The 72,089-nt window shown below is 33.4% G+C and overlaps 2 protein-coding genes across 2 annotated transcripts; one reads left to right on the forward strand and one right to left on the reverse strand.

Moving 5' to 3' along the window:
- Positions 1 to 458: 458 nt before the first annotated feature.
- Positions 459 to 28,650, reverse strand: LOC140441271 (uncharacterized). Its single transcript, XM_072531884.1, has 3 exons — positions 28,514 to 28,650; positions 18,735 to 18,828; positions 459 to 5,673 (listed from the first exon to the last, which is right to left on the reverse strand). The coding sequence occupies exons 2-3, from the start codon at positions 18,789 to 18,791 to the stop codon at positions 460 to 462; spliced, it is 5,271 nt and encodes a 1,756-aa protein (XP_072387985.1). The 5' UTR covers positions 18,792 to 18,828; positions 28,514 to 28,650; the 3' UTR covers position 459.
- Positions 28,651 to 64,109: 35,459 nt separating this feature from the next.
- LOC140442154 (general transcription factor II-I repeat domain-containing protein 2A-like) lies at positions 64,110 to 68,694 on the forward strand. The gene is made up of 3 exons (XM_072533234.1): positions 64,110 to 64,269; positions 67,363 to 67,487; positions 67,708 to 68,694. Exons 1-3 carry the CDS (start codon positions 64,110 to 64,112, stop codon positions 68,692 to 68,694), a joined length of 1,272 nt encoding a protein of 423 aa, XP_072389335.1.
- Positions 68,695 to 72,089: the final 3,395 nt, after the last annotated feature.

Here is a 72,089-nt window from a genome sequence, read left to right on the forward strand (position 1 = left end):
GACTATTTTTTGTTCTTCCAATCTCCTGTAATTTCAGTGCTTTCGCCTATTCTTCACATTTTTCATAGTTGATTTAACAATATCTTCTTCCTTATTTTTATTAAGCCTAATACCTCTTAATTAGATGGAGTATGCATGCGTGCGTTGTAGATTGTATGATATATGTTGGTAACCATGTTTTACATGATAACAATAGAAACGACGCCGTTGACTCTCCCATCTAACTATGTTGTCAGAATGTCTTTCAATTGAAATCTGTCGAATATCCTTTTCAAATCTAGGAAGCAGAAGAAAAACTGCTTATTACGTTCGATGGATTTAATAATATAGACTATTAAATCCAATATAGTAATAAAGCTTTAACTAAATTTATTTGGAAATTTGATGGAGTTGGTCGAGCCAATTGGCCAGACAATATAGCTTTATTTGTGGCCTATTATTTCCTTTGGTAGATCAATATCATTGCATGAAACTTGTAAATATAACTTCAATTATTTTTAAGGCTTTACCACGTACAGCTTTATGTAAAACAGTATCACTTTTATCATTGCAATCGTTAATATTTAATTTTTCAGTCTTTAACAGAAAGGTGAAAGCTTCCAGTGAGTTGTTGAAGGCTGCAACATGAAGTGGTGAATCTCCATGCATATCAACTAGAGTTGGACTCATATTATACTCATCAATTAGATACTTAAGCACTTCTATAGAATTTTCACAAGCAGCAGCTCTGTGTAAAACAGTTTCACCTTTTTGATTACATGTCTTAATATCCAATTTTGTGCATTGTAATAAATATTTAAAACTTTCTAATGAATCGCTGAAAGCTGCTTCATGAAGAGCAGTATTGCCATTTTCATCTGCAATATTAATGAGGTACTGATAATTGTTGACTAAGAAGGTTAAAGCTTGTATAGCGTTTCCTTTACAAGCTTCATGCAAGGCCGTTTGTTTCATTTTATTTTTAATATTAAATAAATATGCATAGGCAGGTTCTAAGTGTAAGTATTCAATTATTTTTGTTGAATTTCTGTATGCAGCTTCGTGAAGTACAGTATCACCTGTATTGTTGCAATCATTAACATCAATTTTCTTGGACTGAAGTAGATATTTGAATGCTTCTAGTGAGTCAGTATATGTCGCAAAATGAAGAGGTGTATTACCAAATTCATCGACTAACTTTGGGCTTAGTTTATAGTCATCTACAAGAAACTTAAGAACTTTCATACAATTATCATGCGCTGCCATATGAAAAACGGACTCACCATATTCGTTACATTGATTAACATCAAGTTTGGTATGAATTAACAAATGCTCAAAAGATTCTAATGCATCGTTTGCAGCTGCTAAATGTAAAGGTGTATTTCCATAATTATCAACCAGATTTAGCTTTGTTTCTGAACTAGTATTTCTATTAAGTCTAGTAGTTAAATGTTTAATTACATCTATTGCATTGCTCGAAGCTGAGCTGTGTAATAAACTAACACCTGTCTTATTTTTAGCAGTTAAGTTTACTTTGTTGTTTTCCAAAATTATAAGAGCATTAAGAGAATTGTTATGAGCTGCATCATGGGCAGGAGTATTGCCATATTTGTCAGGAGCATCACAAGGTAATTTACAAGTCAATATTAAAAATTGTAAAGCATCTGCAGCATCTCCCCTTGCTGCACTGTGGAGGATTGTGTCACCATCGTTATTCTTTTGTTCAAACAGATACTTGTACTTATCTTGTGAATATAGATACTGAATTATTTTTATACCATTTCCATATGCTGCGCTATGTAGAACAGTGTTACCTTTAAAGTTACGGGGGTTAATTTCTAATTGCGTAGTCCCTAATAAATATTTGAAAGCTTCTAGGGAATTATTGAAAGCTGCTTCATGAAGAGGTGTATATCCGTATTTGTCAACTATATTTGGATTTAATTTATATTTATTAATCAAACACGTTAATACATTCAAAGCATTTCCTGTAGCAGCTTTGTGTAAAAGACTTTCTTTTTCTCTGTTGACAGTACTTAAATTCAAATATTTATTTTTAACTAATAAGCTTTCATTCTGTTGATCCAAATCGTTAATTATTTTTATTGTTTTTGGTGGTTCATTCAAAAACAAAAGTGAAGAACTAGTCACACAAAGTAATTCGCGTTGTTCGAAGTATTCTAGTATATCAAGGCAGTCCATCTGACAAGCATAATGAAGCGGTATATTTCCTTTATCATTAACACTTGTATATTCCAGTTCATATTTTTCTATTAGTGTTTTAAGTAAAGTAGGAAGACCTGCTTGTGCAGCCCAATGAACGGGTGTATCTTCATATTTATCTTTGGCGCTTAAATACATTCCATGATCTTTTAAATAATCAATCAAATCTAGAATAACATCATATTCTACCTTATATCGAATACCGTTTAGCAGATCCCTTCGTAATAGTTTCGTGTACTCCTCAAAAAACGTTACTGTTTTAAAATTCCCCCGATATTTCATTTTTTCAAAGAGCATGTTAAAATATATTTTGTATGAATCGTAGCACATCATTATCATGTAATGAAAAACGCTAAATCCATCCTCATCAACGCAGTTTATTTCAGCACCTTTTTTTACTAAGTACGTGACAAAATCTGGATGGTGAGCAGATAGATGAAATGCAGTTTCACCAGCAGAACCCCTTTGGTTAATAACTTTGGAAAAACCATCGTAATTGTGAAATACAAATTTGACAATATTAAGATGGCCTTGAAAAACTAAAAGTGATATACTTTCCACCCATCTTTGTTCACTAAGTATCCGACCAAACTCGTTACTAATCTTGCTGAAACATTTATCCTCGACTAATATTTTGGTGTTGAGGATTTCTTCAAAGAATCCAGATACACCAGCGTACTGTATATTAAGAAAAAGTTTGTTAAGAAGAGTTAAGAGGATAGAGTCGCTGATACGTTTATGACTGAGACAATTCCAAATATATTCGGCAGCGAAGTATTCTTCGAAACTTGTGTGAATAAATTTAAATTCTCCGTTCTTTTCTTCGAATATCCCAATTGAAAGCATCGATGTATCTAGAGTGGGGGATATGTCAGTATTAAAAAGCTCTTGTAATTCTCGTGGAAGGCTCATACTAGCAGCAAACTTCCTTGTTTTTGCTAAATAAGTACCAAAAGCATCTGTTACAATAATACTGTTCATGACACAACGGTTACCTGTATGTTGTTGAACAAAAGTTTTTTTCTTCTCTTCCAAAAAAAGCTTATAAAATTCATACACGCTTAACGATTTAGAAAATATTTTGGATATATGTTCTAGATGATCCTCGTTGTTTAGTAATATATCGATTAATAACCGTAACGTAAATGGAGTTGAACAAAATTTTTTAATTCCGGGTGCTTCTGCCTTTAAATGGCGAAAGACATCTTTTGTGTTCTGTACGCTAGTTGCATTTTTAAATGTAACGTACTTTTCAAAAAAAATCTCTTGATCTTGTTCATTAAACGGCTCTACCATAATTATTTCTGGGTTAAGCTTATTTCGAATTTTTTTTAAGATAAAATTGTAGTTCCTACAGGTCATTATCACTAATAAAATGTTGAGGTTCTCCAAAATTGAGTAATCTTTAATCAAATCTTGCACTTGATGAATGTACTCTGAATTATTTTCGTCTATTCCATCGATTACGATAATCTTCTTTATAGATTTTAAAACCTGAATGTCGAAATTACCTCTAGTATCTTCATTATAGCATAACAAACCAAAAAGGCAGTGATTTAAACTTTTATTTTGTAAATACTCTACTGCTCTTGATAATTCGATATTTATTATCCACGTCAGTCGAAAAGAATTCTTATCTTTCAACTTTCTCGATAATATTATATTTTCTAAAAGAGTTGTTTTGCCAACCCCTGGAGGGCCAGTAAGTACAGCTACTTTTTTATTAATCGTTCTTAGTTGATTGAGAAAGAGTTCTTCAGAAAATAAATTCTGGAAGTCCTTGCTTAAAAATCGAGGCACATAATATTTTTCTAATGTTATTGACGGCATAGAAGATTTTCCCAAAGAAAAATTTTCCTCTTTAATTAATTTCAAAATAAATAATTCGTCAATTAGATATTCTAACTTACAAATTGTTACTATATCATCTAGTATAATCTGTCGACCTTGGAATTCTAAAATTGTTGGACTTTCCAAGTCTGAGTCATCACACGATAACTTATTTTTTATAGATTCTACTAGTTCTTTGTACGAATCTCCCCTTGAATCAAATGGTTCTCCTGTAGATTTAACCAAGGAACAAAGGTAAGATTTATCCATCATATCTAACGACTTACAACCTTCCGTTAAATTTACTACTTTACAATTGTTTAATAGATGTTTTAATGTTATAGCTTCACCTTGAAACTCAATAGTCTTATTACATACTATTTTTTTTGTATTTTCATCGAATAGATTTAAGTGGATTTGGTCGGTTTCAACATTTCTATCTTGAAATCCAAAATTTTCTGAAACAATAATGACCTTCTTTTCCTTATTAGTATCTAATATTCTTGATACTTTTGTATACATTTCTTTACTTTGATACTCGTTCATTTCCAGAAAGGAAACAACTAAATATTTAATGTTTGTTGTTTCAAAACATTCAACAGTATTTTCAATCGTTTTGTAATCTCTCTGTAAAGCTAAAAATAGTACTTCTTTAAAGAACATTTCATCGGGTTTGTCTTGTTTTGTATAAATCAATTTTATACTGTGAACTATTTTAGCTAAATATAAATCCAAATCGTGTTTAGCTTTGATTAAATTAATAGAATGTGAAAATTGATAGGGATTTGAAAAAGAGATTTCGTAATTTAAAAACTTTTGAATACATCTATCATTTTCCTCTCTATACCAAATAAGTCTCATATAATTTTTCGTCATATAAACGGAATGTTTAGAGACCAAGTTGCGCCAGTGATGAACATGATTTATTATATACAAATTTTTCAACGCAGGGTTTTTTTTCTCCATGCTCGTAATGAGATCAGAAATCCGTTTATCCATTTGTTCTTTACTTACTTTGATGACTAGAAATTTAGACATAAAATCTTTAATATCATTATTATTTAGAGACAAACTTTTCCATCTACATCTCTCTTCATTATCTTTGTCGGTAATATTTTCTTGATAAGTTACAACTTTATTAATATCCGCAAATAATTCATTTTTAATGCTACCCACTACTACATCATCTCCAAATATTTTATTTACTATATTATTTTCAGAATTTTTATTACGGTAAAATATGCTATCTGGTATATTGGCATTGGTACATAGTATTATAGCAATCGTGCTGAGCTTTTTAAACTTCCATTTTATGTCATTATATGACAGAATATATTTGTAAATACTAAAAGTATCACATTTTGGATTACTTGACCAGAACTCATGATCATGAATTTGTCTGTTTTGCTTAAATTTTGCTTGTAGTAAAATGCACTCATTATCAACTTTAAATACCAAATCGTCGAATTTTCCCGCATCGATATATTCATTTGCCAAGCTCCAATTGTCAAAATATTTGAATGCAGCTACTGCAAATAAGCAATGGAGTTTCCATTCATAGTCAGTACCTAGATTTGCGACTTGGCCTTTAGGATATTCTCCCACTGCTTTTTGTGCTGGTAAATTTCGAGTCTGCTTGTTCTGAAACATATAAAAATAAAAGTATAAATGAAACACAAAGTTGTAAAACTTGTACAAAAAGTATAATAAAAGAAAAACTTAAAATTATACAAAAAAAAATAATAAAATAAAACAAAGCTGGTGAATATTTTCAATTGGGTTAAGTTAGAGTGAGTTTGAGTTCGAATTATAATTCAAAAATAAAAATTTATGATTTAAATTTTTTCTAATATATATGTATATATATACATATATATTAGAACAACACAGTTTATTAGGGTTGCAGTTAGAAAATTGGCCGGGATGTTAATGAAACACTCTTATGACTTTTTGTCTAGCTTTCGGAATGGTTTTATTCCTTTTTCAAGACACTGTAATAAGAAAAAGTGTAAATATTTATAAAATATCACAAATCTTCAGTGCAACTTACTAGTCGTTGAGATTATTTATAAAAGCACAGACACTCAACATTAATAACACACACATAAAATATAAAATAGTGGACAAAATACATTTTAAAATTCTTTAAAATTTAGGTAAAAATAGTAAAAATTTTGTTGTCATCTTTTACTGGTGTGTTTTAACTCTGGCACATAGAGAACAAAAAGAAAAAATCCTGTTCTCTCCGCATACCAAGATCAGCTTAGATGATTTCATAAGAGTTTTAACATTTATATTTGACTCTTTAAACAAATCTTTGGCACTCCAATGGGCAGCAAAATATCCCCCAAAAGAAATATGATATTAAGTACACCTAATTACTTTTTAATCATAGGATTTTTTCTTCTTGTTCTCTATGTGCCAGAGTTAAAACACACCAGTAAAAGATGACAACAAAATTTTTACTATTTTTACCTAAATTTTAAAGAATTTTAAAATGTATTTTGTCCACTATTTTATATTTTATGTGTGTGTTATTAATGTTGAGTGTCTATGCTTTTATAAATAATCTCAACGACTAGTAAGTTGCACTGAAGATTTGTGATATTTTATAAATATTTACACTTTTTCTTATTACAGTGTCTTGAAAAAGGAATAAAACCATTCCGAAAGCTAGACAAAAAGTCATAAGAGTGTTTCATTAACATCCCGGCCAATTTTCTGACTGCAACCCTAAGTTTATATTGACAGTCACTAATATCCAGTAATTCTTGTATATATATATATATATATATATATATATATATATATATATATATATATATATATATATATATATCTGTCAGAGCAAGTTGAAATTTTAAACGCGAAAGACTGTTTTTATTTCAGCACCTAGATAACTGCATCTGAAAAATTAAACCCGGAAAACCACAGAGAGCACATATAGCTACCGCAGAAATTTCAGGCTTAGCATATATATATATATATATATATATATATATATATATATATATATATATATATATATATATATATATATATATATATATATATATATATATATATATATATATATATATATATACTTTATATATAACAATCTAGTGTCACGTGAAATGGGTTAACTGTGGTTTGGGGTAACTGTGGCATTCATTAATGTGTTTTTTTTAATTAACAAGATCTTGGTTAATCTCTCTAACTAGTGAGAAATTCTTGAGACATCAGCTACCAAAACAAAAATTCAGTTAGCAACTAAAACTCTGACCGTCATGTTTTGATCTTAGTAAATTGTGTAGTAGTTGAGTTAAATGTGAAAAACTTGGTTCAGTACAGAAGCAGTGCTAATTTTCAATAAATGATTCCGAAAGTAAACTTCAGGCGCCATCTAGCGCTGAGTAACCGAAGTATGAGAAGAATAGTTTGGTAAGAAGGAGACCACAGTTACCCAGACATGACACAGGATCGGTGCAACTGTGGACGGCGATACCGGTTCTGAAATGTTCTAGGTTTGTTAGTTTATAACTTATTCTTTGGGTGCAAAAATGCCAAGAAAATATATTAAAAAGACTATCAATCGTGGTGTCGGAAGTAGGTATTCACTAGAAGCATTAGAACTGGGTATAAGAGATGAGAAATCGGGAAAATCATCACTAAAGAATGCTGTAATGGAGCACGGCGTACCAAATGGACACTCGGATTAAAAGCGAATGGGTGGAAAGGTTAACCAGCGGTAGGACATGCACAAGGTAATAACAAAATTAGGTACCTACTAGATTTTACTTTTTAAAACAATGAAAATCTATTACAGGTATGACTGGAGGTGGTAGAACTGTCCTTTCTAAAGAAGATGAAGACATTTTGGTTTCTCGGATAAAAACTATGAGTAAGTAGGGGTTTGGACTATCTCGCAAACAAATACTCAACACTGTACAGGTATATGTTCAGCAAACGCCCTTTAGAGAGGGGAAGCCTGGTGAAGATTGGTTTCTGAATTTTTCAAAAGTCAACCGACTTTTTATTAATTGAATAATATCAGATAATAATATCTGATAATAAGATCAGAACAGATAATTGAAGCATCACGTGTAAGACAACAAAGTGACCCATTTGTTGTTTACGATTTCTTTGATCAACTGGAAACTATTATGAATAATTGACAACTTCAACAATACCCTGCTAGGATATGGAATGCAGATAAAACTTTTAATTATGACCCCAGCCGTACTAAGGTTGTAACTGGAATCGGAGAAATAGCACAAAGGCAAACTGCAGGCTCAGGACGGAAAACAACAACAGTTTTGGCATGTGCTAATGCCAATGGATCCATATTGCCACCTATGACCCTCCTATGAAGGGCAAAAGGTTAAGGGACAATATGTTTAGTACAGATGAGTATCCAGAGACATCTTACTACTCTTACTATCCGAAAATGATTGGATGACTGAACAAGTATTTTTTCTATGGTTCAAAAGTGTTTTTTTAAACAATTCTTAAGACTTTAAACTCTTAATTTAAGACTATTCTTAAATTACCGCCACATACTTCTGCAATATTGCAGCTTTTGGATGTGTCTGTCTTCAAGGGGCTTAAGTCTTCATGGGGTGCTTTGTTAACAGACTGGCAGTGCAAACATTTAGGAAAACAGCTAACAAAATGCGAATTTTCCAACCAAGCGCAGTATTCGAGAACCTGTTGTGGTGAATGCCTTTAGAAAAACAGGTATTTTTCCTCTAAATCGAGATTCCATTAACAAAGAAAAGTTTGATCCCGAAAAGTTAAAACGATATTATGAAGGGAAAAACATTCCTGACACTATCGCTAACAAGCAAAGTTCTACGGGTAAGCAAACTACGATCCCATGTACAACCTCTTGCGGTTCTACTACAGAAAGACAGACTTGCATTGCATTAACTTCCATTGCATTTTTAATGTTGCTCTTATTTTAAACCACAGTTACACCTTTCATTATAATAACCACAAAGTAAAGTTTACCAAGCAGACCACAGTCTCCCCGTCAGGGTCCAGAGTTACCCTAAATTAACGGGTAACTGTGGAACCTTACATGTAAAAGAGGAGTGTCAATACTCTTCTCTCTCAATTCATTTTTCATATTCTATTGAAGAAAACATATTAATAGATTACTAATACATATCTACAAACAAAAAGAAAGTGGTTTGATACCCAACTAACTTAACCATAAAAAACTCAAAATAAAACTTTTTATATTCCGTCCACAGACACCCCACTTCACTTAAATTAAATTATTACCGTAAAACGGGGTGAATAGAAACAAAACTTTATTTATATTATGTAATTTATTTCGTACATAACTATGGATAAATAGTGGCAACCATTATTTTTTTTATGTTGCTACACTTTAGGCTAAAAGGAAAATAATATTTTGTTTGGTTAGCAGCATTGGTTCCCGTTTGTTTGTCTTGTTGACATTTACCACGCGATTCTTGTGTTTTTTTATCCACTTAGAACTTTCTAGGTAAGTCAGAATACGTAGTGTTTTTAAAAGTAAATAGCTGCACAAAACATAATTTAATTATCCATACAAAAGATTACGGCTTACTTTAAGCTTTAACTTTAACGATACTATTTCAAAAACTATTCATATTTTTTAGGTTATGTTTTCAGAATTTATGGGGTGAATAGAAACACATAATTTTTACTGTTTCTATTTACCCCACAAGAAAATTGTAATACTAAATCACATTTATACTAAATAAAATACATATTGTGTGTTATATATTTATGTTAGACACTTAAATGGCATAGCTGTTTTGTTTCAGGGCCCTATAAAATGCCAAGAAAGTACAAACCGGTGGTTGGAGGGGGCTACAAAAAGCACTTTCTGACATACAAAATGGGACTAAGCCTTCGGAAGTCTGCTGAGAAACATGGTTTGCATTATAGTATTATATATCGGCACCTGAAAAGAGGCCTCAATGTGAAGAAACATGGTGGTCAGACAGCTTTATCTCTCGAAGAAGAACAACTGTTTGTTGAAAGGCTGAAGATATGTGGCGAATGGGACTATCCTATTGACACTTCAACTCTACGACTCCTTATAAAAGATTTCTTAGACCAAAGAGGGAAAGAAGTTAAGAGGTTTAAAGATAACCTTCCTGGCCGTGACTTTGTTGAATCATTTTTAAAACGTCATAAGGATCAACTGGCCGTGAGAATGTGTCAGAATATTAAACAATCGAGAGCTGGTGTGACACCAGAAACAATTAACAAATATTTTGATGAACTGACAAATGAATTAAAGGATGTACCCTTATCTAATATTGTTAACTATAATGAGGCAAACCTAAGTGATGACCCTGGTAAACGAAAGGTCATTACACGTAGAGGGACAAAATATTCAGAAAGGATCATAAACTCATCAAAGGCATCTACGTCTGTGATGTTTGCAGCCGCTGCTGATGGCACTATTTTACCCCCTTACGTAGTCTATAAGGCATTGCACTTGTGTCAAAGCTGGACAAAAGCTGGGCCAAAAAACGCCAGGTACAACCGAACAAAGTCTGGCTGGTTTGATTCCTTCTGCTTCGAAGATTGGGTACTGACAGTTGCTCTTCCATACCTAAAAAAACAAACGGGTCGAAAATTTCTGATTGGGGACAATTTGTCTTCCCATTTATCAGTTGAATCTGTGAAGTTGTGTAAAGACAATGCTATCAATTTTATTTTTCTCCCAGCTAACTCCACCCATCTGACACAACCTCTGGACGTGGCATTTTTTCGGCCATTGAAAGCAACATGGCGACAGATTCTCGAAGAGTGAAAAAAGGGCCCAGGAAGAGCGGAAGCAACTGTTCCTAAGGATAAATTTCCAATGTTATTAAATAAGTTGTGTGATTAATTGAAGAAAGAAAATGTGATCGCCGGTTTTAAGAAGTGCGGTATAGCGCCTCTAAATAGGAACAAAGTGCTGTCTATGCTTCCACAAATTATTGATGAAGAGGAAAACCACAATCCCGAAAACATTCAGAAGAACCACGAAGCTGTTGACAATAGTTTCAAAGAGCTCCTTCATAGTCTTAGAGAAGATCAGACTCCTAAGATAAGGAAAAAGAGAACCAAAGTTAATGTGAAACCCGGCAAAAGTATCAGTGTTGAGGACTTTGTCGACGACGATGAGAACTTAAATCTCCAAACTTCACTTGCTAGTGACCAAAACCCATGTTCCTTCAAACAGGTTCAGCCAAATAAAAGCCGAGAGCGTGTGGAGTTATCATCATAAGATGAAGATGACTTTTCAGTGCAGGATACTGACTATTCAGATGCCCCTCATCTAGATGAAAGTACTGACAAGGCCTCAGGCGAAAACCTCGTCATCAATGAAGATAACTACATGTTAGTCAAAGTTTATGGTAAAAAAAAAAATCTTTTAGATGTTATATATGCAAGGTTGCTTTCCTTGAAGATGACGGTTTCGTTGGAATATTTTTGAAAAGAGTGCAACAAACTAATAAGTTTACCATAACTGAAGAAGAATCACTTGTCTCCAGAAACGACGTCATCCTAAAACTATACTCCCCAGTATTTTCCTCAAGTACGCGATTTAAAGACATGATATTTTTCGAAGATGACCTGTCTAATTTCACAATTTATTAATCATTATTTGATCTTATTAAATACGATTTGTTTACTTAGAGTTATGTAATTTCTTTTGTTTATATAGCTACCTACTTAAATAAATCATTATGTTGAGAAATAAATTTGTATTTATCCATTTATAAATTAAAAATACCATATTTAACTGCTTATATTCACCCCGATTCCTTTCAATGGAAACAAACATAAAATTAAAGTACTGTTTCTATTCACCCCCCTTTGAGGGGTGACTAGAAACACCATGTTTTCATTTTTTTCTTTACAATAAAATAAAATTAAAAAAATTTAAATACTATAAACAAATAGGTCTAACAGAGACCTGTATTTGGGCAAAAAATTGTGTATCTAGAACAACTACAAATATAAAAAATTTTAAACCAAATTTGAAAATTGTTTCTATTCACCCCGTTTTACGGTATTAATTGTAAATTTATACTATTTTATACGGATTCACCTCTACAGTTTTAGTTCATTTGATCCATTTGATAAACGTCATTTTACGATACTGTAATACTCCGAACTTACGCGATAGGTGGGACCGAGAGATAACCGCGTAAGTCGAATTCGCGTAAGTCGGGGTATAATTTCGTATATTATGTATGTATATAAATTATTTTGCCCATCGAAGTTACTTTTTTCTGAATGGCTTCATAAAATCCAACAAAGTAGTTTGAACTAATTTTTTTTCTCCCAGAAAATTTCCTCATAGCAGGCTAATTATTTTTTTATTCTTTGTTTTGTAGAATGAATGTGTTCTTCGTTGTAGTCTATATTTTCTAAACTTTGTAATCTCTTTTCAATTAAACTGAGGCCTTCACTCAAGTTTCCAATCGTCATTTGTCCTCAGTTTGAACAGTATCCACAAAACCAAGCTCTGCATTTTTCCGAGTCCATTAAGTATCAGCTCCTGATTGTTGGAATCCAGCAGTTCTTGAACGTCATCACTATTCACTTGTAAATTTATTTACATGGCGATATTAACATCTTTAGTTGCATAATTAATTTCATCAGGCTTTGGCGTCAATTCCAGCTTAGTGTCAGTGATGAACTAGGATACCTACAGTTTTTTCCTGACGCCAGTTAACGTTTTTTGTGAAATTTAATTCCAAGATTTTCCAATTTTCCGTCTTTAACAGAGAGTTCGTTGTTTTTCTTACAACTGCATACAGGTGTGCAAATGATTGTCTAGTGTAATAAGCTTTGAATATTTTAATGATGCCCTGATCCATCGGTTTAAGTAAGCGTGTTGTATTAGCTGATAAAAATTCTACTGTCACACGTGGACCAAAACTAGTTAAAGTTGCAGGAGGATGACCTGATGCGTTGTTGATGTTTAAATGGAATTTGTTTAGATTGACAATAATGTTCGACTTCAGGTATAAAATGATGACCAAACCAATCCTCAAAAAGATAATCTGTCAACTAAGCTTTACGATTAGACTTCTAAATCACATGCAAGCTAGATTTAGCTCATCTACATTGAATATGGTTTAGTTGGTGTGGCCAAATTTATTTATTATTTCTTTTAATTTTTCTGCACAATTACGGCGACTTTTGAAACGGCAGAATCAACCGTTACTAGCTTTAAACTCTTCATCTTTAGCGACATTTCCAGGTACCTTTCTTGTGTCTCGAAAATCCGCTTAGCTTGAAAGCACACTATTTTCTAACCAATAGGATAATTTTTCATATTTACCTAATTATCACACCATAATTTTAACATTATTTCCATCTCGTCAATAACAGATTGACGAGTAGGAAGAATGGTTCAATTTAAAGATTGTGCACTTTTCACAGCTTGAAGAATTTTTTCTTTGCCCTTTATAATTGTTCTGGCCGTCGATTTGACAGACCAAACTTGGATGCTTATTCCCAAAATTTCTTTTTTGTACCAAAATTTTTAATTATATTAAGTTTAAATCGATGAAATTTGAAGATCGCTCAACTCAGGGTTCTCGTAAGTCGGGGTAGCGTAAGTCGAGGTATTATTGTATTTTATAACTACATATACTACTGAATCGATTTGGCGTATTTTGGTTTTGAAATATTTATTTAAAGTCTTAGGAAGGTCTAAGAGGTGCGAGAATATAATGAAATTATAAGAAGAAAAGTAAAAGCAACGGTTTTATTTTCCCATACAAACAGTTACATTATACCCTTATATAAAATGTTTTATTGGACACTGCCTCTACTTTACACTTTAAGTCTATTTATTTATTTAGTTTCGCTTAAACTCGAGAAAATATGATGAAATTAGAAGGAAAATGGTAAAAGCAGTTTTATTTTCCATACAAACAGTTATAACATACATAACATACTCTATACCATATACCATCTAATATCAACTTTTATTACTTGTATATGAACTGTTTAAAAAATGTGATTGTTACTCGAGAGTAAAATATTTTTATTTTTGACGGAATTATTTAGGTTTACAATCAAAAATAATTTTAAAATATTCAACATTGTTGATGTACAACAAAAAACGATTTTTCTCTGCAATAAAGTTAAAAATTTAAGTTTATGCAATTCAACAAGTTTATTATTTTGTGTATTTTTATCGTATAATTTAAGTTAGTAGTTAAGTTGTGCCAAATGTAGGCAACTTACAGTTATTCTAAACAATGCTAAAGCATTTCACTTACTATTTCCTTAAAGTAACGAATGAAATTTAATATTATTCAATATTAACATCTTAAATTCAAAGTGGTGATTCTGAATGAATTTCATTATTTATTAAAACTCGAGCAACACTGTTTTGGTGATGTTATAAATACAAATCTATAGACGATTATACAGTTTCAAAAATATAAACATTAAACCTGTAATTTATTGTTTCACGCAGTTTTATTTTGCATGTATTAGTAGTGAATAATTGTTAGTATATAGGCACTTCCAGTCTGTCAAAATGTAACTAACTTAGTAGGGGAAGGGTGGGCAAAGTGGATATGTTAAGGAATATTTTTTTTATCTTGAAGAAAATAAATAACAAATACACTATTATTAACATACGATATCCTTTGTACTTAGCAACATAAGGCAATTTTAATTGTTACTTTATCTCGGTAAATTTTTTAGATACATATTTTTTACCCCAACCCTACCAAATGGCCACTGTGCCCTGCGGGGTGGGGCAAACTGGCCATGAGGTGGCCACTTTGCCCGATGTAAAATACAAAATTTAAACTGAATGTATACTAAATGAGAGTGTATTTTCAAAATAAAAACATTATTGCCATCTTAGAAAAAGAAAGTTTCACACCGAGTTTATCTACAAACGTCACAAATAAAGTCATTGTCTTCTTCTTCACACCCAGCACAAGCTTCATGTGCCTGTCGTAAACAGCCCGAAATACTTTATCCATCCTTGATTTTGCCTTGAATTGGGATATAAGTCCCCGCAGAAAAGGCAATCGGTATCACTCACGTCGCTGTTCGAGTAAATAAAGCACGCTTCGATGATTTTGATTTCGTTTTCTGATTTCCTTTAAATTTTTATTTGCTTCCTTTATTCCTCCTGTTACTCTGCTTACCTTTTTTCAGTTCTAGCTTTATTTTCTTAAGTCTTTTCTTTTCTTCTTGTTATGCTTTTGCGGCTACTAGTTCATAAAAGCTACTTGTTCTTAAAAGGGCTTGAGGTTAAAACTGAAACTGTTGACACATCATTTTGTAGTCTAAATACACCTCTTTTAAGACGTTACTATCATTTGCCTGTATTATGAATGAAAGTGTGGTTGTAATAATTAATTTAGTGCACTTACCTTATATCAGGATGTTGAAAAACATGAAAATTTTCAATAACTTTTAAACAACTGACCAGAACAGCCTACGCCTTTAATTCATCTAAGAAATTGAGTTCAAATGAATGAGTTAACGGGCCCGTCCTGTGTGTCAACAACGTACTGTGCAGTAAAAACCAGTGGCCACTATGCCCACCCTTCCCCTACCTATACGTACTGTTTTAATTTTATTATTATTCTGCCGTCTGGTATTTTATATATTCTTAATGGCAATACGCCAATTAAAATTAAATTTTGTGTATTTTTACACTATTACTTCAGTATATTTTCGGTGGTAATTTTTAGATTATGTTTATTGTCATAAAATTCTATAAAATATTATAATAAAATAAAAAACAGGTAGATTTTACTTAGTTCATTTTTAAATTTATTTTTATTTTCTCTACCCTATGGTGTTACAGCCCAAATCGAACCTTGGTCTTCTTAAAACTATGCCTCTATCCTTGCCGGTCCCGCGCCGATCTTCTCCAGGTTCTCACGTCCAAAAAATTTTGCGCATCTGCTGCCACTTCCTCCTCTAACCTTCTCCGCGGTCTTTCTTTTGGTCTTGCGTCTGCATTTTACTATCTAGGGCTCTTTTTGGCAATCTTTCGGTCTCCATTCTCACTACAAGATCAGTCCATAGAAGTCTCTAAAGTTTTACCAATTCTGAGATCAGTGCCCCTTCGAACAGTTAGTAGATAAAGTACAACCATAAACAGAGTTTATGGTTGTACCTGAATCTCCATACTTCGTTTTCGTTAAGTCCAAATATCTTCCTTAGGACGTTTCTTTCGAAGATTTTCAGCTTTCGTTTTGTGTCTTCTGTCATCACCCATGTCTCGCATCCATAACATACTATTGGTCTGATAATAGTTTTGTAGACCCTGATTTTCGATCTATACTGTGTGTTTTTGGAGCGAAACATACGGATGAGTAAAAAGTAAGCTTCGTTTCCCTTAACTATTCTTCTTTGAATTTCTGGTTTTTATCTTGATTTTATTAAATATTTTTTTAAATTATTTTAAAGCATATCAATTATTATTTTTTGTAAAATGCCACGAAGAAAATCAAACCTTAACAATGCATGTAGCCAAGCCGCAAGACGTAAACAAATAAATTAAGATTAGAGAATGAGGTCAGAAGAGAACCGTGCACAAGAATCTCATGCGCATTGTGACCAATGTGTACGGCAGAATATATTAACACGAGAGCTGCACGTGAGCAGTATATAGCTACATCCAGAACACATGAACGAGAAAGACAGCGAATAAACCGCGCATTTTCACGTATATCATTTGTTCGTCTTGCATTTCAATATGTCCCAGATATCAAATTGTTCTGCGAATTTTAAAATTACTATTGGTGCAATGAACCTTGGACCATTAAAGCTTATAGACACGCCGTATGCTATACCCCCCCTTTCTAAGAGTGAAGCAAACATAAATTGCTTTGCGCAGCTATGCATGACGTCAGTTTATGGCAGAAAATGCTTATGGTAGAAATGCTTATAGGTATTTGCAAACTTTTTATAAGTGTTAAGTTCCAATTTAAAACTTTTTTTTAAATACATTATTTTTTTTTTAATTATCATATTATCTTTCAGTGCATTTAATTGTACGCAGCGACACAAAAAGGGGACAGGTATATCATTTAATGGGTAAAAAAATTCATAAATTAAACTTGGAAAACCTACCAGAAATTTAACACAAATTTAGCACCCAAAGTGTTTAAAACAGGTACGTAGTGTTTAAAATATACGTATTTAAATAAGCTATGAATTTTGAATAGGCTATGAATACGCTATTTGAATACGCTATGAATAACCGTCTCTGAAGAGCCCTTTTAGGGCGAAATACGTATAAGCGGATAAACAGACTGTACGTGAAATCAAATCTTAACTCTGTTTTTCTTTTATTCCGATTTACGCTGTACGAGTACTAGAAACCAATTCATTAAGGATTTGTGCTTAGTTGAGGAGATATGTTGCAATTTTTAGATTCCCCATGTTTTTAATAACATCTTTATCAACGTCTGTTTTACCTTGCAATTCTTAGAAGGCACAGATTAAAGCAAAAATCTGAATTTTGTTTCGATAATTAGTTTACGGATTTTAATATCAGATGTCGCTATTTGCATCTCTACGAAGCCATGTTAGAGTTGCTTCCTAAGATAGAAAAGATTTATTTTCACGTTCAGAGCGACTGTGAATAGCCGTCTCTAAAGAGCTCTTTTAGGGCGAAATACGTATAAATGGATACACAGACGTACTGTACGTGAAATCAAATCTTAACTGTCTTTTTTCCTTTTATTCCGATATACTCTGGACGAGTACTAACCAATTCGTTAAGGATTTTTAATTAGTTGAGGAGATATGTTGTGGAATGCAATTTTTAGATTCCCCATGTCTCTAATAACATCTTTATCAACGTCTGTTTTGATTTGCAATTCTTAGAAGGCAGAGATTAAAGCAAAAAATCTGAATTTGGTTTCGAAAATTAGTTTACGGATTCGTTAATTACTTTGCTAAATGATTTATCTTCCATATATTTTACAAAATATTGCAGTTTTATTAAAATCCATCTAAAATTAGGTAAATTTATTAGGGCTTTTCAAAAAAACCAATCTAACGTTGGAGTTAATGCCATATTGTGACGTCACTTGCGCAGAAGGTGTTTATTTCAACGATTCGGTACAAGGTGTGTCTATTAGTTTTAATGGTCTGAGCAATGAACACAGCATGCCAGTATTGTCATTGTCAGACAAGTTTCACAATAAAGCACTTGGCATCTGTGGCGCATCAGGAAAAGTTGTGTTACCATCTTTTACCAGAACCTTTAAAATTACTTATTACTGGTGATTCGCAAAATTGTTAGACGCGGGCGAATGGCACATGCAGTATTTAAGCTGTCATTGGACATTTGTAGCAAACCGAATGTAATGTGTTACATTAAAAAAAGAAGTGGAATGGTTGCAGTGATGCAAACCCGTTCAGTTATTATCTGGAATGAATGTACTATGATTAATAAACATTTACTCGAAGCATTAGATAGAAGTATGTAATTCTTACTACATGCTTCGTTTTAATCTTTTTCGACAGCGTTGCCAGACTTATGAGCGTTGCCCGACCACCGTATTATAGTACGAGTATATTTTCATAAATATAAATCGATACAAATGAGACGTCATAATTAAAATTGTACCGACATTAAGGACGATTACCTAGTCAAAATCATATATTACGAGGTTCATAAAATCACAAATACTTAATACACACAATCAAATTCTTACCTTCGATGTGACGCTCTTTTTCCGTAAGTTAGACCAACCCACATTATCAGGATCCATTGAATCGGCGGTTATTGACCTTGATCATTTGGATCAACTGTAATTAACAATATTGGTGTATTTATAAATGAAAACCAACAACTTATTATATTTATGTAAGATTTATATGCACCAAGGTGCGTTTTTTGTATTTCAGAAAGTCATCGAAACAGAATATTACAGGAACTAAATACTGCTTATTTTGGGGTAGTGAAGATGAAATCTCTTGCATGAAGCCAATGTTGGTGGCCAGGTATTGCTAAAGACATTGAAGCCTTGTAAAAAAACTGTTGTGTTTGTAATGAACACAAAAGCAATCCTAGTAAAGTACCGTTTTATCCATAGCAAACGCCTACAGCGCCATTTGAACGTGTCCATATGAATTTTGCAGGACCATTTATAAATAAGTATTTTTAATACTTTAAATGCATGTACTAGGTGGCCTGAAGTACATATAGTAAATGGTATGATAAGTAAAACTGCAATAAATTTGATAAGAAAGATCTTTATAACTTTCGGGATTTCGTTTTACTTAGTATCAGATAATGCTTAAACTTTTATTTAATACGAATTCAAAATATTTTTAAACGAAAATAGCATTTTGCATCAATTAAGTGTGCACCATATCGCCCTATCACGAACAGTTTAGCAGAGAGATATGTACAAACTGTCAAACAGTCTCTGTGCAATCTAAATTTTAATACAGGTGATAAAGAACTAAAATTAAATTAATTTTTATTCCAATTTCGAATTACACCTTATACTACTATAGGTTCTACTAAGCCCTTCAACCCTTACGTTCGGTCAAGCTTTTCGGTCAAGGTGATAGGTTTAAACCAAAATTTGTTTATGACAAACCTCAAGATGATAGTTACAGAGTTTTAAATTAGGGGGAAAGGGTGGAAGACAGAGATTGTATACATTCAGACAAATAAATATTTGGAAAGATAATAGAAAAACTGTGAAAACTACACTATATAATTAAATTAATGGTGGTGAATGCTGGAGACGACACATTGCCAGTTAAGAGCTATAGGGGAAGATACACCATTACAGCGGAAAAATAACGTTTTACCTTATGCACCTAGGGTTATAAACGAATATATTAAGAACCAATCAACTGCTCGTGAGTCAACGGCAAGTGGTGTTAACATCAATATACTCGAGGTACAATCAGAACCAATTGGTAATAAATCCCCTTCTCATAATCTAGGTGATCCAAGTATGATTTCCTCACCTTGCTCAGAGGTTAATTTGCGCTGCTATAAAAGAATAATGGTTGCTCCAAAAAGGTTGGATTTATAATTCTATTATAGTATTTTATTTTAAGTTAGGTTTATAATTGTAGAATGATATTATATTTTAGGGGGGGAAGACTGTTATATCTTCTATAACACTGCAAAGTTCCGACTTACAAATACGGAACATACAAAATATCATTCGCTGACATTCTATCACACAAAAGTGTGAATTACAAATTACGAGAATATTTATTTAATCCAAAGGCATCGACCACGATATCTGCAAAGTACATACGAACACAACATAGGTGGTTTTTCATTTTCCTGCCGTATTAACACAATATAAAATCACAATCTCTAGCACTTACCAAGAGATATAATAGAACTCGAACGATATCAGGGAAAACAAACATAAAATATGACGGAACTAGCATTTTAGCAAAAATCACACATTTATACTGTAAATAAATGAATCCCACTGTGATGTTTATTCTGTACATAATGTTAAAGCTGTTGACTGTGACATAAATATATAAATATTTGAACTATTTGCAAAAAGATATAAAAAAACATAATGTTTTCTTTATTTCTTTTAGTACTCTATTTTTTTTCCTCTATGAGAGACTTTGTAGCCATTCCTGAACTTTTTTTGGTCCATTGCTATTGTAAGAACGTTCTACATCTCTTAGTTTAAATTTATATCTTTTAAAACGTATTACAAGATGAATGACACATCGCTATAAAATGGATAGTTAATCTACCTGCAAATACTGGTTTATTCACTGGCAAAACATTTACTGCTGGTTTTTCTTAGCAGCATGGACCGGACTAAGTAACCAAGGTCACCAATCACGATTAATCTTCAATTTAGTTTGTTTGTCGGTGTTAACATTCTTTGCTATGATTATTTTATGGCAGTTTTAATTACATTATTAAATTATTTTTAAATAAAAACCTAGAGTTTTTAATTTGTTTTGGATATATATAACCATTAATATAAAAAATATACAATATGAGAGATATTTTTACCAATAATTCGATATATTGTACAACGAAGTTCTATAAGTAGAGATGTTCAAGAAATGAGAGCTTCAATTTCTTAAGCCCGGGATAGTTTTATTAGACTAAGAAGGCTTATTTCCGATTTATATCTTAATTTGCAGCTAACATTACACTTGTAAGATGTTATACATGGTCCATATTGCTCCAAGGGAGTCGAGATATGGGCGCAAGATACTGAGATGTTGATTTATCGTTGAATCTTTAAATTACCTCGGACTTCAGACTGTCATGTCGTATAGAGAAATTCCACAATGAATACGTAATGAGAGGGAATTCTGATCAGTAATAAAAACGAGAAAAATGAGATACTTATTTACAGGATTTGATCTCCAATGATTAAATATAGGAAAACAATTTTTGGAGCGGTTTGTGGAAACTGAACGTTGAGGTGAAGATATATTTTTGAGCTACAGAATATATTATACAAGCAAAAGTTCGGTGTAAAAGCTACAGTTACTACAATCAGTCACGATGAGCTTACACTATATATATATATATATATATATATATATATATATATATATATATAAACATATATCGGAAACTACTTACACGATATATAAGAAAATTATTTTATAAGGATTAAGTGGTTATGACGATCTTAAAAAAAATATTTTGAAATATGCCGGAAGTAAACAGCAAATTAATTAATTTAAATAGAACATCCTGTATATTATTGCATTTTTAGATTCTGCGTAAGATTCTCGACAAAACTTCTATGAGGTACCATAGGTCAAAACTTCATATATTTTGATTTATTTATCTTTTTCAAAAATTTTGATACATAGAGACAAACTTATAGAGAGTAAAGAGACGAAAGAGTGACAAGTTAGCTTCTATCAGAGATATGGGACACAATGATATGTAATTGTAAAAAATTTTATACACCACACTCTTATTGGACGATTGATGAACAGCTAATGAGGTAGATTGTTCCTGGAACTACGTCATAACTTCAGGAAACGCCTTCAATGACCGCCAAGTTACAATACTCAAAATTAATGTAAAAAAAATGTCAGATTTAATTTCTAATTTTAAGGAATACTGTCACAAAATAATAAATGCTAATATTTTTATAGTTTTTTTCTTCAGATGATTTTTTTATGTAACAAATATTATTATTGATGTTATTTGAAGAAGTGTCAGAGTATAGTTTCGTTGTTTAAAAAAAGAATGAATATACTGTTCCATTAAGGGGTTTTTCCGAAGTTTTCTTTAAGTGAGTACAATGGACAACTCGGCTGGGGAGAATCGACGTGGCTCAGACCACAAAAATTCTAACCGGCGACATGGCACCCAATAACATTCCATGAATTCAACGATCTTGGAGACCATGATGATCACGATCATGACCATGCTTTCTCGACTGACAGCCATCCACTCGGATGGCTGTCGAAGTTCCTGGAAGCTACAACCAGGCTCCAGATTGTACCTCCACATCTACGGTACCTTCCTCCTCAACGATACCTCACTCTTCACACCGGCCATGGCTCCATCGATGACCAGATCAACATCTCTACTACAGCCGGCCAATGAACCCTACCAGCTAAGCTTCAGATAGACGCATCCACCACCAGTATTTTCCAGAAGGGAAGACGAAGAGCCAGTCCTATTCCTGAATCTAGCCTAAGAACACATGCAGCACTGGTCAGGCTACATCATCGACCGATGCCTCCAAGGAAAAGCAGTCAGATAGGTCAAAACTGAGACCAACTGCAAGACTTCCTACTTAGAGTTCAGACAGGAAATGGTGAACACCTTCAGTGAGCCATCCATCCTGTCCTACTTGACATGACAATTCCTTAGCCAACAAGTCTGAAAGTTAACCTGAGGCTCCACAACTTCAGGTGTCCATGTTAAAGAGAGCTGTAACTAGCATCGAAGCTGACCACAAAGAAGAGAGACGGAGGCAACGGCAGCCAGCAAGAAGTAAGACCATCTACGACTGGAGGTCCAGAAATAACCAGAGGCAACAGTCACGATCAGACCCATCCAACCGAAGTAAGGTCCAGTCCATCCCATCAAACAAAAAATAACAACAGCTAAAATATCAACCATGAAAACGACAACAGGGGCACCAACTAAACATTACTGTTGATGTGGTGCCTCAACTGAATCCCATGGAGGAAAGGCTGCTCCGTACCAATCTAACATGACTAGAAGAAAGGATTGGTAACAGAAAAGTACGAGCTCTCATAGACACTGGTGCATCTGCCAATTTTATCAGTGTAGAACTCGTACACCCTAAAACCATCAACGGAGAGCCCCCGTCCAGTTGGCGAAACAGATCGGAAGTTCCGAAGTTCAGGAACAACCGAAGTCAACATCAACATCGAGGACGACCAGTGCACTGGAACTATCGTCGTTCTCCCATGATATAGCGCTGAGAGTGCCATGATTGAAACAGAAAAAAGTTCCGCTAGATAGGTATACCTAGAAGATATATGCACGTGGGAACTTCTAGCCGACAAACGATCTACTGGCAAATGCACACCCAAAGTAATAGCAGTAGACCACGCCCCACCATTTGGCCTTATAACCATAAGGCAAACTGGTGGAACAGTACAGTGACGTCTTCGATGACAAGCTGTGCTAACTGACAACCAAGCCCACCGAAATGAGAATACAACTCCGATAAACCGGTAGTCTGTAAGAGGTATAAATACTCGCAAGAAAAGCGAAAAATAATGTACCAGAAGGTTTAGGAGACGCTGTCGGCTGGTGTCATCCGACCAAGTAAATCACCATACAATAGCTCTGTGGTGATTGGGAAGAAGAAGGATGGCATCCCAAAGTTTTGTGTTGACTACCGTAAAACTAACAACAACACGGTAGACGAAGTATCCAGCATACCGATAATACACGACAGCATCAATGAGATCGGAAGCGTCAAGTTTCTCTCCTAAAGGGTAGATTTTGGCAGATCCCTCTACACAAAGAGTCTAAGTCGGTGACAGCGTTCAGCCTCCCTGACATTTCTGCTTATGAATTCACAGTCAAGTCGGACCTGAGTCCCTGAGACCGAGTGAAGAACGGACCCGCAGCTTTCTGTGACCACAGTCTTCGTCGGGTACATCGACAACTTTGTCAAGGTGTGCCAGGATGACATCATAGTCTACTCCATAGACTGGGCACATCCCCAGAAATAGCTCCACTTGATCCTGGAACATCTCCAAAGATAAAGGACCTTCAGACACCCAAAACGATGAAAGAACTCCGAGGCTTCATTGGCACCGCCAGCTGGCTCCGAGACTTGCAGGGTTCGCCGAACTAATCACTCCATTGACGAACCTCGCCGGGATAAAGAAGCTTAAATGGAACAACCAAGCTGCCCAAGCATTTCAAGCAGCGAAGACGGCCATCCAGGGTAAACTGGAATTAATTCGCCCAGACTTCAACCTGCCGTTCAATCTGCAAACGAACACGTCGAAGAAAGCAATGGGTGCAGTACTCTTTCCAAGCCAGCCAGGGCTATCAAAGAACTATATTACTGGCCCACTTTAACAAAGCAATAGGTCAGATCATGCCTAACATGTGCGACAACCAAGGCTTCAGCTAAACAACCGAAGGCACCAGTCACTCCCAGACTACCAACAATCCATGCAAGATAGTGTCCTTCGACATCCTGGTACCATACCCTGAAACCAGAGGAAGTCGCAAGCGATACGTGCTGTTGGCCACATAATGTCTCAGTAGCTGGAGTTCCGATGTACGTCAGCCAAGACAAGGGAGATCATCAGCTTCCTACATGATGAGATATGCCACCGACGGGTACGTCCAAAGGTCATCATTATCGACAACGTAGCCCAGTACAGAACCGACTTCTGGGAAAGATTTCTCACTAGGAATAATATTCAGACTGAGTTAAGTCCAATATACCACCAACAGGCTAACCGCGTGGAGAGGCGTGTCCAGGAGCTCAAAAAAGCCCTAAAAACAAGAGTGTTTTCAAACGAAGATCACACATCTCCGACATTTTAGTCTGAGGACATGAAGGAACCACGCCACGAAAGAAACACCTATCGAACTACTGCTTGGATACCGCCAAAGGAGGTCCGAGAAGACGGCTGCAGAAAAGAGAAAAGAGTCCAGTACAGAAAGAGTAGCAGCAGCCACCCAGAAGGCTACAGTCTACACCCGGAGCCCGAATCCAGAAGATGACCAAACCAGAACCTACCTGCCAGGACAACAAGTGCTCGTGAGAAACCACGTAAAGCGTAACTTTGGCGTTACGTGGACTAGTCCTCACACCATCCTCCAAGCAGTAAGAGATCTACGAGGTTCACCGGGACCAAAACGTCAACAGAACCATCCACGTCGACGATTTACGGCCTGTACCTCCAACGAGAGACACAGAACTACAGACCATGGAGGGTCCTGAGAACGAAGACGAAGACTCCAACCTGACAACTACTTAGATTCTCCACACGGAAGGGATGTTCCCGAAGCTACGTCAAATCTTCAAGAAACGCTTCCAATAACCACTAAGTTACAAAATTTTAAATTTATGTCAAAAAAATGTAAGATTTAATTTTTAATTTTACGGAAGACTGTCACAAAACAAGAAAAGCTAATATTTTCTAGTTATTTTGTTCATATAATTTTTTTGTTACAAATGTTATTATTGATGTTATTTAAAGAAGTATCATAGTATAGTTTAGTTGTTTAAAAAAATAATGAATATACCGTTCCATTAAGGTGGTTAACTTAACCACCCTGCCATAGTTGTAAAACCAGAAAAAGTGTATCGACGTTGATAGTAACGTAGTGTAACCAAGGAAATACAAAATAGGCTGTATAGACCAGGAGCTATCCATAGACATATAATATAAGATAGACTGATCGTTACAATACCAGCCCGTTCCCTCAGTGCGACAGAGGAAATTGACGCAACGCAGTCCCTGCATTTCCTTCGAATTTGACAGGTGTATCGACCAACTGACCTAAATGACCAATGAGAAGGTCACGTGGTTATTGTACAGAGATGTAGGAAGTGCAGGGACATCTGGCTAGATCACAGCAGAACAACCCTCCTAGAAGAATCCTTATGTCACAACCTGTGGGAAGTAGAAGTAGGGTTAGGCCAAAACTCAGATGGAGAGATGGTATAGATGAAGATGGTAAAAAAATAGGCGCAGCAAACTGGCAACAGTTGGAATGGATAGAACTGACTGACGTAATAGACTTGGGAAGGTCGAGGCTCTTTTATAGGGCTGTAGCACCAATGATGATGATGCAGGGAGTGCCCTGCGTCAGTTTTCTCTGTATTGCAACAGACTGACTTATTGCAACAGTCAGTATATCTTGTATTATATGTCTATGGTATCTGTCTTGGGTTACGTGAATCGTAATCCTAGTGTTTTGCTTTAATCGCTTTGAAACATTATTAGTAACGAAAATTTAACTATGCGTACACTTCAAAAGGTGGGTCAAATTTTTTGTTAAACAATTTGTGGGAAAAATTCAATGTTTTTCTCCTTTTCGTTGCTATATCTCTGAGTCTATACATTTTAGAAAAACATTGTAACAACAAATAGTTTTACATTTAATCTCGTGTAAGTCAAAATTAATTGCAAATTGAAAAATTAATAATTATTATTGTAAAATAAGCAAAAACAATTTAAAAATGGTCAAAAATCAATGTTTTTCAATAATTTTTTCAGGTATTTGGGAGCCACATACAACTTTCAAAGTTTACCCAGAAAATCTGTGATATAAAAAAAGTATACCAAAGTTTAGCACAATCGATTACGTAGTCTTTTCAAACTAATTTTGCAATCAAAAATTTTGAAAAATATGTTAATAATTTTCAAATTTTTTCTGAGCCAACACAAAAAATTTAAAAAAATTGTTTTTTTTTAAATATAAAAGGACATTTAAGCTTTTGAAAAAAAGTAAACCATTGAAATCAGTTAAATAGAAGAGCCTAGCGATGTTCTTAAACAACTGTACAATTATTAAGCTAAATTATTAGAAGAAGCGTATTTTAAGAGAAAAAACATTAAGATTGGTCAATTAGTTCCGAAGTTAAGAACAAAAACGACTTAACAAGTAATCGATCTTGGATTTACTAAATTATTTTTTTATCGCAGTTTATTTATAAAATTAATATTTTCTTTAAAATTAATGATTACAAGTAAATAAATTTAATTTAATTGATAAAAAAATAATACAGTTAACATTGAAATTTTTTTTCAATATTTACAAATACGTGCTTGGCAACTAACATTGATATTGTAACATTAACAACCAAAAAAAAGGACGTTGTTTTGCAAATGCGTATTCAATTATACGTAAAAATATAGAAAGTAACTAATTATAGTCTATTAAAACTATAATATTTAAATGTTTTAACTCACGGAGCCTCAGTTTAAAAAATGATCACAATTGGTCCACTATAAGCAGAGATAATTGAAATTTTTCTATCATCACCACTGATTCTCGTAGATTTTTCGGTAGTTTTAAATCAACATTTTAACCAAGTTGCACAAAATAAAAAAGGTAAAAATTTATATCTATTAGGTACCTACAGGGCACAACAAAGGTATTTGTTTAAAAAAAAATAGATCTTAAACCTTTGTATTATTCTATTGTTGTAAATGCCGTTCAAATTTGTTCGATCATAACTTCGAAACTAATTGACCAATCTTAATGTTTTTTTTTTCTTAAAATACGCGTCTTTTGCTGAACCTTCGACGTATGTTTAGAACGAAAATGTTGATTAAAAATTTAATAAGTTATTGTGTTTGTTTATTAGCTTAAAAATTTTAGAGTTGTTAAAAAAATCCCTAGGTTTTCCTATTCAAATTATTTCAATTAGTATACCTTTATTTGACAGCTTAAATACTAGTTTATACCTAAAAAAATCTTTTTGCAAAATTATTTTGCAAAGACTACTTTATCAATTGAGCTGAAATTTTGTATAGTTAGTTCTTTTTTATATTTTAAGAACTGTCTGAGTTAATTATGAAAGTTCTATGTGACTCATTAAAACCTGAAACAATTATTGAAAAAACATTTATTTTTGACCCTTTTTAAATTGTTTTTGCGAATTTTTCAATAATAATAATTATTTTTTTAACTTGCAATCAATTTTGTCTTATAGGAAATTTAATTGTAAAACTGTTTTGTTGTTACATTTTTTTTTAAATGTATAGTTGCCTAAATATAGCAACGAAAAGGAAAACATTGAATTTTTCTCATTTTTTTTTATAAATTGTTTTGTAAAAAAAATTAGCCCACCTTTTAAAGTTAAAGTTTTAAAGTTAAATTATCATTTTTACAAATATCACCTGGACTAATATGCAAAATATAAATACAAAATATGCTATAATAATTTACTAATTTGAATACTGCTATTTATAACCGGCACCGCCATCATCTTAATTTATTTTTATAACCTCATTTTTTAGAATATGTGAAGAAATTGTGAGTACTTACGTCTATGTCTTATTAAATTTACTATTATTATTGAATATCCAAAGTCATAGTATAATTAAAAATTTAGAACACCATTATCATATTCCATTATTTAAGCGTTTAAAAAAAACTACTATAAACACAATGTTCACTCTCAATTTAATAAACAAGACTGAATGCAGAAGCAGAATGTGTGTTATGGAATGAATCAATGAACGGATGCGGCGCTGATATCATAATATTTTCAGAGAAAGTGACCAGGACTGTATTAGCGCAATTAACCCCTTCGCTACCAGGATTAAAGATGAGTTGCACGGTATTTCAGATTTAGGGAAAAAAACAATTTTTTTTAAAACATTGTTTTGCGTGGTCTGTTGAAATTGTTGGTGCCTTGGAGAGCATTTTTATTATTTAAAAAAGTATTAATTTACTATAGGCGCCACACTAAGGGACAACTCATATAAAAACAAAAATTATAAATAAATAAAAAACGCCTGCCTTGCATTAAAACTGTAAACATTTTTGTTATATACGAGTATTTTGAATGTGATTCCATATTCTTGTGTTAGTTTTACACATTTTTATACAAAAGCTTGTTGATCAGTGGCGTAGAAATGAGAAATAAAACAAAATAAAATAATTTTTCAAATGTTTCATAACGGCAACAAATAAACAAGTTTTCTAATACAAATAAAAAATCACAATCTTATCACAAAAAAAACCTTACTCCAACAATGTTTTCAAGTTTTCAAGTTTTCATAGCCATGAAATTCATTGAAATACTCATTTGAACCAAAGGAGAGAACATCAGAACACATCGTGCAAAAATTTGATGTTAATTTCGTTTTCTTCTCATTTGCGTAACATACTTTACAATACTTTCTCTTTCCTCTTGTTCCTTCTTTTGACTGAGAAGCCATAACGTGCTTATGAGATTTTTCTTTAGCCGAATTCTTATAAGCTATTTTGAGTTTTTGGTAAGACGGTGAATGTTTTTGAAGTAAGTCATTTACTAACTGTTTCTTAAAATCCACTAAATTATTTTATGCGCAAATTGTTATGCGCAAATTGTTATGCGCAATTGTATAAAACATTTTTGCAGCTAGTACTATGCATTGGATCATATGAAAATCAACTTTATTGAACCACATTTCTAGTAATATCGTAGGGCTGAATATCTTGATTTATAGCATCCACTGCTCCCATATGTTGGTTGTAGTGTTCGATCACTTCAGGTTTTATGATTGATACATTCATGCTGGTTCTAGCTTGATAACGATCTTTTTTGATAAATCCTGCTGTAAGTTTTGTAGTTAGTACATACACGTCTCTTTTATCTTTGAAACTTACCATCAGAATGTCGTCATTTCTAATAAAATAAGATTGAAATGTCTCAAGTGGAATTTAAGTAAGCTCTTTTGGTACTCCCCTGTTAATACGAATCGTACCAATAACATAGTATTTCTTCGAAGGAGAAAATCCGCTAGGCGTAATGACATGTACCAATTATCAAGGATAAGTTCTCTTCCCTCATCCAAGAAAGTTTAAAACAAGTAAACGACAACCTAGTCTTTCCAATATACAATGAAAAATTAAAAATCTAGCCATGAAACTGGGGATCACTGAGACAGAGATAGTTTTAAGCCAAAACACGACCGTTTTGTTATTATAAATTGTCTGAAATGAAGGCGTCCCTTATATAATAGTAGGCATTCATCTATCGCCATGATTACTCCCGGGTTTATTAGATTCATACAGTTTGCTCTGACATAAGCAAAAAACATTGATAATCGTGTTAGAGGTCCTTTCACAAATGCATTCAGAGAGCTGAATCGTTAACATTTTAAAATTGAGAAGAACCTGTTTTGACTCACGACTTCGTAACAAAATATTTTTGGCCCAGAACACAAGTAATCTCGACTCCAGTAGTCACTTACTCTAGGGAAGCGTACTTTGCCCATATATATATTCATTGCCAAAAATACGTACATTTCATTCAGAGTAACGTCTTTTCATAAAATCAAGTGAATTGTTTGAGTGCTTTTCTCTATCAAATACTGTCAAGCCCTTTCATTTGTCCAGTCACAGAGAAATTTCACATTTTTTTCGGACATAAATCTCTTGAAAGATTTTTCAGTATTTGTCGTTTCATTTATTTCTACTGCTGGATGCACCCTATTCTAAAGTAATTTCAGGGGTATGAAATTTGATGTTCTGCAGTCCTAAAAGGTAAAAAAAATTACAAATATATATTTAAATAATGTAAAAGTATTTACCTTAAAAGGGTCTAATACAATACTAAAGTCTCCCATGGTAACTAGTTGCTGTTATTCATCGTCAGAGATACTGCTCCAGCTATCATTTTCATCTAATAAATCGTCATCCGAAGGTAGGTACTCTGACCCCGAGTCTTGGAATGGTTCACCTGCACTGAAGTATCACTTATTTTTGTCTATTTTAGGCCGACTCACATTTACGAACCCAAAAGACTACGTGCTCAAAACAACAGCAAAATCTCAATTAATTCGATCGTTTGTTAAGCGACTCTGGTCGCGGATACACTGGTATGTGGGAAAGCTATTCTCATGTATCCACATGTGATACATGGTAGCGAAGGGATTAAGCTGACTTTATTTTCGAAAATATGCCTAATTTTTTATGTGTCAATTTTTTGTATAAATTTCTGAAATTATTATATACTGCGTCCATAAAGTAACACATAGTTAACCCTGGAACTGCACTGTTGGGTCTCAGAAACCCAGAGAGTCATTCATTGCAATGTGACATGCGCATGAGTGGTTTATGTGTGTCGTCACTTTATGTAAATTCAGTCTGTCGTAAGCCGAGTTAGAATACGGGTCATCCGCTGCATTTTAGTGAAACAACGAGGTAAGATATTTCCAGAAGTAGAAGCATGGGTACCCCGGACCCAAGGGTGATGTCTACGGTAATAATTTTGTTTCAACTTATTTTTATTTATTGTAGTATAATGGCGTCAACTAGTAGAGAAAATAGTCGAGTATAGGCATCAACTAGCAAAGAAAATCGTCGTCCTTTAACTGAGGTAGAATTACAGAGAGAGGCAGACAATTTATGGGAGAATGAGAGTGAAAACGACATCGTAGACGATATGTTTGGAGGGGACGAGTCTGACGGGATGTTCATTTAATAAAAAAAGTTAGATGCTGCTTTTGTGCAAAAGGAAAAGATAGAAAAACCAGTTTTGCGTGTTCTGAGTGTCGCAGACCATAGAGCCCAGCATGGAACCTAGAGCCCAGCTATGCTGTGAATGCGAACATCAAGATCTAAGAAACTGAAGACCTGGCTAAGAATAACCAAGACTTATATTATCAAAAGAGTTTATTTTTTGTTACAAGGATAGTTATACAGGTGTATTTTGTAGATGATAATTTCAATTTAATGTTTATTTGTTTTAATAACAATGTTTTATGTTTGAATATTATTTTATGTTATTTTTGAATTTCAACAAATATATCTCTTTGTAAAATACCACACCATGGTTAAATTTTTTTCTAAACATTCTACTAAGATTAGATATTCTCCCAAATCCATCAAATATTCACATTTTCTGTTTTTTTTTTGGTAAAAAGCAGCTTTGAGTTTCTGAGACCCGAGTGTGAAGTTCATGCCTTAAAAAATAAGTGTGATGTACCAGGGTTAACATAGTTATTACTATTAGCTAAATAAATATACAAAATCACTAAAATATTTTTTATATTTTACTGTATTCGGCCGAAACATATATAACATTTGATTTAAATAAACTGTTTACCAACAAATGGGCTGAACTACCTTACTGTAATGTAATGTAATATAATGACGTCAGCAAAAATTTTTTAACAACTTCAACATTAAAGAAAAAGTTCTGAAAGGTATTGGTCTATATTGTAAAGCTAATTGACAAGCGTTGATGCAGAATGTGGAGGGGAGACTAGGGAAAATGTGATTTGGATCTCTGTCTATTAAATGAAAACATAGTGTTAAGGTGCATTTAAATAAAAGCGAACACAAACCAACGAACGAATTTGTTCGTTTAAATTATTGTATTTAAAAAGCGAATCAAAGACGACCGAACAAAGTGGTTTTCAGTCTAAATGGTGGATAGAACGTAGCGAACCAATTCGTTGGGAAGTACTGTTTTAATACGAATTTATTTACAAATTAGTTTGAGAGGGCTGTTTGTTGTGCAGTGTTGAAAACTTGCGTAGGCGTAAATAATTTTGTAATGTGAAATGGACGACTGAAAAGACGGTTCAATTAATTAAATTATATTGAAACGAAGAAGGTCTGTGGAATCCGAAACTACATAAAATAATAAACTGATGCCTGTAACAAAATTTCTACTGATATGAATTGTGATGTCTCTGAAGTAAAAAAAAAGATTAATAGAAGATTCGCTTCTGATATCATTTAGACGAGAAAGACAAAAGAAGGCTAAAAGAAGAAAACATGATCATACTGTTTTTAGGTTACCACCTTAATTTTGCATTTTTAATCCCATAGAACTTATTTGGGGACAAGTAAAATAACAAATTCGGAAAAAAATATGTTTCAAAACTTGACGCGAAAGTGATTAATTGATTTCTATATGAACATGTAGTTAATGTAGAAAATGAATACAGACGATTAGAACAATTAGCTGTGACGATAATGAGAGCTAGTCTGCAGAAGAAATATTTTAGACAAGGTTCGCTAACGTGGTCTCTATTTAAATTAAAACCATTCAGTTTTTTATTATAAATTGTTAACTTTTGTTTAAAACATTATTTGCTTAATTGTAAAATATTTCCGCAGTTTTATTTATGTGACGTCATCGTTATATACTAATAGAAAAATCACCTTTTTTCGACAGGGTGGCAGATTGATAATTTTTTGACATTTTACTTTTAAGCGTTTAAAAAAAACAAAGAATTATTACGTTTTGTTTTTCAATCAGCTTTATCTGCTATTTGACTGTTATATATATATATATATATATATATATATATATATATATATATATATATATATATATATATATATATAATATTGGGATAAGCAGCGGTGAAATAAGTGTACTCTTTTAACTAGGTTTCAAGCTTTCGAAAATGTGTATTTTCATCATCAGAAAAAACTGAAATAAAGTGCGACTTTTAGTACAGCATCCTCTAAACATCACATATGTCCAAAAGTTTGGAATATTGGAATATTTCATCTTTTTATTAATTTTTATATATAAACTCTTCTGAATAGTTAAACATCATTTTGTTTCAATTCCCAACAATACTAAGTAAATCTCTAAACCAGATAAACGATATGCAAAAAAAAATATTTATTCTCTTGGAGTGAAAAACTTACAATGTACAACTTACACTGAAAAATAAATTATTATAGAAAAAATAATTTTTAATACAACTAATAATTAGTATTTCCTCCATTAGCCTGCATACCTGTAGGCGATTTAGTATGCTGCCGATTAACTAGTCCAGCTGGACTTGCGGAATTCGCTCCCATTCTTCACGAGCAGCATTTTTTAGTTCTCGAAGTGTAATAGGCGGATTAATTCGCTACTCGATGCGTGTTTTGAGGATGTCCCAAGCATGTTCAATAAAGTTCATGTCGGGGGAATTCGAGGGCCACTGTAATATAGATGTTCCTTCTTCTTCCAGAAAATTGTGTACTGCTGCTGTTCGATGAGGAGGTGCGTTGTCATGCATAAACACAAATTCATAACCTACTGCCCCTCGGAATAGATATACGACAGCATTTATAACTTCCTTGATGTACACAGCACCAGTAACTCTTCACTCCAGAACCAGCAGTGGCATTCGTGTACCACTCATAATACCACTCCAAACCACAATACTGCCACCTTCAAATGGGACACACGGTTGGGCTGTTTCTAGTCGGGCTTGTCGTCCTGGGGCCCTCCAAACCAGTGTTTTTAGCGAATCAAATACCAAGCCAATTTTTGACTCATCAGAGAACATCACGTTATTCCAGTTAGGACCATGATGCACCATTTCTCTAGCCAATTGCAACCTTACTATTTTGTGTTCGTAGGTTAGTTTAAGAACACGTAGCTGTCTTCTACAATACAAATTTACCGTATTTAGTTTGCGTGTTATTGTTTGCCGTGAAATATTTAGTCCTTGAAGCCTAGAAATTTCTCTGGATATACCACTTCTAGATTACAGACAATTTCTACGAGCTTGTTATTTGCCAGTCTTGAGATGCTGTTGTTGTACATCGACTTCTACCACTTCTGGGACGATCCTTAACGTCATTTGTATCTTGTAATTTTTTTTTTATATTCGATACAGCACTGTGAGTAACATCAACAATATTCGCGATATAACTTTGACTAAAGCCTTGTTGTAACAAAGCTATTACTCTAGATCATCTGTAAAAATGAGATATCACGTTTCTAGGCATTTTTAAATGGCTCAATTCAAATTTAAACAAAGACTGAAATAATGTGTAAATACGCTAATCAATTGAATCTGACCAAAATCATACAAAAATGATTCAAATTTTTAATCATTTTCATTTAAAAACGCTCTAGAATAAATATCAACAACAGTTTTAAAACCACAAGAGGCGTAGATCTATTATTTGTACGTATTCCAAACTTTTGGACATGTGTGTATATTAAAAGGTGTAAAGGTTTTAGAACTTACGTTATTGAAATTTGTCTTTCGTGGATGTTCTACTCAGAGGTGACAAATTTACGCACCACTCAAATATTAAAAAATACATGGTGTAAAAGACCAAATTGACAAATTATTCTATACACTTACACATGAAAAAAAAAAACAATTAAAAACAGTTTAAAAGCCACGTGTGCCGGCCAACTGTGAATTGTAAAATTAAGAGTAAATGTAAATGTAAAAGATCCATCACCTAATCTTGGATATGGTGATCTCAGAATTGTCCTTCTATATTCCTTTTGTAAAAAAGTATGTGAATGACTTAATCCTTGCTACTCCTAATAATGGTTCCACAGAAATTTTACAGGTATTTAATAGTTATGACCCTCTGCTGCAGTCCACAATCGAACATGAGGATGACCTATGCTCAGTCCCCTTTCTTGATACCCGGTTCATCAGAACCCATAACAACTTCCTGATAATTAACTGGCATAGAAAACCTCATAGTTCTGGACGTTTTCTTAACTATTGGTCATATCCTCGTCATTCAAATCAATTTGTTGAAGCAAATGAAGGCTAGAATTACAGCTATCAGTGATCCTTCTTTCCATCAAAAGAACCTGAGAATCCTCTCTAACCTTTTTATCGACAATTCGTACCCAAAACACGTAGTCACCAAGATATTATTCAGTTTGACCCCGCTCTTGACCAACATGTAAACAAAGAACATCACAAAATGAATTATAAATCGGTCAGAGTTTTAGCTACCGAGTCCAACTATACTAAAAGACTGTTCTTAAAAATGGCATTTATTTCTCAGAATGCCAATGCAATGAACAAAGGGAGTGATATAAATCAATTAAGCACTATTTACTCCTACCTTTTATTTTTGTATAACCATTCTCAATTCCAATGATGTCTCAACAACTGATTAATTATAAAGTTCCAGCTTTCACTCCATCTTAAAGTATTTAGTATACAGTTTTGGCTTTTGAACTTCAAACAACTTTCTAGTAAATTTTGATGTGTAGTCTAACAGTAGTAGTACTTCACAAGAAAAAGGGAAAAAATAAAAGAAGCAGTGGTGTCATTTGAAATGTCCAGGAATGGCATTTACTCTTAACCTCACAATTCACAGTTGGCCGGTACACGTGGCTTTTAAACTGTTTTTAATAATTGTCTTTTTCTTATGTATTAGTGTATGGAATAATTTATCAATTTGGTCTTTTACACCATATATTTTTTAATATTTTACTCAATCAGTGAGTGGTGCGTAAATCTGTCACCTGTGAGTAGAACATCCACGAAAGACAAATCTCAATAACATAAGTTCTAAAACCTTTACACCTTTTAATATATGTTTCGAGGATGCTGTACTAACAGTCGCACTTTATTTCAGTTTTTCCTGATGACGAAAATCAATAAATTTGTGTCAAAGAAATAACCAATACCGTGATACATCCCCGGAAAGCGGCTACTCGAGTTTTTTTCTGAAATATTTATATAAAATATAAATTTTTTGACGTGCGATAGAAATATGGAGGCAACTACACAGCGCTACTCGGTCCGCCCAGGATTTATTAATGCAGAATCGGTAACACATCGATGGGGCAATTGACAAAGAAAAGAAAGTAAAAGATGGAAGCTCACAAAAAAATATGATATTTTGATACGAAAAAAAACTTTTGCAAACAATCTACGAGCTCGTATATTGTATAGACCCTGTCTAAATACTCCGTTTGCTTCAGCCATATTTACTATTAGAGTACATTTCCTAAAATAGCTCCATTATCTTTATCAGTAAAATACATTAACAGCATAATGATATACATGATAAGCTAGTTAATTATTCAAATAAAACATGTAACAGTTAATTGACTATCTAGTCAATTAGCTATTTCCGAACCCACCGCCTTTTGTATACACTATTGTGCAAAGATCGATTAAAATCGGTCCAAGTTTCAACATGCATAACAACAAGAAAACAATCAGAACTGGCGTATACAGCATACTATGCCATATACTCGACCGGAAGTAATCGATACTAATTACGGCTATCCGGTCCGTTCTTGAGCCGCTAGTTTGAACTTAATCTGAAGTTAGATTGGATCAAAACCATACTTTGAGGATGGAAAAACCTAATTTATAAATTGCAAACTGCAGTAAAATATGTTAGAAAATTATTTTTAAATATACAAAAATAGCATAAAAAAAGAAAAAACGAAAAAGAAAATGAAAATATATAAAGTTTAAATAATATTTATATAAATAACAACTGCTATGTTAATTTATACTTTAATAAATTTAATTTTTTATAGAGAAGTGTCAAAATAACTGTCAAAGTTAAATTACGCATTTAAAAGTTTTCCCTGAATTTTTGTGATTTAAGAAGTCCTAAAAGAGTACAGTCCTATTCGAAAAGTAAACGAGTAAAAACCTGGCTTCTTTTATTGTTAATACAAATAATTATTTTCTGGCCTTATAGGCCAGGCATTGAATTCATCAAAAATTAAATTGTCGATTAATATCAATAATTGACGTGCAGCTTATGTGTACATGAGCAGCACAGGAAATAACATCAAACCAACTGTTCCTTTCACAACAATGTCACAACCAGATTTAATATTCCGCAACTAACAAGATATACCAAACAACAACACTTCTTCAATTTCATATGTAACAGCAGCAAAAACAACACCGAGACCAACCTACCCAAAGAAAGAACAAGCAATCAACAATAATCTTAATATCCAATGTCTCCCCGTGTATCCCATATGAAATTATCGAAAGCGCTGTTAAAAGTCTAGGTCTAAAAATTGCTTCCCCAGTATCATTTCTTAAAGCAGGTATTCCGGGGGAGGAATTCTCACATATACTTAGCTTTAGAAGACAAGTTTATGTGTTTCCGCCCTCCGAAACTTTTGAGCTTCAAATATCTCTTGGGCTCTCTTTGGAAGATAATAAAAACCGCATCTATCTTTCTACTGACAAAATGAAATGTTTCGTTTGTAAAATATCACTGCATGTCGTCCCAAATTGCACAAATCCACCACAAAGTACCTATTCTGACCAGACAATTGTTTCATCTCCTTTAAAAGCCGAATCCACGTCTACTAAAAAAAGCCCAGAAACCAACACTGTACCTCTCACACCAACAGAGATATCTCCTTCAGTCAATAATATACCACTTACATCCTCAAATAACAAATGCTCATTAGAACAACCAAGTCAACATATGAAAGATACACAAACACACTATAAACGCACACACTCAGAACTTTCTTCTCCTAGCGACAGAACTAGCATAACTGAAGAATCTACTTATAATAAACAAACTAATACCCATGCCGGGTTTTTCAAACCACAAAGCAAGAAAAAACTGAAAGGGTCAAATTGTAACTCAACCCTATCCAAAATGGTAAAAACAGTCATACATGAACTTTATAAAGAAACCCCACAAATATTAATAATCCCCGCAGATAACATCATTGCTTTTCTTGAAAACTGTTACGGTAGTAGCGATCCATACGCAGAAGCATTAAAATTCTCACCAGACATCACATCACTTATTTCTACGTTATACCACATCTATACCAATCTTAATGAGAAATCAACCAAAAATTGACTAGCTCGTCTTATAAAAACATTTAAGGACAAAACCGAACTCTTAATGAGTGATTCTACAAAATTACCCAATCTTGACTTCTCACACAAAACAACTGATGATGAGTACATCTCTGACACATCTCAAAACTCACAGACATCTCAAAAATCCTCTTATTAACAAATTCATAATTATTCAATGGAACTACGATGGATTCTATCCTCGCCTGGCACGCATACAACAACTTATTTCCGAAACCAATCCTGACTTTATTTGTTTACCAGAAACAGACTTTACAAAAACACACAACCCTATATATATATATATATATATATATATATATATATATATATATATATATATATATATATATATTGTTATGATATGTAAAATCGAGAAAAATATTGGGTTGATTAAAATATTTCAAAAACATTAAAATAATTCAGATAAGTAGGATAATAACCAACAAACATTTCGAAGAAGGAAAGTTATTAAATTCTTGGATTACCTGTACTAAACAAAATGTAAGCTATGCATAAATTATTTCTTTGTTATACTTGAGTGACCCGCATAATTTTAAGTGAAATCCAAAGACAATTGAACCGGGTTTTCCAAATACATTAATGCAGTGATTAAAGACAATAGAAGAGATTTTAGAAAGAGGTTTTTGTTAGTTTTTAAGAATTATAGAAAAATATTATTTGTAAATAAGTTTTAGGAAATTTTATAATTATAGGTAAAAATTTGTTTGTTATCGAAATGAAGAAATGGGGGAATTGTGACGAGTTTTGATTGGCGGAGATTGAAAAAGGTGGGATAGGTATGTAGGAATGAAAGTTTAGCTAGATTTAGGAGAGAGAAAAGAGAATCAGTTGGTTTTCCAAGTCTGTAAGACGAACAGTGATTGTTCTCTGGCGGTTTCCGAGAAGTAGCAAGTAGTAGTGTTGAATGTTAGTGAGTTTTTGTGGAGTTAGTGTATCTGACAGAAGCTAAAGCAGCAAAATATTGTAAGTCATATTTTTCTACTTATATTCCAAGAGTCACTGTTCAGGCCAACGAGAGATTCAGTTTATCGTAAAGAGAAGATATTCCAAGAGTCATTTTTCACTCGGGCCAACGAGAGATTCAGTTTATCGAGAGGAGAAAGGCTATCATAATTTGAATGATTTGTGCTTTTGAAGGAAATCATTAAGGACGATATACTTGCAACAATCTGTTGTAAGATTGCTGATTACATAGGGAGCGGTTGAGAGGAGATAATATAGTCTACAAGGAACAAGGATTTGGACCACTCATCATCAGAGAGAGATATTTTTGTTTTCTGCAGTTTTTTCTTTTATTGATAACACAATTTTTACACTTAATTTAGAAAGGATATAAATATTTTGATTAGGAGAGTTAGAATAGTTTAGGATTTTGAGATTTCAATTAATATTGTTTGTACCATTCATTTTGATTGTTCACGTACGTAGAACAAAATTTTGAGAATCATTATACGAGATTTGTTTATTGAAAACTTTTGAGTGTGAATTATTTCATTATTTTTATTTCAATATATAGTGTTAGATCATATGTGTTTTTTATTATTCCGGTATTCTTTGGACCTTACCTTTCACATGTAATAGCATAGATATTGAAGCACGAATTTAACCCTGAGATAAAAGAATTAAAAATTGTGATAGAGGCATAATCATATCATTTAAATAATTTTAATTAATAAAAAAATTAATTAGCTAATTATTGCTTGGCGCACCAAGACTTTAAATATCACAATAACTGGCGCCCAACGTGGGGCTTGAAAATATCGCAGCTTTACATTTGAAGGAAGGGAAAGAGATCTGGAATAAGTACAGGTGATCCAGAGATAAAAACATATAACATTGAGGGAATTTGAATTTAAAAGTATTTTGACAATTTTTCCAGGGAATATAAATTTGATTTATTGATTGATCGTAGTTAGTGGATATTTACTGCTATTGAATTATTTGATTTTATTTTCTTTACCAATCGTACATTTGATATTTATTTTGAATTATTTGAATTTTACTGATTGCATATTTGATATTTGTCGTGAAAATTTAATACATTTGGGGAGAAATATTGTCGTGTTCTGAAACATATAGAGTGTTGTAAAATTTCACATTTGGCGGGGACAAAAACAGTAACGAAAAGAAACAACATGTCGACCACAAGGAGTCAAAGCAAAATGCAAGAAAGGAAGGAGGATAACAGAGAAGAGGAAACAATTGTTGAAGAAGGATCGGATAATGAAGGAAATGTTACAATAGTTGAGGAGAAAAAAGAATTATCAGGAATAGAGAAAATATTACAACTAATGCAATTACAGACACAAACAATAGAGAAAAACCAAATTGAAACAAAACAGACAATGGAAGAAAACCAACGGGAAACAAGGCTAGCAATAGAACAAAAATTAGAAGAAAATGATAGAAAAATGGAAAAGCGTTTTGACAAATATGAAAATGAGGTAAAAGTCTGTTTAGAAAAAGTCAGAGAAGAAACAGAGAGGAAACTAGAGATGCAGAGAGAAGAAATAGAAACTAAAATGAAAGATATTAAGACTGTACAAAAAAAAGAATTAGAACAGTTAGAAGAAAAATTTGAAATGGCGCTACAAGAAGACAGGAAGGAAGTAGAAAGAAGATTAAAGCAAAATGAAAAACAAATAGCAGAAATTGAACTAAGAGGGGTAGAGAGAAAAGAAGTTATCATCCATGGAACAAGCGAGGCGAAAATACAATTTGGCGGGGATATTCGGAAAACACACCCAGTACCGTTTGTTAAAAATTTGAAAACCAAATTACAACATCTTAGATATTTTGACGATTGCAAAGAAACAATTAGAAACCATTTGAAAGAAGGAGCAGCGTTATGGTATGAAAGCAAGGAAGATGAGTTTGAAAATTGGACAGATTTTGAAAATAAATTTCTCAACTATTTCTGGGGGAAAAATAAACAGAGAGAAATCAACCAAGAGCTACAGAATGGAAAATATCACGAAAAAATGGGAATATCTGAAGAAAGATATGCTTTGCAGATATATAACAATTCAAAATATCTAGAATACAAATATTCTACCGAACAGCTGTTGAAATGATCAGCAGACATTTTGAGAAAACGTTGGAAGATCACGTGATTTTGAGAAACTATCAAGATATTGATAGTTTGTGCCAATTCCTTCAATTAAAAGAAGCGAAAAGACAAGAAATGAGAAATAGAAGACAACATGACCAATATAATGGACCGGAAAGAAGGTATTCATCAAATTATGACCAGAAAAACCGACATCCCAGATCAACAAACGAATATAGGCCGAGAAATTACAATAATTACAATAGACAACAAAATTACGATAACCGGAATGATACACAAAATAGAACAAATGAAAATCACAACAGGAATAGAGATGCACAAAATCCTCCGAATAGGAATACTAACGAACAAAGGGACGATAGAAATAACCAGAGCTTACAACAACAAAATAGAAGGGAGATGAATCATGTAGCAATAGGAAACAAAAGACAAATTTCTAATTCTAATCTAATATTTTTAGATGCATTTATAAAACATAAAGCAATTAAAATTGTGATTGATTCTGGCTCGGAGATTTCGCTAATCAATAAAAAACTAGTAAAAGAATTAAATTTGGACAGATTTGTGTATAAGATTCCTAGGGTTGATTTAGTGGGTGCAAACAATAAAAATTTGACGACAGTAAACGAAGGTTTGGGAGTACAGATAAGAGTGGGAAACAAATTCCATATTATGAAATGTGTGGTGATTGAAGATTTAAATCATGATATGATAGCGGGAATTGATGAATTGAGGAAAAAAGATATCACCATAAATTTTTCGGAAAATAAACTGGAAATCAGAGCAGAACCAGACAACACAGGAGAAGAAAAGCAAACAGATCGGAAAACAAATTATGGAAGGATCAATGCACAGGAAAAACGCAAAGAAATCGATATGACTGTAGAGGATAAACCGAAAGTACAAGAACAAGATCTAACAGAAGAGAAAAAGAGAAGGAAGAAAAAGAAGAAGAGTTCGAAAAGAAAGCAGGAAAATAAGATGGAGACCAGAGAAAAACAGGAAATAGAAGGTACAGAAGAATTGTTGGCAACCGACGATAAAACAGAATGGAAGCAGGAAGAAAAAGAAGGTATCATCAGAGAAATGAAAGGAATAGAAACATGGTGCTCGGAATACCAAAGGGAATTAGAGGATAAAAAGAAAACAGAATAAAAAATGGCACTGATGGACGAGAATCCAGAATTTTGTGAAGAAGTATTATGGACAGTGAACACATGTGAACAAAAGGAGGATGAAAGAAAAATAAATTGTGGAGAAAACATGGGAAAGAAAATAGAGAAGATTTTAGGAAACCATGGAGATCTTGTTAATGAAGTAAACCGAGTGGCTAAAAATTATGAACTTTCTTTTAAGGGAAAATACTTGGAAAAATTTAAAACGAAAATATATCCAATCCCGTATAAAGACAGGCAATATACGGGGTATTTTAACATTCACGACATCTATCAATATCATGAATAGATTTTAATAACATAGTGAAGTAATTTGATCCTGGAAAACTTTTGTCATTTTTAAAATTTAACAAAGAGTTTTCGGCAGATCAAATTGCGGGGATTTGTTAGGATATGTAAAATTGAGAAAAATATTGGGTTGATTAAAATATTTCAAAGTTCAAAAACATTAAAATAATTCAGATAAGTAGGATAATAACCAACAAACATTTCGAAGAAGGAAAGTTATTAAATTCTTGGATTACCTGTACTAAACAAAATGTAAGCTATGCATAAATTATTTCTTTGTTATACTTGAGTGACCCGCATAATTTTAAGTGAAATCCAAAGACAATTGAACCGGGTTTTCCAAATACATTAATGCAGTGATTAAAGACAATAGAAGAGATTTTAGAAAGAGGTTTAGTGTAAGAGGTGTTAGTTTTTAAGAATTATAGAAAAATATTATTTGTAAATAAGTTTTAGGACATTTTATAATTATAGGTAAAAATTTGTTTGTTATCGAAATGAAGAAATGGGGGAATTGTGACGAGTTTTGATTGGCGGAGATTGAAAAAGGTGGGATAGGTATGTAGGAATGAAAGTTTAGCTAGATTTAGGAGAGAGAAAAGAGAATCAGTTGGTTTTCCAAGTCTGTAAGACGAACAGTGATTGTTCTCTGGCGGTTCCCGAGAAGTAGCAAGCAGTAGTGTTGAATGTTAGTGAGTTTTTGTGGAGTTAGTGTATCTGACAGAAGCTGAAGCAGCAAAATATTGTAAGTCATATTTTTCTACTTATATTCCAAGAGTCACTGTTCAGGCCAACGAAAGATTCAGTTTATCGTAAAGAGAAGATATTCCAAGAGTCATTTTTCACTCGGGCCAACGAGAGATTCAGTTTATCGAGAGGAGAAAGGCTATCATAATTTGAATGATTTGTGCTTTTGAAGGAAATCATTAAGGACGATATACTTGCAACAATCTGTTGTAAGATTGCTGATTACATAGGGAGCGGTTGAAAGGAGATAATATAGTCTACAAGGAACAAGGATTTGGACCACTCATCATCAGAGAGAGATATTTTTGTTTTCTGCAGTTTTTTCTTTTATTGATAACACAATTTTTACACTTAATTTAGAAAGGATATAAATATTTTGATTAGGAGAGTTAGAATAGTTTAGGATTTTGAGATTTCAATTAATATTGTTTGTACCATTCATTTTGATTGTTCACGTACGTAGAACAAAATTTTGAGAATCATTATACGAGATTTGTTTATTGAAAACTTTTGAGTGTGAATTATTTCATTATTTTTATTTCAATATATAGTGTTAGATCATATGTGTTTTTTATTATTCCGGTATTCTTTGGACCTTACCTTTCACATGTAATAGCATAGATATTGAAGCACGAATTTAACCCTGAGATAAAAGAATTAAAAATTGTGATAGAGGCATAATCATATCATTTAAATAATTTTAATTAATAAAAAAATTAATTAGCTAATTATTGCTTGGCGCACCAAGACTTTAAATATCACAATAATATATATATATATATATATATATATATATATATATATATATATATATATATATATATATATATATATATATATATACTTTATTATTACTTTCTGGAGTACCAGAAACTGAATTCAATACGAATTTTGACCATGATGAACGGCAAGTGGAATGCAATTTTTAGATTCCCCAATTTATCAAGCTGTTTGCTTTGCAAGTTTTAGAAGGCGGTAAAGTGGTAAAAATTTGAATTCGGTTTCGCCAGGTAGAAATCGTTTGATTTCTCTTTTTGTTTATATATATATATATATATATATATATATATATATATATATATATATATATATATATATATATATATATATATATATATATGTTTTTAAAAACATAACTGATGTATCCTCGATGTGTAACTGACTTACTAATAGTGGCATTTTTCTTTTATTGACTTCTCCTTTTAATATGGGTAACCAGATCCTACTGAATTCTGCCGAGGAATTTGCGACGCAATTGCTATGGATTTTCTGACGGATATTCTCAAGTTAAAGATGATTTCATGTAATCGAATGAACTATACTTCTTACAATAAAGTCGTCCCAGGAATGCAACTCAGCAATATTGGCAATATCATTTTAAAGTCGTCTACTTTAAAATGTATAATGTATGTCTGAATTGTCAATATGAATGACTCAGATAAAATTAAATTATTAGAATAATTTTTTAACTAACTAACAAAAAACAAAAAATTTGTTTAATTCACTATTGTTTTGAGTTTTAAAAACAATTTACAAAGTGGAAATTGAATAGTAACTAAACTCATTTTAAACTTAAATTCTGGTTTATTTCCAATAAAAATAGTAATTGAAAATTGCAAAATTCATAATTATGTTTAGCCAAAAATCTGAATTTTGGTTTCGAACACCTAGTAATCTTCGGGTTTCTACTTTTTGTTGACCCTTTTCTGATAACAATTCCCTCCGCAAAAATAATGGTGGTTGTAGTGCTTCAATCCAAAGTGTTTCCACAGTCGTTGAACACATTGCACCCAAACAAGGTCTAAGGGAAGTATTTTAAATTATTTCCAATCGTTTTAGAATGGAATTACTGGCTGATCCTTATAACACACATACATATTCCAGAATTGACCTAATAAAGGTCTAGTAATAATAAAGGCTTTGTAAAACGTTAAATACGATTGTGGACCTACTTTCCATAAAGTTTTCCTTATGAATTATAAAAAAATTATACCTTTTAAACATTGATGCTATGCATTGTATAGATTGTTTCCAGCTAAGCATCTCGTCAAGAATAATTCTTCTTCTTCTTCTCCCTTCTTGTATGTATGCTTTAAAGCCGTTTCTTCTTCAATATTAGCCTCCTAAATGGTTTAAATTATCGCACCATCTTTTTCTTGGTCGGCCAATACGGCTTCGTCCATTTAGTGACTTATCTTCGTGCTATTCGTACTATCCCATGTTCTGCCATTTTTCTAATGTGTTCGTTCCAGTCCTGTTTCCGTTTTTCACCCATCCATTTATGTCTTCTATATTGCATGCCCTTCTTATGATTTCGTTTCTCTCACTATCCAACAGACTTTTCCCTGATATTCGTCAAAATATTTTCATCTCTGTTGTTTCTAGTAGTCGTCTTGTTTTAGTTGTGTCAGGTCTTGTCTCCGCCGTGTTTGTTCTATCAGATTTTGTCTTAAGAGATCCCGCAGCTTTACTTGCTTTTAAGCTTTGTTGTCGTACTTCTTTTTCAAAATCTCCGTAACTAGTTATATCTATTCCCAGATATCTAAACCTTGCTTCCTGCTTTATTATTTTCTCATCAATTTCGATTTTTCATCGTAGTGGGTATTTAGATGTTGTCATACATTTGGTTTCTTCTGCTGATATTTTCATATTGTATTTCTTGGCTGTTGTATTGAAGACGTATGTTACTCTTTGGATCTTGTCTTCTGTCTCGGCGATTAATGCGGCGTCGTCTGCATAACATAATATTTGGATTTCTTTGTTCCCCATTCTGTAACCATAACCTTTACGTACTGCTTGTATTATTTCCTCCATTATTATATTAAAGAGAAGTGGGCTTAACGAAGCTTAATAAAAACTTGTGAAGACTATAGGACCTTAAGCCTAATGAGTCATCTACTGAAGCTGTTTCTTAAAATCATCCACAAAAGAATCTACCGGAAATGCGAGGAACAAATTGCCCCCAATCAGTTTGGATTTGTGAACGCCGTTGGTACGAGGGAAGCTTTATTTAGCGTGCAGGTATTGTTTCAGAAATGTAGAGATGTCATCTGTAATGTTTTTGCATGCCTGATTGACTACAAGAAGGATTTTGATAAAGGCATAAACAAATGATGGAAGTGCTGAAGAGGACATGGATTGACGGAAGAGACTTAAAAATAATAGCTAACCTGTATTGGAATCAATCAGCGGTACTCCGAATAGATGGAGAATATACAGATCAGGTCAAAATCTTAAGGGGATTGAGACAGGGGTGCATAATTTCACCACTGATATTCAATCTGTATTCGGAGCACATTTTTGAAGAAGCTCTAAAATATATTGATGAAGGAATAAATGGAGTCAAGCTCAATAACCTGCGGTATGTAGATGATACAATAGTGTTTTTCAATACCATAGAAGGGCTACAAAACTTATTGAACAAAATAACGAAAACAAGTAGAACATATGGACTGTGAACAATTGAACGTGTCTCACAATAGAACTACTTGGGAATTATAATCAATGAGTCGTGGGACATTACCCAAGAGATTAAATGTCGCATCGGAAAGGTAAAAACTGCATTCTTGACTATGAGCTATGTGTTCAAGAGCCATGACCTCACCCTAGAAACAAAAATAAGGCTCTTTAAATGTTACGTGTACTCAGTGCTTCCATACGGAGTAGAAACGTGGACATTGAAGGCGAAAACTCTATCAAAATTTCAGGCTTTTGAGCTATGGTTATACAGAAGGATCCTGAAGACACCATGGATAGATAAAGTCACCAATAAAGAAGTACTGCGGAGGATGAACACAACCGCGGATTTGGTCAACATCGTAAAAGTCCGTAAGCTGCAGTACTTGGAATATGTAATGATAAATCAAGGCAGATACAAGCTACTCTAATGCATTTTGCAAGGTAAAATTAAAGGAAGAATGCCCCAAGAAGAGCAAGAATATCCTGGCAACCTGAGAGTATAGCATAGAAAGACCTCAACACAGCTATTCCGTATAGCAACCAACAAAGTCATCATAGCCAGAATGATCGCCAACGTTCGAAACGGACAGGCACCCTAAGAAGAAAGGGGTTAACGAGTCAGCTTGTCTGACTTACCTTTGTACTGGTATACACTGTGTTAGTTTTCCATTTATCTTTGCCTGTATTCAATTATGGAAGTAGATGTTTTCGATGTTTTGTATAATATTGATTGGTATGTTTCTTTTATACAATAGGTGTAAGACGTCTTTGACTCGAATGCGATCAAAAGCCTTTGTCAGGTCTATAAAACATAGATATGCTGGTTTATTGTACTCGATGGCCTTTTATGTGATTTGCCTTTGGTTGGGAATTTATGGTATGTTGAAGTGCTATGTTCAGTAAATTTATACCTCTATAATTGTTGAGTTTTTCTTTATCTTCTTTCTTGAACATTGGTATCATTATGCTGTTTCTCCATGCATCTGGTATCTTGCACTTCAATATTAGTTATTGTATAAGTTTTGTCATCTCTAGGGTTATACTTTCTCCTCCGTGTAAGTAACTATGTGGTAACTTTCTATTTTTTAGTAAATTTATAACTATCTTTACTTCCTGAAAACTGATTTCTATTTCCTGTCTAAATTAGGTACGTTAATGTGATGATTATTATTTTCCTTTTCTTTAAACAGTTCCGTCATTTATCTTTCCTATTTGTTTGCTGGTATGTTATTGTATTCCTTTAATTCTGCGATTTCTTTCAGTTGGTTTCTTATGAATCTCAATATTTGTTTTTGTGTACCGTAGAAGTCCCTTTCCATCCTTTTTGTAAACTGTTCCCAGTGTTAATTTTTAGTTCTTTTTACCAACTGCTTGGTTTCATTTCGTATTTTTCTATAGGTGTCTCGGTATTCTGAGTATTTGATGTTTTGAACTTTGTGTAGGCCTCTCGTTTCTCTTTACATTCCTCTTTTATTTCTTTTCTGAACTCTGTGTATTGTTGTTGTTTTTTTTTGTTCAGTACGACTTTGCGTTTTTCTAGAGCTTCTGTTGCTGCTTCTTCAATGTTGTTTTTACTTTTCTCCCAGCTCGCGTTTATATCTTCGATGTCGTCTGTTCGTTTCAGCTGTATATTCTGTGCTAGCCTCCTTTGGTACATTTCTCTTGTAGAGTCATTTTACAGTGATTCCACATTGAATTTTTCCTCGGTGATTTCCTGTAGAAAATGTTTTGGTGATATTTTCATTCTTATTTTTGCTAGTATTAGTTTACGTCTGCTGAGTTTAAAGTTCGGATATCTAGAATTTGCTTTGGATAGATTTTTTAGTTATTGACTATAAAACCAATCATAGGTTTCAGCCCCCTGAAGTTTTTAAAGGTATATTTATACTGGACCTCATGGCCGAAAAATATATTATTGATTCTCAGTTCGTTAAAGTCACAGAGATGAGCTATGAATTTACGGTAAATCTTTGTTTTACTTTTGGAATTATTTCATTTCCGAATCGTGCATTAATGTCACCCATAAAAATTAAGGGTTCTTCATGAGGTATTTCATCTAGGATGGTTTGCAATTGTTATTTGATACTGGATGTAAGGTACCATTTAGATTTATATTATCAATATTGGCTGATTATGTCTTCTGCTTTTATTACTCATAAGTTATAAGCAATTTAATTTCTTAATTACTTTTTGATTTCCCTCTTCCATTATTTTATGCGCTTTTGTTGTTACTAATATATACAATAAAAATAAATTTATATTACATAATTCTAACACTAGAAGTATAGGTCATTTTAAAATTATCCTAAGAAGTAGCCGAAAAACATATCCAGATACGTCAGAATATCCGTCTATATCAGAGTATCCGTATCCGGTATTCGGATAATTTTTTTCAGTATCCCACCCAACTCTGAACTTGACTCGAAGAGCTTCCACAAGTAAAAGTAAAATACCTATTGAGATTCAAGTTCACACAAATCTCAAATATTTGCTACGTGGCAACACGAGTGGGAAGTATTCCATTCAAAACTACGTGAAATTAAACCCAGTGTCGAACCGTGTAGTCAAACAACAAACAAGGGAGAAGACCTAATCAGAATTATTATACTGCGATTGAGATACAACAATCTTAATAATAAAATTCTAATAAAGAACAGGATATATAGCCAGCTACAATATCTATTTAAGAACAAACACGTAATGTATAGCTGCTCAAAGTAACTGCGAGGCATAACTTAGAGATATAGCTTAATATTAAATAAACAATTATACAACTGCATAAATCAATTAAGTCAGTTATTTATATCAACAAATAACACTAAGGTAATTGTACCATATTCCGGCCTATTAAGACTTTTCTACCTTTGAGACAAAATTGTCAATTGTTAAAATAAATATATGGGTATGTCGTATAATTTTAACTCAAAAACAGAACTTTTATATTTAGAGTGCTGTGCTTTTTATAATGAGTAACCTACATTTCATATCAAATTAAATGTTTTTAATGACCACTCCAATGTCTTTAATTACGTGCTATAATTTCGAGGACTACAGTAATTCCGTTCTAGTGGGTACCTATTTCCGGCCTACGGTTAGGTGGTCAAATAAACTTGTGTAACTAGGAATAATAGCACTAGAAAATACAAGTAAAAAACGTAATAATAAAAAAATGAGATACACCTTGTTAGTTGAAATTAGTCACAAGGGTGTTACTAAAATAAGTTTAAAAAATATACCTTACAAAATGTAATTAAGTATTAAGTACACAAAAAAAATTAAAATTAAACAGTTTGGAAATCCACATAGACTACTTAATTTTAACTAATTATCGGCATCATTAAAGTCCGGAACAGAAAATACACCCCTTTTGTTGACTGGTATAGGACGTTTTATTTTCTTCAAGACATCCTCCTCAGAGTTGTAAATTAGTATATCGTCCTTATCAGGCCAGCGCCAATTGGTTCCACTAAATGTCATTGTTTTGACCTAGTATTGTTTTGGATTTTTATTTATAACTGCCTTTACAATTCCTGGAAACCTTTCACCTTCGTATAAAATCACTACGTAATCTCCTATCTGGATTGCCTTAGGAAGAGGTTTTAGTGTGTGATTTTTTGTTTCGCAGTTATCATCTTTGTTTTCTTGATCAGAAAAATTCTTTTCTCCTGCTGTTTGTTCTTTTTTTCTGTTTCCAATTATTGGACAGTTTCTTTTGTTTTGCGCTTTTATTTTCCTTTTTATTTTCATTTATTAGTCGGTTTTCTTTCTCGATCTTCCTCAATGCTGCTTTTTTCAGTTTACTTTTCTTTTCTTGTTCCACACGTCTTTGGTGCTCTATGTATTCTGAACACGTCGCTACTGCTAGAGTTATTTTTGTCTTGACCGTTAATTATTTTGGCTAGTAGAGGCAGTTTCTGGCCAATAGAATGTTTTGACCTAGTATTGTTTTGGATTTTTATTTATAACTGCCTTTACAATTCCTGGAAACCTTTCACCTTCGTATAAAATCACTACGTAATCTCCTATCTGGATTGCCTTAGGAAGAGGTTTTAGTGTGTGATTTTTTGTTTCGCAGTTATCATCTTTGTTTTCTTGATCAGAAAAATTCTTTTCTCCTGCTGTTTGTTCTTTTTTTCTGTTTCCAATTATTGGACAGTTTCTTTTGTTTTGCGCTTTTATTTTCCTTTTTATTTTCATTTATTAGTCGGTTTTCTTTCTCGATCTTCCTCAATGCTGCTTTTTTCAGTTTACTTTTCTTTTCTTGTTCCACACGTCTTTGGTGCTCTATGTATTCTGAACACGTCGCTACTGCTAGAGTTATTTTTGTCTTGACCGTTAATTATTTTGGCTAGTAGAGGCAGTTTCTGGCAAATAGAATGCATTCTTAAACGGTGTAGAAAATTCTGACTTAGAATCATTTTCTCTCCCAATTGTTTGTTGATATGACTGAACTGCTATAGTTTTACTTTTTTCTGGTGTGAAATGTCTATTAGTTGTAATATTTTCAGGTATTACTGCTTCCATGTCGCAGTTATTCTTACTACGTGTGGTTTTAGTTTTTTCTGGTGTGAAATGTCTTTCGCTTGTAATATTTTCAGGTATTATTTCTTCTTCCATGTCGCAGTTATTCTTACTAAGTGTGGTTTCAGTTTTTTCTGGTATTAAATGGGTACGTCTTGTAAGATCTTCAGGTATTAGTAGGTTATCAGATAGTGTCACCGATTGTTGTTGTGAGTCTGGTTTTGAACCAATATTTTTTGTTAAATTATTACCCTGGGAAGAATATTACAAAAAACCATCCTTTTGTACGTCAAACTGTATAAAATCCTCATCGTTGACGGCAGACCAATCCACATTAATGTCAGACAGGTTATCCACAAAGTTTGCTTCCAGCGTTGAGTTGCCCAACTCAAAATTATTATCGTTTGTATTTTCGCTTGTCGTTACACTGCTGTTGACTGTTTTCCAAAAAAGATACAAATTTGTATCCTTTACATTGCCTATCCACTCCCCATCGCATTTTTTAAATTCACGTATTTTCTCACTACCTGCCCACTCCTCTAAGTATTTGACTATTTGGTCCGAATTCTTGTTAGTTGAAGTTCCTGGGTAGGATTGTATCGGGAAGTTGGTAGATGGAGTGTTGACATTAGTGGTGTTATAAGAACTCAAAGATTTTATGAGCTTGCTATAATTTACGGCATCCGGATTGAAAGGAAATAATCCACAAGCACGAAATCCATGTTGTATAGTTTCAGGTTTTAAAGACTCTAAAATGCAGTCTTCTAACAGTGGACTAAATTCACTACGTTTTAAACGTCGACCATTATTTTGCATTCGCCAGTCATGGACTTTTTTCCTACACGCATTTTTGAGGCTGTGAAAAACTGCCACATCCATGGGTTGCAATATATGTGTGGAGTTAGGCAACAAGGCAATTAAAATAATGCCATTGTCTCTACAAAATTCACTTAGAGGTAGCGACAGGTGGGAAGAGTGTCCATCCATGAATAGTATAACTGGTCTTTTAATATTTTGTTTCAATAAGTATGGATAAAAAACATTTTTGATGTATTCATAGAATGTTTGGCACGTGATCCAGCCACTATCCGATCAACCTAGTGCCCATGTGGAGGAATATTTCGATAATATATTTTCGGGAATCCTCTTGTACGGAAACAAAACGAAAATGGGCATTAATTTACCATCAGCAGAAGAGCCCAGAGAAAGAGTCAAACATTCCTTTTCATCATTTCCAGACATGCAATACACGGTCTGAGTACCTTTTCGTACTAAAACACCCTGACCTTTGAGGCATAGAAAAAATGCTGACTCATAGCAGTTGAAAATTCTGGAAGGGTCTTCGAGAATTTCGACCAAATTATTATCTTCCAAGTAACTGTAAATTTTTTGAAACCAAGCTCTAATCTTCTCTGCATTAGCACCAACCCTCGCTGTGGTAAGGGTTTGTGAGACTCTTTTAGTAATAGTTGAATTCCTTTTTAAAAATCCCTCATACCAATGTCTACCTGGTAAACCATTTTTAAATTTGTGTGGATGATTTAGCTCTTTGACCAGTTTTGAGACTGAATATAATAACTGATCTTTAGTAATCGGAAAGCCAATATCTGCTAAATCATGTACCCATTTTACTATAAGATTTTCTTCAGTTGTTGTTAGAATAGTTGGGGCTCCAGCAAATGATTGTTTTGTGTATTTTCTGTGTACCTTATCTAATAATGTCTGTTTTTGTATATTGTATAATTTCGAAGCTTTATACGCAGACATTGTTTTACTTTGGATAGATTCCAGGGCTTCGTTTAATAATTCCGGGGTGTACCTTTTTGATGGCATTTTATCTGGAAAAAATTACATATATAAGACTCAAGTAGGTCCGTTTTTAAGAATAATATCATACCTACTGCTTAATATAGTTAAGCTGCGTATAAATGTAATAATGGACAAAAGCTACATTACCATTTTAAATTGGGGTCTAAAGGACGTTTTTACGGTCATTTAATATTTTGTGAACCTATAACCGTGCTATAAACTAAATGTATTTTTCTAATTTAATACAGTCCCTGTTAATTTAAAATAAAATCAATGAAATCAGTAATGTGTTTTGAAATGTCGTTTAAAAAAAAAAACAAAATTGATTACGTTTCTTAATTAAACCAAAAAAAAATACTCGTAAAAGCGACTTTTTCATTCATTTCAATATTGTAAAAAAACTACGCATTCTTGATAAAAACTGTCTTGATAAAAAAGAGATGACTGTCTTGAAAATGCTTGTTCTTTATAATAAGATGTTCTAAATTACAAAATATTTATAAACAAATGAACTTTTGCAAATTAAACACGAAAGTAAGCATGTTTTTCAATTGATTATAATTATTAAAATAAACAAAAAAAACATTTAAAACACATTGTATAATGTGAGTTTTTATGTAGTTACTACATCTGCTAAGGATGGGTACCATCGGTCAAGTAGTTTTTAACCCTCCGTAGGTCGCATGTTTATCAAAATGATACAAGCTCGCCAATTTGCAATGCTATTATTGTACTCTAAAGTAAGTAGAACCCACTTTCATAGTACCTTCCTAGACCGGTTTAGTCTACCGCTTGGTCGTATTTGCAACGCCCTAGTGATTGAGTGTGATTAAATACAAGCGTATTGTATCATATTGATACATTGCGACATAACGTGTAAGTGTTGTTTTACTTTGGTCATATTTTAGGCTATTTTGTAATACATGAAGCACCACTAGCTAAGTTACATATAGAATGTTGGAGTAAGATATTTTATGATAAAATGCTAAGTACAAACAATAGTCAAGTTCACAAACCAGTACATTCATCTTGGAGTAAGGGATCGCTTTGACCGACAACGTGATGCAACTGACACGGACATGGCAGAACTCAAAGCCTTCATAGGCATTTTATATCTAGTTATATTTAGCAGGAACTTTGCACGCCAATAAAATGATGTTAGAGGATTTTTGGGGTATAGATGGACATGGCGTGGAAATATTTTGACTGGTTATGAGTCTCAGAAGGTTTAAGTTTCTTATGAGATGCCTACGTGTCGATGACCGCATCACAAGACCTGACAGGAAAGCTGTTGATTAAATTGAGCAGATTCGTGAACTCTTCGACAATTTTCTTTATAATTGTAAACATAGTTATTTACTAGGACAGTGTGTGGCTATTGACGAAAAACTGGAGGCTTTTAGGGGACGTTGCAGGTTTGAACAATATATCCCTTTAAAGCCATCTACATACGGAGTGAAAATTTATGCTATGTGTGATTCAGATACTTTTTATAGTTATAGCCATGATACTATGACTAACAAGATAGGATCTTCCCGTAGCACAAAATCGGTCGTTTTCGCGCATGCCGTCATTGGAGAGTAGAATTTGAATTCTTGTTAAAGTTAAATTGGGATTTTTATGCATTCTGTGATGAAATTATTCAATTAGCAAAATAACAAAATAACAAAAGGATATCTCCAAACTATTTATTAAAGATTATTTATTGACACATACAAAAAACTGACATTAGGAACGTGCAACTCTCCAATTACGTCACGACTTATGCGCAATATCTTATCTTCTTAATCATAGTATCATGGTTATAGCCTAAAAAAATATGCTGAAAAGCAACCCCAGGGACCCTATAAACAAAATAATAAACCATCTGATGTCGTTAGGAGATTGGCACAACCTATTTATGGAACGAGGCACAATATTACGGCAGATAATTGGTTTACAGATGTTCAATTTGTTACCGAATTAAAAAGTAATAGAGTCGTATGTTGGCACAATAAAAAAAATAAAAGGGAACTGCCAATGGCGACCACCACAGTCAACTATGTTTGGTTTTAGAGAACACTCCACTATTGTTTCCTACATACCAAAAAAGAATCGAAATGTTCTTGTTATATCTTCTCAGCATTACGATGATTCCATAGATCAGACGTCAGGACAAGCTATGAAACCAGACATGATCACATAATATATTATAATAAAACCAAGTCAGGTATCGACGTTGTGGATAAGCTTTGCGCTTACACAACGTTGCTAGAAACACACGTCGTTGGCCCATAGTCATCTTTTTTTCCATGTTGAACGTTGCAAGCATTACTGCCCAAGTGATTACAATCGAAAATAGACAGGAACGCATACAACGTCGCTTTTTTCTTCGAAAACTAGGCCATGAGTTAGCCTTACCACAATAATTACAAAAAAAATAAGTCTTATGACTCAATGTATACCACGTTCTCTGTCTGAAGCTCTCAGCAGATTTAAACCAACGAAAGAGCCCGATGAAGAAGCTGAACTAGTGGCTGCAGAATATGTAGCTTAAATAAAGCGTCGTCGCTGTGCTTTATGTTGTACATCACGAAGGACCAGGTTGACCAAAACCATTTGCAAAAATTGTAAACAATATATTTGTGGCGAGAATACAACCCCAGTGTGCATATCATGTCACTTAAGGTTACAAGAACAAGAAGACTCAAGTGACACATAAGTGACAGATCGCCACCGTAATGAACTGAAATAAAGTTTTTTTTTTGGTTTGAAATGTTTATAAGAAAATAATATATTTTATGTTTGCGTCCTACAGGAAGGCAACATTTTATTTTTACCAATTTATAATGTAAGAAATCAAATCATTTTATACGAGTACTTAGGTTAAATTTCTATGTAAGTTACCGTTTTTTGATAATATATAAATGTTTTAAATCCTATTAAAAGAATAAATTATAAAAATAATAAAAAACACAATTAAAATACCACATATATCTTTGCTGTCCAAAGTTCCGTAAGTCACGTCTTCAGATTTACATAAACAAATAGTTTTTTTTGTTATCACAATGTATTTACACAAACAAAAAAGTAGGAACATAATGAATTATTGGATGTAATTCACAACTACGCTTGATCCAAAAACTATTGCTATTACTGTAATTTTAAGTCAGTTGTATCAGGCAGAAGTATCATTTTGATACATTGCGATAGCTTTTTTGTTTTGATTCTCTTTATAAAGTCTCAAATTTTCATGTTTCTGAAAAACTATAACAATTTTTAATTGTTTATTTACAAATAATTGATGCAGAATGAAGAACCATTACCATTATATTCGCAATATCCCTAACTTATGCAGTATATAATAATTTTAAATCTATTTTGTACAACGGTGTGAACATATTTTATGAGATTTAATTCAATATCTCAATGAACAATTTTTGTTAATAATTTATAAGCATGTGTCAGTATTGCTACCAAACACCACTGATCTTTTACGTCACTTTTTTAAAAAGGGGCCATTTGTATGGTATATTTGAATCATTTTCGGTAATCCTGGCTTTTTTCCGATATCAAACAAATCTCTCCAAATGTACGCGAACACGAAAATAGGAGATTTGTCTCCGACAGTACGGATTTCGATAACAAAATACGAAAACCTATCAACTCGTGAATATCGGAAGGCGTAAGTCATTTTATCTTAAATTCCATCAAAAAGTAAACTTTTCCTTTTCACGGTATTGTATTCTATTTCTCAAAAATTCTTCACTAGTCTTATATTATTTCTATTTTTAGAATATTTATTTAAGAAGGTAATACATTTTTTTTTAAATTCCACTTAATAGTTCTTGAAGAACATTGTCTAAATTTACAAGAACCTAGTGACTTTTTGCATAGAACCATTATAATTAAAATTAATATTAATAAAAATAAGTCGCTGAAATGTTTGTACGGGCATCACTTCAAAACGACTACACCAAATTCGATAATTCTTTTTTTGTTTTGTTTGTTATTATCAGGAGATGGTTTGTGAAAAATATAATTTTCAAACAATTGTACGGAAAGATTTTTTACTCATTTTAAATCGCAATATAGCTAACAGATGGCGTCATACTATGACTAACAAATTAACAAAACAAATGTCAGTATTGATAAATTTGGAAACAGCTTTACTACACTCAATATACAAGCTCTCGTAAAATCACCAAAGTCAAGCAGTGTTTGTTCGGTTAATTCTTGAATGGGTGACCGCTTGGGAACACCGCATGTTGTTGCCATATGAAAACTTTCTTCTCCTAAACAGCTAGGCCAATTTTTATAAAATTTTACGTGTGTACGTTGTAGGTCTGAGAATAAATTGTTATCTATGTTTCATACTCCTAAGAGGTAACTGTGGTTCACCCCAAACATTTTTTTTTATTTTTTAAACAATTTTTTTTATTTTTATGTATTTATGATGTGGTATTCAAATTTACATCCAGAAGGACTAATTTCTTGAACTTAATTTTTTGACCAAATTTTATATTTCATCAAGAATGAAACGATAACGTAGTGAAGAATTTGTATTAACAAGTAATCAAAAAAAAAAAATAATAATGTGTTTGGCAACCCCGTAGCTGAATACACTCCTGTATACGTCCAGGCATTGACATGATAAGATAATCGATGTCTGCTTGAGGCACCTCGTTCCAAGCAACTTGAACTTCATGTATTTACTGTGCCAGAGTCTGTGGAGGATAGTGCAAAGTGGACAGTCTCCTTCCCTTCATATCCCATACATGTTCGATAAGATTTAAGTCCGGAGCACAGGGCGGCCACGGCAAAACATTAACACCCGATTCTTGGAGAAAGTCTATAGTTTGACAAGCAATATGGGAACGCGCGTTGTCTTGCTGAAAAAGGACGTCTTGACGGACGTCAGGATAAGGCAGTAAAGTGGTTGGTAAGATGTTATCAACATAACGCGCAGCTATCATATTGTGTCAAAGTCTTGAATAAACATAACACGGCTACCATAGACAATAGCCCCCCAAACCATTACTCCAACTGTCCTGTACATTCCTACACAAGATCAAGATTTGCTGAATGCTATATTCTGCCACGTAATGCTGCCATTCTCTGCACCAATTCAAACGTTGATGACAGTGGTCTGCAGTCAAATGAAGCATCAGTCGTGGCCGGAATGAAACCACTCGAAAAGCTCGAGTACGACGGTATAGTGTACGGATACTAACAGGTCTACCTACTACTCCAAACCATTGGTCAGCAATTTGACGTGTAGTAGCAAAACGATCTCGCAGAGCCAGTAATCTAAAATGCCTATCTTGGCGCTCTGTGGTACGCCTCGGTTGACCAGTTGGTCTTCTTCGTGTTTCTCTACCTTCGTTTGTCCATACACGATAGACACGCATAACCGTCATTGCCGTATAATTAACACGACGGCCAATTTCGCGATACGACAAACCCATATCTATATATGCAATAATTCTACCCCTATCAAAATCGCTAACATGGTGGTAATTGTGGAGTCTTCTAACTGAGAAATAATAACTAAAAATTTTTATACGAACCGGTCTATTTACAAAAAAAAAATAAATAAAAAAAAAACTTCATTTTTACAAAAAGAAGAAAAGATGAAACATTGGTATTTTAATCATAACATGTTTTAAATTAGTCATTCTGTTGCCAAAAAATTAAGTTCAAGAAATTATTCTTTCTGGGTGTAACACTTCTAATGTCACTAAGTATATATAGCACTTAATTTTCACCACTGTATTGCCAACCGCATTTTTTTCAGCCATATTAGTGTCACAGAGGTAGTTGCGACACTTCTCCGAAATGGCTAACCCCATTTTTATTAAATTTTACAATGTGTATTCTGTAGGTCTAAAAATAGGTTGCTATCCATTTTAAATACCCCTTAGGACACTTTAGAGTGTGGTCAAATATAGAATCATCATCTCAACCTGATTATCCGCTGAGTTTTTTTTAGCCAAAAACTAAAAAGCAGCAGATTCCACACAGCCCAATTCACTATCCGCATGCACTATAATATATCGGGAGTCTTGTTGTGTTGACTGTTTTAGGTCTGTTGACAACCCATCAACAAACGCATCCCTGGCTGATGTCACTGAGAGGTTCTTCCTGTCTTTGGAAACACTATGTCCGACATTTACCCAAGTTTCATCTAAATAAATGACGGTGTATCCTTGGGAACAAAATTTTTTATCTTACGCAAATAATGATGCCTTCATTTCAGAATATCGGGCCGTTCTATCATGGTTGACTTTACTACTCGTTTACAAAAAGAAAAGTTCATTTCATGGAGTATTCTTCACATTGTTGAGCGTAACATGTCTGCTAAATCTTGATTTTTTTTACAAGTACAAAAACTCAATGCTGGCGGTAAATTTTTAAAGAAAATACTATGCACGATGGCGCTGAGTCGCGTATGAACTACTGCGTCGTAAGTGAACTTTCTGCTGTTCACTCTACTTTTGCTACGTTTTCTTGTTTGTTTACGGGCCTTAGTCCTCCTTCCGCAGCTTTTTTGTGAATTTTAGAAATAGTGCAAGAATTTAGATTATTATTAAATACATTTAAAATAATTTTTTGCATGGATGTCCAAGATATTCCCTTGGCTTAAGTTTTGAATTTCCATTGTTAATGAACCTTAAACTGTAAATTCAGAATAAGTACTAAACAACTACAAAGTCTTCTTATCATTATAGGTACGAGGTACGAAGATAATTAGTTTGTAATAACTAACGCTCGGATTAAAGGCAAAATGCCTTTTTTGCCTATTTTGCCTATTATAATTGTTTTTTGTACTGTTTGCTTTTTTTCGTAAATTCCGCCTATTTGTCCCTTTTTTAAACTTTCATGGTACTACCCATAATATTATTCTATTACTAAACCATTCTATAATAAAATTTTGGGTCAATAATAAAATATCAATGGTTTGTTTATATAGCAGATTTCTAGGAAAATGTACCTGATCGAGACTTGAGGGTTAACTATTTGGAAATCCCTAAGCTTTATTAGTTTATTATCAGTTGTACAGTCGGTTACTGTATCAGAGTTTAGTCACAAATAGCTATATCCTAGTTTAGTTTTGTTGCGTATACCGAAAAGCAAAGAACACGTTTTAAAACGTTTTAGACATTTGTGTGAAAAGATGACATCTAAATTAAGGCTATGGATCGCACCTTATTCGGAACTTTCTCTAGAAGGAGATGGAGCATTTTGTAAATCATGCGGCAAATCGGTAAGTTTTATTTTTTCTCGTCCCACAACATAACTAAATTCTAACGCGGTTTTAGAATTCTAAGTATTTTTTTGTTTAATTTTCAGATTTCAAGTAGAAAAAAGTACTTTATTGCCAGCATTGTGGAACCCCACTTCATAAACGTAATTTGGAAAAATTAAATTCCTCTAAGTTAGCCTAAATATCTCTGCGCGATAGTTTAATCAGTTCAAAAAAAAAGGAGGAAGACGCATTTAAATTTGATTTATGCCAGGTGATGATTGCATCCAACATTCCTCTATATAAAGTTAATAACCCTAGTTTTAAATGCTTTTTCGAAAAATATCTTAATAAATCCTTACCGGACGAGAGTACATTGAGAAAACATACTGTGGAAAAATGTTATGTGGAATGTATTTCAAAAATTAAGCGGAAGTTAGAAGGCAATTTTTTGTATATTATCGTGGATGAAACGACAGATGTATGCGGCAGGTATATAGCTAATTTAATGATTGGAATTTTGAACGAAAACTTTGCGAGAAAACCTTATTTAGTTGCCGTTAAAGAATTGGAAAAAACAAACAATTTAACAATAAGTCGATTTATACAAGACAGTTTAACAAACCTCTTTTTACCCAACGCTATACCAGTGAATAAAATAGTTTTAATGCTTTCAGATGCTGCGGCATATATGTTAAAAGCTGCTGTTAATTTAAAGATTTTTTATCCTAATTTCATTCATTGCACTTGTGTAGCCCACGGGGTAAATAGAATTGCTGAAGAAATAAGAAATCTGTTTCCGTTGGTAAATAATTTTATAAATTTTATGAAAAAAGTTTTTGTAAAGACTTCGTTGAGGGTGCAAATATATAAAGAAAGACTTCCGGGTGTCCCTTTGCCTCCTAAACCAGTAATTACAAGGTGGGGAACCTGGCCCGAAGCAGTTTTTTTACTTTGAACACTGCAATGAAATAGAATTAGTTATGTCAGAATTTGATGATGATATTTCCGAAGCAATTCGAGAAGCAAAAAAAAAATTAAAAAATCCCAAATTGAAACAGGAACTTACTTAAATCAATGACAGTTATAAATTAATAGTTACTACAATTACCTTATTAGAAAAACAAAAGATAAATTTATGTGAGTCATTAAAATTAATAGATAATTTAAAGACGAAAATTAAATCGGCACCTAGAAGTAACGGTCAATTAATTAAAAAAAAAATTGAAATATGTTTTCGACAAGAATGAAGGTTTTTCGTTTTTATCTAATGTTGCTAAAGTTTTGAATGGGATATTTTCCGAGGAATTTCAAATTATGCCAGATTTATTATCCGCTCTGAAATATGCTCCAATTACATCTGTCGATGTCGAACGTTTGTTCAATGTACAAATTAATTTTAAGTGATCGAAGACATAGTTTTAAGACCGAAATTATTGAAAAACATTTAGTTGTTTCTATTAATGATAAAATTTTAATTGGTTACAGTTTAATTATTAATTTACAGTTATTTAGTTACTAGTTTATTTATACTAATGTTATGATTATGATGTGTAAATATACCTGCCTTAAGTTAATATTACGTTAATTCACTTTGTACAATAAATAATAAGTTATATTCCTTTATTGCCTATATTTTGTCTAAATGTTAATATTCCTGCCCTTTTTAATAAAAATCTTTGCCTATATGCCTTTTTCTTCAATTTTTGTTGCCTATAAATCCGAGCTTTAGTAATAACCATGGTTCTAATGGCATGTTGTGTTTTCATCGAAAAATAATTAACCTGCCGTTCATATAATTAAAATAGTATAAAATAAAATTATCGTTTGTAAATAATATTTATTTAAATAAATTAATTTCCTTGGTCGAATGAGCACTTTTGCTCAGTTACATTAGAAAACATTGATTTTAATTCATTTCTGTGAAAAAGAAAATACACATACAACTCTGAATCGTGCTGGTTCTCATCGTGGCATCGGCGCGTTTCTATCGTCCACAAGAATTAATTGCTTTATCTACGCAACGTATTGTTTTTCACGTGAAACGCTTTATAGAAGATTTGACACATCCTATTCTTGTAGAATATTTAAGACATTTTGAGCCCCTACCTGTTTAATCTTGTTATGGATGTGTTGGTTAAAAAAAGGGAGAGGCTCCTTCGCCTTGATTTCCACATCACCATTTTTGATCACAAAATTTGCTGATATTATTTTAATTCGAATGCAAAAGTTTATATTGAGATCCATCCAACCGCAAAAATTTGGTAGGTTTTGGGGTTTTTACTACTTCATTGCCTCACCTAGTTACAGGTACGTAAAATAAAACATACCGTTGAACGAGGTTTGACTTTGAACAAGCTTGTTTATGTATTTTATACCGTTATTAAAAGATAACTATAGTAGAATATATTTATGTTACAAAATTAAATAAAAATGGTTTCGGGGTGTTTTAGAACATTTTATTTTATTTAAATTTGTGTTTAGAAATCAGATAATCGGGAGTGTCAAATAACTGTCAACGTGTAAATACGCATTTTAAATTTCTCCGTAAATTTGCTAATTTTTGCAGTTACTGTTAACAGTTTAATTATAAATAGTTGCTATAAAATGTGAATGCCCAGTTTAAGAGAACACGTCGTATTATTTTTGATTACAATTAAGGTAAACCAGTTTTTGTAATTTAACAACCATCAATAAAGCTGGGCATTCACGTTCCGACTTGCGGTCCCACTTAGTAGGACTACTAGTTGGATATTCGTCTCCACTTACGCTCCGACTTGCTATCCAACTAGGGGTCCAACTTCAGTTCTAGTTTATTTTCATGACGGTGTACATCGCTTAATCAAAAAATGTATCGAGTAAACACTACGCAATTAGGAGAACCAAACCTAATTAGGAGAAGTAAAATGGCAGCATTGTGCTTGTTATCCTTATCATTTGACAAAAAGAAGAAAAAATATTTTTTGAATGACATAAGGATGAAAAAAATTTGTTGATCGAGGATGATTACAAAAACTACGTCAGAATGGACAACTTCACTTTTTCGCTGTTGCTAGAAAAAGTTGGTCTACTCATTTCCAAAAAAGAAACCGTCATGCGTGAATGTGTCAGTACTGAACAACGCCTTGTAGCAACTTTACCCTTTCTGGCCACTGGAAGGTTATTTGAAGATCTGAAGTTCAGCTGTAAAATATCTTCACAACTATTGGGAAAGGTGATAGCAGAAACTTGCAGGGCTATAATAATTTTTTGTGCAATTGAAAGTTATTTGCTATTATTTATTTGCGAACTAAGAATCTTTGCTCAGCGATGTCGGACAGACAGCACCAATTGAGATTTTGTTTGGAGCTGATGTTGTAAGCAAATTGTATACAGGGAGTAAATATCAGTTACAAAGTGATAACGAAAGAGCAGACCAGTGTGCAAGTGAAATTGATGTATGGGTCGATATAGAACAGGGTTGTCCAACTGGCGGCCCGCGGGCCGCATCCGGCCCGCGAAGCTATTTGTTGTGACCCACGTAAGATTTTCGAAAAGCATATATTTTCTTTAAATGCTGCCACTGTGAAAAAAGATTTTTTAATTTATTTTATATTTTATGGTTTAGCAGTGTTTTTACATCACAAGTACTGTACCGCATGCCGCTTCGCGGACGTGTAACGAACACAATCGTCCTCCACCACTATGAGAACTGCACTGATTACTGCGCATCACAGTTCACGCAGGCCACACCTCCCACTGCATACCATCCGTCGCCAGCCGCCATCGTGCCAGTGTGCTACTGACAAGTAGGCTAGTCGGTTAATCTATTACGTTGCTAGTGAACAGTGAACTTGATTAATTCTTTGTCTTGATTCCTCTTATACAATAATGAGTGTAAAACCAGTAAAACGGAAAATGAATAGTGAGAACAGAATTTACAAAGAAAGTTGGAAGAGTGATTACTTGATTGCTAACAATAATGGAAAGTTGCAGTGCTTAGTGTTCATGAATGTCGTTTCAGTGCCTAAACAATATAATGTGAAAAAACATTACACAACAGTGCATGAAAATAAGTATGCTACGTATACAAATGAAAGTCGGCGTGCCCTAGTTGCAGATTTGAAGAAAAAGTTTAAACAGCAAACTGGTCTTCTTCTTAAGGTGCCATGCATTTCTGCGTAGGCGTCCACCGTACATCGTCTTGTCAGGTGAGATGTTAAATATTCTGGATTAAATATATCTGTTTTTAGCAGCATTGCGAAGCATTTCATAGCTGTGGATTCCTGTCCATTGTCGAATATTGCGCAGCCATGACATTTTTTTACGTCCGAGACCTCTCCTACCCTCTATTTTCCCTTCGAGTATCAGTTGCTGAAAAGTGTATCGTTCTCCTCGTATAATGTGCCCCAAGTATGCAGTCTTCTTACTTTTTACATAATTAAAAAGTTCCCTATCCTGTAAGCCCGCTCTTCTGAGTACTTCCTCATTTCTGACCCTGTCCGTCCATGATATTCTGAGCATTCGACGCAGGCACCACATTTCGAACACTTCAAGTTTGTTAATGGAACTGGCCTTTAACGTCCATGCTTCCATTCCGTACAGGAGAACAGGCCACACGTAACACTTAAGCATCTTGTATCGGAGGTTGAAGTCCAATTTGCGATCAGTCAGAAACTTACGAAGCCTCAAAAAAGCATTTCTGGCTTGTTCAACTCTGCTCTTTATTTCATTCTCGGGGTCCCAACCCTCATTCAGCAAACATCCCAAGTATTTGAATTGCCTGACTTGTTCGATTTCTTCTCCAGAGACATATATCTTTGCGTTGGGGTAATCATTTTTACTTATAATCATTGATTTTGTCTTCTTGATATTTATTTTCAAACCCCGAGCTTCACTTGCAAGAGTTAGATCATTCAAAAGGCACTGAAGATCTTCGATGTTATCTGCCACTATGGCTGTATCATCGGCATACCTGATGTTATTAATAAATATGCCGTTAACTTTAATACCCTTTTTAGAGTCTTCCACTGCTTCTGCGAAGGCTTTTTCTACGTATAAATTGAACAGCATTGGAGACAGTATACAACCTTGCCTTACTCCTTTTTTAATGGAGAAATCTTCTGTTTCGTTGGAATTTTGAAGACGTACTGTTGCTGTCTGATTCCAATACAGATTGGCAATGATTCTTATATCCTTTGCGTCCAATCCCAACTCTTGTAGGTATTTTATCATCAATTCATGTTTTACATTATCGAATGCTTTCTCGTAATCGATGAAACAGATAAAAACATCCTTTCTTTGATCTAAACAATTCTGTATCAATGTTTGCATACTAAAGATCGCCTCTCTCGTGCCAAGTCCATTTTTGAAACCAAACTGACTCCATCCACTGACCTCTTCACATTTCTTAAACAATCTAGTGTGAAGTATTCTCAGGAAAAGTTTCAAAAAGTGACTCATTAGGCTTATTAGTCGGTGGTCCTTGCAGAAGTTCGCACGTGGTGTTTTTGGTAGGGCGATAAATGTAGATCGAAGCCAATCTTTTGGAATCTGGCCCGTATCGTAGATGTCGTTAAAGAGCTTGACAATAATGTCTAGGTTTTCTTCATTAAGTAACTTGATTGTTTCTGCGTACATATCATCTGGTCCTGGGGTTTTGTTGCTTTTTAATAGTTTGATAGCGTGTACAATTTCAGCTTTCAAAATACTTGGGCCATACAAATGGTCTCCCAGTTGTGGTGGTTTTTGTGTTCTGTCATCATTGAACAAATTGGCTGTGTACATTTTCCAAGTATTAAGTATATCGCTAGGGTCCGTTATTAATTCATTTTGGTCATTATGTATACCAGTGACTTGTTTTTTCTTGAAGACATCAGCAATTTCCTTAATTTTCTTGTGAAGATTGAAGCTGTCGCCGAGTTTATATAGGCTTTCAGCCTCGGCGCAAAGTGTAGTCATCCAGATCTCCTTCGCCGCTATAATTTCTTTACGAATTTGACTGTGTATATTTCGGTACCCTACTTCGTCCTGCCTGATCTTACACTGCCTGCGTTGTTCCATCATCTCTAATATTTCTTCTGTCATCCACTCATTCTTGGTAGTTGTTTTACTCTCGAGTAGAAAAGTGTTGTTCAACTCATCAAATGATTCTTTTATGGTGGTCCATGACTTTTCAACATCATTCTCAGTTGCCATATTAGAGAACCTATTGTTTATTTCCTCTGTGCAAGCTTCATTTGTTTCATTGTTTTTGAGTTTTCTAATGTTTACTGATGCCTTCTGGTGTTTTCTTTTAGCTGTAGCGAGCCTCAGTTTGATATTTGCTACTAAGGGATTGTGGTCGGATCCTATGTCTGCTCCAGGTAATGCAGATACCTTAGTAATAGCATTCCTGTACCTTCTATTAATTGTCAGCAAACTGGTATGTTCAGTAAAATATTACACTCTCAAACGCATTCTTTGCATGCATCTGATGCCGTGTCGCTTGAGCAAAGCACAAAATCCTTTCACTGATGGCAATTTGATAAAAAAAATGTGCTGTTGAAATGGCCAAAGCTTTTGGTGATTCTAAAATGGCAGAGAAATTTGAATCAGTGCCACTTTCACATCAAACCATACAAAAAAGGATTGTTGCTATGTAGAAAAGTTCATATTTCTCACTTTGTTTGGATGAAAGCACTGATCAAACCGATGTTAGTCAGCTGTTAATATTTGTGCGCACTACTTTTGATGATTTTACCAGTAAAGAAGAGTTATTTGATATTTGTTCTCTTTATGGAACAACAAAAGGAAAAGACATCTATGAGGCTGTGAAGAAAACAGTTGACAGAATTGGAGGCTTTGATAAATGTTCAGCCATAGCAACAGACGGGGCCCAATCAATGACAGGTAAAAAAATTGGATTAGTGGGTCTGCTTCGAGAGAATGGTGTCACTTGCCCAACAATTCATTGTATTATACATCAGGGAGGTTTATGTGGAAAATCAGTCAAGGAAGATCAAGTTTTCCAAACCGTGATTAAGATTATAAATTTGATTAGAGGTGGAAATCGATCTCTTTTACACAGGCAACTTAAGCAGTTTTTAGTGGAAACAGAGGCTGAGGATGGAGACTTGCTAATGTACAACCATGTAAGGTGGCTGAGTGCAGGAAAGTGCATAAAACGAGTTTTTACCATAAGAAAGAAAATCCCTGCATTCCTCAACAAATACGTTTCATCTGACACAACTGAACTGGAAGAGAAGTTTAAGGATCCAGAATTCTTAAGACAGTTAGCTTTTATAACAGATCTGACTAATCATCTTAACATGTTAAACTTGAGTCTTCAAGGCAGAAACCAGACGGTTTCAGATTTGATCGGAATGATAAATGGATTCCGGAATAAGCTGAACGTGTTTAAACGTGCTTTGGAAAAGAACAACCTGACACACTTCCCTAGCTGTCTGCAAATAGCAGAAGAATTCAACGGTGAGGAATATATTGAGTTTTCATCCTGCATTTCACAAATTGAACAAGTTATTGATGAATTAAATACAAGATTTGAAGAAATTGAAAGTCTCAAAAGCAGTGTACTACTTTATAATAACCCTCTTGGGGCAACCATTGATGATCAACCACCCAACTTATAGCTTGAGTTATGTGATCTTCAAGCAGACATGTTCCTAATCACCAGACAAGAAAAGGGACCTGAATTTTTCAAATTACTGTCAAAGGAGAAATTCCCAAACCTGTGAGATTTTGGACTGAAAATAACGTCAATGTTCGGAAGCACATATACATGTGTAAGTGTGAAAGTGCCTTTTCCTCCATGAAATACATAAAAAATAAAAACAGAAGCAACCTTACCGATTCTTAATTACGTCATCTTATAAGAGTGTCTACAACTGAACTGGAGGTGGACATTTCTTTATTGGTGGATGAAGCCGATCGACCACAGTCCTCACACTAATTGGATACATCTTTTTCGTTGCTTTTGCAATGGTTGTCTTGATTATTGATTTGTGTTATTAATAAATTTTCCGTTTATAAAAAAATGTAGTTGTTGAGCATTAAAAGAAATAATACTCTTTTTTGTTTTAATTATTTCTATACCTCACTTTATTTCGTTATTACTTGTAACAAAATTATTATATGGCCCGCGACAACATCAAAGGTTTTAGTTTTGGCCCTTGAGGCATTTGCAAGTTGGACACCTCTGATATAGAAAAAGCCGAGTGTCGAAATACCGCGGGTGATATAAAAGCTTTTATTTAGAATCAGGTTTTGTGTAAGTAGAAAAAAAAATGGCAATCTTAAACATCACTGACGTAAATCAAAAATGACATTATAGCCTGAGAACCTTCAACCAGAAACGGAAGAGAATACTGGGTGATAAAGCGATTAAGATTTAGAAGACACAGGAGACTTGTTCATTCATATTTACTATCTAAAAGTGATCCACCTATAAGTGAAATATATAATATACAAGTTAACGTTAACAATTTTTTAATTGTATGTCCTTGTTTTGCTAACTATTGTGGCGCATTTAAGTATGAGTAATAGTATGAGTACTTTATTAAGCACAGTTTTCAGCAAATAATACTGTACATTTTTTTAAATCTATAGCAATGTTTTATAAAATTTAATTTAGTAATTCTGTAGCCGCCGCTGATAACCGTTCTGGTATATGCGGCTTTATTTTCTAAATAAAAATATCAGATAATCATAAAAAGGTTACATTTTGAATTCGTTGTGCAAAAAAAACGAACCACACAAAAAAAGGTTGCCCTAATTACGATTTTTTTCTATGGCTCTGTATATTTTAATATAAAAAGGGACATTTTATTTTTGTCTGTAATATACTTAAAAATATACATAGTAAAATATTTACATTATGTACTATATCTAATTATTCTGTAATATCTTTCTATTGATTTTTGTACGAATCCTTTTAAGGACATAAATCCGCACGACCTTGGAAAGTAAGAATGTTTGAGCCCATTAAAAGCAATATAAAACAGACAGAGACAAACAGCGACCAGTTCAAGTGTAACAATCAGGAGCGGTAGAGAATGCGGAAGATGTGCCCCGAAGCTACCGAGAAGTCCAGGAGAAACACGCAGCAAAACAACGCGCATGTGGGAAATCGCGTGGTTAATCGCACTTTTTGTTATGTAGGCAGAGACATTGTACGGGTATTATAAATGAAATAATTAACTTTCGATAGAACAGCGATGTTACTTACGTTACTATTATAATACAAAGACAAGACAATTATAAATATTAAGAAGTCTACAAGTTAACTATTGGAATATTAAAATCTTTAAAAGGACTACAAACTCAGTTTTGGACAATCTTTGTTTATGATAGATGCAATGAAAAAACGGAAATAATAAATGGAGAAAAAGAAGCTTAAATAAAAATAAGAAGAAAGAGGGAAGTTACTTAGGTAATTAAAATATTAATATATTAATTAGAGGAATAGTATACGGTATGGTGCAAAAGTACGGAATATATTCATTATTCCAGAAACAGGAGACCTCAAAACACGTCAATTTTAAAATTTTATTGGACATCAATAGCTATATGTTGAACAAAACGTCTTTAGTATTGGCGTAATGACGTAATCGACGATTTTTTTGCATACAAATGAAGGTCACGGAATAACTTATTTTAAGGGGCTCCTAATTGTCTTTTCAACGATGTATTATAGGCCAGGGAAATAATGGAATAAAGGGTGACCTAACCACCGCAGCCGGTGGGTCGTAAAGAATATATGCCAATATTTTGTATGTTACGTTTAGGAGGGTTATTCCTCTGTAGTTGTCACATATTGTTTGATCTCCTTTCTTGTGGATAGGTACAATTATACCTACATTCCAGTGTTCTGGCAACTTTATTTGCTTCCGGATCAGTTCTACCAGTCCACATATACAGTATGTCAGGTTTTTTGTGCTCGAGTTGGATTTCTGATTCGTGGAGCCCTGTCTCACCTCTTATATTTAACCTTTCCTTGAAGTTTTCTGCCCACCTTTCTAGTATCTGGTCCTGATCACCAATGATCTCCCCTGTTCTATTTTTAACGATTGATAATCTTGGTTTGAATTCTTTCCTGTTCTGGTTAATCCTCTTGTAAAACTTTCGCGTTTCTGCTTGTGCCTTATAGCTCTCTAGTTCTTTTAGTTGGTTCTCTATATGCTCTTTCTTCTTCTTTTTAAGTATTCGTTTTTCTTCTCGTCTCAGCTGCCTAAACTCTTCCTCTGTTTGTCTCGTTCTTCGCCCTTGGAGTCTTCTCTTTAAAATAAACTTACAAGTTTTATATTATGCAGAATGTTGGGTCTTGTAGTGCTTAAAATATGACCAAAATTTCAAAGCGATCGGTCAAATTGTTTAAAAGTTATTTTATTTGATTATTCCAAGTTAAAATTTTTTGCAACCATGAATACATCATCCAGTGAACATTTTTACTAATAATGGATAAACCCTTACTTATCACATTTCTCAGATGTTAAAATTGTTCTAATTTCAGTAAGAAATGATGTCATATTAATGTTCTTACCAATTTACTACACCCAAGCAATGCAGCCTTTAAACAGATGTTTTTTCGGAATCTACTGAAACAAAGAAACTAACACATGGATGCTTAATCATCACAACAGAAGCCTATCATAGTATCAAGTGGTAGAAATTCTGGGAACAGCTTGGTGTTGTGCTGCTAGAGGTGCAAATACAATATCTGGATTTAAAAGCACAGGTATATTTCCACTTGACCAGATGTATCAGCATAAAATAGTCGTCAAGACAATAAAGAAGACAACCATTTAACAGAGAAAATGAGCATTTAGGAATTACAAAAACAAATGCCCAACAGAAACTTACTAAAATTTCGATAATACGGAGCAGAGATAACATTCCAGAACCTTAGACTAGTACTTCAAAAGATTGTTTAGATGACGATGATAATTATAACACTGAGTAAATTTTTGCAAGAAATAAAGCCTGTTCCAAAAATTTATTATCCGTTACATAAAAGAAAACAGTCAGC

This window comes from Diabrotica undecimpunctata, chromosome 5 (assembly GCF_040954645.1).
Source record: "Diabrotica undecimpunctata isolate CICGRU chromosome 5, icDiaUnde3, whole genome shotgun sequence".
NCBI lineage: Eukaryota > Metazoa > Arthropoda > Insecta > Coleoptera > Chrysomelidae > Diabrotica > Diabrotica undecimpunctata.

Bases quoted from the DNA above. Each gene is read 5' to 3' on its own strand.
- LOC140442154 (XM_072533234.1), top strand. From the start codon at position 64,110: ATGGACAACTTCACTTTTTCGCTGTTGCTAGAAAAAGTTGGTCTACTC. The intron at 64,270-67,362 runs GTAAAATATCTT...GTTTTCTTTTAG, and splicing joins TGAAGATCTGAAGTTCAGCT to CTGTAGCGAGCCTCAGTTTG. The intron at 67,488-67,707 runs GTATGTTCAGTA...GTTGCTATGTAG, and splicing joins TATTAATTGTCAGCAAACTG to AAAAGTTCATATTTCTCACT.
- LOC140441271 (XM_072531884.1), bottom strand. From the start codon at position 18,791: ATGGATCCTGATAATGTGGGTTGGTCTAACTTACGGAAAAAGAGCGTC. The intron at 5,674-18,734 runs GTAAGAATTTGA...TATATGTTTCAG, and splicing joins AAAAGAGCGTCACATCGAAG to AACAAGCAGACTCGAAATTT.